Source organism: Hydra vulgaris, chromosome 07 (assembly GCF_038396675.1).
Source record: "Hydra vulgaris chromosome 07, alternate assembly HydraT2T_AEP".
Taxonomy (NCBI): Eukaryota; Metazoa; Cnidaria; class Hydrozoa; order Anthoathecata; family Hydridae; genus Hydra; species Hydra vulgaris.
The window spans coordinates 12,175,679-12,244,408 of record NC_088926.1 but is presented as its reverse complement, the minus strand read 5'-3'; the positions used below and the strand labels follow the sequence as shown (position 1 = coordinate 12,244,408).

The following is a 68,730-nucleotide window of genomic DNA, read 5'->3' as shown; positions in this document are numbered from 1 at the left end:
TAGTTCTATAGATGAGAGCATGATTGGTTACAAGGGAAAGGCACCACATCTTTTTTTTTTTTTTTTTTTTTTTTAATTTTTTTAATGACTTACAACTTGGTTTTTCGTCTTTTGCGTCAAACCAACCTCCTCCATCAAGGTTATCACTTAGGTATAGATAACTATTATACTTCTCCACAACAGCTATTGGATCTATATCTACATCAAACGACAGCAACAGGCACAGTGAGAGTAAACAGAAAAGGTCTGCCAGAAATCTGCCTTAAAACAAAATTAAAAAATAAAGAAGTTTGCGAATATAGAAAAGGTCCTTTGTTATGTGTTGCATACCAGGATGGTAAAAAAAAGCCTATATTACTTTCCACTGTTCCCACAGCAGGTTTTACTGAATTGCGTAACAGAAGAGGAAATTTAGTTATGAAGCCAAATGTTGTTGCCCTTTATAATCAAACCATGGGAGGGGTAGATTTGGGAGATGCACAGCTCTACGTGTACTTGTCAGAGCGTAAGACAATAAAGTTGACTGCAAAAGTTGCCTTTTCTTTATTTGGCAGGGCTATTTTAAACAGCTACCTATTGTATAAGCTTAACACTAATGAACGTAAGCCCATGTCGAGAATAAGTTTTATGATGGTATTTGTGAAAAGTTTAGCTGGAGGGTATCAACCAGTAAAAGTAGTAACGAAAAGACGAACATCTAGGGAGATTGAAGTGGCTAGAAGTACATTTGTACCATATCCACTTCCTCAACACACAGCGATTAACAATCCTTTATATGGTCATAACCTTGTCAAAATTGGTTCATGAAAAAAAAATTAAATGTGTCGCTGGGCACCAAACCCGTGTGCACACCAGTTGGCAGTGTCAGTCATTTGTGTTGGACTGTGCCCTGGATGCTTTTCTAATTATCATACAACAGTTTTAAATTAAATACATTGCATTGCTTAAATTCTTTTAAAAACTACAAAAAATAAACTAAAACTCAAAATAGTTGTTTTTTGATTTTTTTTTCTTTTTTAGTTTAATTTCTCCGTACGGCGTTTAAATTTTGTCACGCGCTCAAATGGTTAAGAACATTGAGCACTCTATTTTGTAGAATACATTTAAAAATTGTTTATATATATATATATATATATATATATATATATATATATATATATATATATATATATATATATATATATATATATATGCGGTAGTGGTGTAGTGGTAAAGCGCTTGCTTCATAAGCAAGAGGTTCCGAGTTCGATCCCCAACACGTTTCTGGTAGTACCACGCTCAACTTGTTTCTCCGCGCAGCGGCCTTGTTTGTCAAGGTTCGTGTTTTGGAGTTGTAGAGTTGAGAGAGGGTTATAACCACTACTAAGTAGCCTTCTCATCTGTATCATGCGTTTAGCAATTATCAGGTAAACAAATACATGTATTTTTTATTTTTATTTAATCTTATCAAAAAAAAAAAAAAAAAAAATATATATATATATATATATATATATATATATATTTACCTATAGATTTGATCAATGAACAACTGGAGGTCAGGTGCATTGACACTTCATCAAAATCTTTTATAACCGAACCTGTAAAATATAATTACTAATTTATGGTGTAATTACAAAAACATTTTATTTTTAGGTACAAAAATTGAAATTTATAAAATCAAAGCACATAAAACTAATACCTACTTGGGAAATTCTCTTTGTTTATGTTTTCTTTTTCGTAAATAGACATTCTCATTATAACATTTTTCTTTTGTTGTTGTAAATTCAAATTTTTCACAATCCTGTTTGCTTTCAGTGGAATCGAAATAGTTATATGAATAGTTATATAAATTGTTATATATGTTGTATCATCAAAATAACTCTTCCTAACAAAATTATTTGAAAAATAATAATTGTAATATATAGATGTAATACCTGAGGAGAATTAAGTTTTGATTTAAAAAAAACTTAAGCCAATTCTTCGCAGCATTTTAGTGCAGTCAATGCTTTGGTACCTGGAGGCCAATAAACAGTTTTATTACAAATCTAATTAGATGGAATTACACCTTCTTCTCCTTGTAAATCTTCATTCCAAACAGCTCCTTTCCACATTCTTGATTTTGAAAATATTATATGAACTAATAAAAAAACGGACAAACCATAATATAAGTGTAATAACAGGCCTAGTTAAACTAGCTAAATCTTGACATTTTATAACCATGATACTTGCTAAACAATAATATTAGCAGACATTATTAGCAAAGATAAGATTTTCTTTATTTTGTAAATTTATTATATTTTAAATTGATTTTTTATGAATATATTTATCATTCTATTAATCTGCATAGTTCTGAATATATTATGTTTAAATAACTCAATGCATCAAAGGAAAATAATGAAAGAATCCCAGGTTGCTAAAACATAATTAACTACATAAGAGTAATACGGAATATTGAACAAAAATAGATAATATTCATTATTAATACAAAATATAATATAAAGTTTATTATAAAATATCACACAACAATAACTTAGTTTGATTAAAAATATAAAGCAAAAAAAATTAAAAAAGAAAATATCTCAATAAATAATAAATTATCATTCAAACAATTTTAAAGACCAAATAATAACTTGTAATTTATTTTTTACACATCTTCTTATCTAATAAACATTAATATTAATACCAATTTTTAATACCACACCATTAGTATTTTTGTTTTTATTAAAAATAAAAATATTAAATCAGTTAACTTTTCTTATTTTACTTAAAACATCAACTCAATCCTACGTTTTTTCATAGCTGAAATTTTTTTTTGGTAATGTTGAATTAACACTGAAAACAAAATATTAGTAGACAACAAGAAAATATTTCTTTATTGAAATATATGTAAACATTAATAACAATCAATCTAATTTCCTTTCTTTTCTGCCACCTTTTCGAAATGGAACGTATTTTAAGAAGTCAGACAAAATGCCATCAATTAAAGTTTCAGTCGCTTCATCGTATTCAATAGAAAGCTGTAAATAAAAATAAAAAAGTTTTATATATCTTATAAAGGTGTACCTTTCATAGTATCATTTAGTCTTGTAAACTTCTGTTAGTAAAACAAGAAAAAAATAATCAGTCCTGATCTGAATAACAAGTTAACACCAGGAATAGCATCTGGTTGTAAAATTGCCTAACCTCGCTCATAATGTATTATAATCATATTAATGAAAATGAAACTGTAGACATTTAACATTAATTGCCCTTAAACCATTGAAATTATACTACCAAATAAGAAACCATTGTTCTAATATATACAGTTATAAGTTTTGACATAAAGCTGTAGACATAAAATTAAAAAAAGTTCTGAAACTAAATGGTATAACTATTTAATAAAATACTTATTAAAACTCACTCCTGATGATTGTGTTTTTTTGGTCATCTTATATCTTGTCCACATCAAAAAATTTAGCTACCGACAAAATAAAACTTATTTAGCTTATAAATTCACTATTATAATCATGCTTTGTCACTGTGTTTTGGGATTTCTTATATCAGTAAGAAAATATAACACTCTCTTTTGAAACTCTACAATTTAAAATAGTTTCACAAAACAACTTTGGTTGAATATTTTTACAAACCTAATACAATTAAACAAAAATTAACTAAAAACTAATTGATGACATGCTGCCTTCAGCCATCAAGAACGTATCAACGTTATCTAATTTTGGTACTTTGTTTCCTTTTTTCTTATCCTCACTGAAAGATAAAAGAACTTTGCTTCAGGCTCCAAAATCAGTTACTGTTGAAAGCAAGTGTGGTGGTCAATACTGTTATTTTGGTCTTGAGAATGGTATACAAAAAGCTGTTTCTGCAGATAGCATAAGGCTTCTGCTATCAGTATAGCTAACAGCTCGTTTATTTATTCACATGAACAGCAGTGCCCTACTGCCATTTCGCCAGTTTATGATTAAAAAAAACATCGTTTTTTTCAATTTCTTCTGAGAAAAACACAGTATCATTGTCACTTTGAGACAAATAATCATAAAGAAATTCTTCACTTTCATAATCGCTTTCCAAATTTTTGTCTTCTTCTACTTAACTAATATTTTGTGTAAATTTTGAATTGTCGTTATTTTTTTCGACTTTCTCTTCTTCACTACTTGAAGATGATTCTGCCAGAGCTAGAACATTAGAGAGACATTTTTGTAAGTTTCTTAAATAAGCCATTAATTTCTTTTATCGTAAGAACAAGTAGAAATTTTAATACTAAATAAAACGTTTTTGAAAATTCAAAATTCAAAATTTCACACATAAATACCCTCTGTTTTGGACATTATACTAAAATATTGCTTTATTACTTTTTTGTTTTTACTATTTTTACTAAGCACCAATTCAAAGGACGGTTTTTTTAAAAGTTTTTTTTTATCAACGTTGATTTAACGTTGAAACAACGTTAAATAAACAACGTTTAAATCGTAACGTTGTTTTAACGTTGAGATATAGTTGAACAACGTTGAAACAACGCTTCAACCAAATTTCAACGTTGAAACAACGTAGAGATGCCGGCTGGGTAACGATGAAAATTAAAAATCTGTTTGCTTGTTTTATACGAAAAAATGTTTAAGACAGTTTACTGCTTTCCAAGCAGATCAAATATGCCGGCTGTACTAGGCAAAGATCAATATCAGCGATTATCGGGTACTACAAGAGCTCTGCAAATTGTGTAAAACAATGTTGCGCAGGAAACAAGAGAGTGCAGCTTTGAATGACGAATCTGCAAAATTAGTCATTCAAAGCTGCAAAAAAAAAATCCTCTTGAAGAGCAAACTACCATTGAGAAAGAACCAAATATACATTGCAGCACATGCCTCTGCCCTTTAGGGAAAGGTTTGTCCCGCCAATGTTCTCAAATAATGTTTATGGTAAACCTTCAATCTTTGGCAGCAAAAGATGTCAGAGCAGCCGAAATAATTGCATCTTAAGTTATTTCCAATAAAGAATTATCCCCTGAAGGAACCTATCGACTTGCTAAAGAATCTAGCGGGTCTCCACTCACAATTACCCAGGTAAATACTTATACGTAAATAATTTTTACATATACATTCAAAGAAAATCTTAAAAAAAAGAGACAAGATAGTTTTCGGGAAGTTTATTTTTAACAAGTTTTTAATCACTTTAAAAACGAATAATTTGAAAGTTTTAAACAAACTTTTCGAACAAAGTTTGATATAAATATAAAATGTGTATTTTGGTTTCAAATTAAAGTAGTGCCCAGACACTATCAAGCTCTCTAAAATTGACCACTTAAGCTCTTGTAAATGTACAATAAATACGGGACTATCAAACAACGGGTTAAAGACACTGGTTAGAGCTGTAAACCAAACATCAAACAGCAAGATGGTAGAACCGAAAATTTTATAAGAATTTCTTAAAAGTGGGTCAATACTTAAGTAATTTCTTCACTAGCAGTGACGTAAAAATTACCAACGGAAAAGGAGATTTGGGTTGGTGCTCACTGCAAAGATTTCTTAAGTCTTGTGAATTATGTTATTCAATCTCACAAAATTTCTGGTTGATATTTTGTTAAGCTCGGAATTGATGGTGGTATAGGTTTTCTCAAGTTTTGTCTAAGAGTTGTTGATACTGCGTTAAGGGTTAATACCAGCTCACCAACTCAAAAACAACCTCTTACTCAAAGGACTTGCAAAGACACTGGAGTTATGAGACAAATTCTTGTTGCGGTATCAGAAATTTGCCAGAAGCTCACTCCAACATTGAGCAAATCTAGTCATTGAATAATGCAAATGGAGTTTATCTAACTTAGACTTGCAATATGAAAGTTGCAAATATAATTTATGGTCTTCAAACCCATTTAAGTATGCACCCATGTATATGGTGTGACGTCAAATCCAAGTGTCTTGCCAAGTCTGAAAACTTGCACAAGCTGGGCTCAAATAAACCTAGCCTCGAGTCTTTTCAGCAATCTAGTGGGGTTGCTAAACAAATTGATGGTAATATAATGTAAAAATTTCCCATGTAACAATAGGTTTTTATATTTTTCAATTTTAGCTTCCATATTTCTTTTGAAAGTTCAATGTCATTTTTATATTTGGGTACATTGAAAGATTCAAGATGGTTGGTATATCTTAATTTAAATGTGGTTTCACTTATATCGAAATAAACTTTATCTTTGAATTGAGGATCTCCAGAATTTACAGTGGCTTGGTATACGACATTGTTAGAAAGGCATTGGTTATTTAACGGACAAATTTTTTTGTCTATGCAGTTGCATTGTTTTGATGTTTTATTTTTATCGCTTTATAAAATTTTATTGTTATATACATCAGAGTTACAGTATACTCAGACAGTATACATCAGAGTAATCAGTATACATCAGAGTTAGAGTATACTCAGAGTTTCATCAAAAGTTGTATTCATTTTATATTAATAAATAAATAAATATTGCTCTATTATTTAATAATATTGAGCACTCTTAAACGCACAAGAGTATTTGTATTATTATTATTATTATTATTATTATTATACCATAGTAATACATTATCTATTTTGTATAAATTTGCTCCTACAAGTTGAGCACTCTTCTCAAGTCGTCAACAAAATGGAAAAAATAAACTTGAAATATTCAATCAAAAATATACCGATTCTATCTGAAAAGGAATATAAATTAAAACTACTAAACAAAACAGAAATGCTCGTAAAGAAAATGAGATGGAAGGCGTTCTTTTTCATAAATAACTACCCAAGAAATGGTTCAAATTACACAGACTACGGAATTAAATCATCAAAATGCCCACTACAAATAAATGAAATGCGTTCTTTCGAAAAAGACCTTATAAACTTAATTAAATCAATAAAATTTTGCAATGTAAACTGCAAGTTTCAAAATAATATGCGAAAAGATTTAAAATCCATACGTACGTCGCATAAAACATTAATAAAGGCAGACAAAACATCTAATTTGTATAAATTATCTAAAGATGAATACAACAAACTGTTAACAAATGCAATTTCTTCTACCTACAAAAATTCGATTCCAGAATTAAAAGAACAAATAAATAAGGAAGGAAAAAACCTTTTAATCCACCATGAAGCGTATAACAATATTGAGATAAACGGATCGTCCGGCTGTTTTTTCACTTTAAAAGACCATAAGGATAATTTTATTAGCAACCCTTTAGTTCGCCTTTTGAATCCTTCGAAAAACGAGGTAAGAAGAATTAGTAAAGTCATTTTATCTTAAATTATTCACGAATTAAAAGATAAACTACAGTTGAATCAATGGCAAAGCACCCAATTTGTTATAGATTGATTTAAAAAAATCAAAAATAAACACCTTTGCAAATTTCTAATTTTTGATATAAATGATTTTTACCCATCTATTAGTGAAAACACTCTTACCAATGCAATCAGTTTCGCCGAACAGCATGTTGTTATAAATGATGACGATAAAAAATTTATATATCATGCAAGAAAATCTTTAATTTTTAAAAACGATGAAGCTTGGATAAAGAAAAGAGGCGGATTATTTGATGTCACAATGGGAGCATTTGATGGAGTTAAAGTGTGCGAACTAGTTGATATTTTTATATTGTTTCAGCTCTCTCGACATTACGATAAAAATAAATTTGGCTTGTATCGTGACGATGAACTTTTTGAAAACAGAAGCGGCCAATAAATGGAAAAAATCAAAAAGCATTTTACGCATATTTTTAAAAGTAACAACCTACTTATCTCCATCCAATGTAATATTAAAATTGTCAATTATCTTGATGTAACATTGAACCTGATTGACAGTTCTTATTAACCATATTGTAAACCTAGTAAACAACTTATGTATGTTCATTCTGATTCAAACCATCCACCTAATATAATAAAAGAAATCCCTCGCACTATTGAGTTAAAATTATCGACTATGGCAGTAAATGAAACTGTGTTCAATAATTCCATTCTTCTGTATGAAGAGTCTTTACGTAAACCAGGATACAATTCAAAACTCACTTACCAACCGCAAATAAAAAAAAATCAAAAAAGACATCGCAAACGTAAAATTATATGGTTCAACCCCCGTTTAGCAAAAATGTTGAAACTAAAATTGGAAATCGCTTCTTAGCTTTAATTGACCAACACTTTCCAGTAGGACACAGGCTTCATAAAATTTTTAATCGAAATTATATTAAAGTTAGCTATAGTTGCATGCCTAATGTCAAGTCTTTAATAAATGCACATAACAATAAAATTTTACAAATCGATAAAAATAAAACATAAAAACAATGCAACTGCATAGACAAAAAAATTTGTCCCTTAAATAACCAATGCCTTTCTAACAATATCGTATACCAAGCCACTGTAAATTCTGGAGATCCTCAATTCAAAGATAAAGTTTATTTCGGTATAAGTGAAGCCACATTTAAATTAAGATATGCAAAACTTTTTAAATCTTTCAATGTACCCAAATAAAAAAATGACACTGAACTTTCCAAAGAAATATGGAAGCTAAAATCGAAAAATATAAAACCTGTTGTTACATGGAAAAAAATAGCACGATGTAAGCCTACAATCAAGCATCTAAAGTTTGCAACCTTTGTCTCCGCGAGAAATTTCATATATTGTCATATAAAGGAGAAAACTTACTAAATAAAAGATATGAAATAGTATCAAAGTACATATGTTTTTTGTTATGATGACGTTTTAAAAAACAACTTGTGTTAACAAGTAATGGATAATAGATAAATATCTAGTAGAAACAATAAAGTTATATAGAAATACGTAATAATTAAAATTTTACATAGAATCTTATAACACGTCTAATAATTTGCCCAATGAATCATAATTTATTCGTCTAATAATTTGGCCAGGGGCTGTATACAACTTATTTATACTTATAACATTTTATTCATTATTTAGTAAATGTATTTTTTGTTATTTTAAGCTTAGAATCATAAACCTAATTGACTAAATTTGTTAAAAGAATTACGAGTAAAATTACAAAAATATTTCCCAGGAGAAAAAGATTACTTTGATTTTCAAAAAAATTTTGATGCTTTTTTGATCCCAGACTCCAATGAAATCAATTTGTTTCAAAATATACTTATTTGACATAAGTATAAGCATATAAATGTTTGGAGCTTGCTCCATATCTAAAGGTTAGCTTTCTCAAACAATGAAAAATGCTGGATTCAACTCTGGGGGCAGGTACTACTTACTAATTACTGGTGTAAAAAAAATAACGCGTTTATTAGAAAATAGTTACTTTTAATTCGAAAAATCAAAAGACATTTGAAATATGCATATAATTTTTATTATATAATTTAATCTATTTTTATTTACATTTTTTATTAGAGTTTAAATTTGCTTATGTAGTTCCTATGCTTTATGAATATATAATATATATAATTTAAACCAGTATACATACATTATTAAACTATTGATTCTTTGCTCTCCTCTAGATACCGGCTGATTAAATTTGGAAGCATTTCTTCTAAAGTGTAAGTGTTAAGCTCATCGATATGTTTCACTTTAGATGAACGTAGTAAAATCATTTCTGGTGTCAACAATAATTCTTGACTTTTAGATCGATAGCAACCTAGTGGTTTATTATTGTCAATGTTTATAGAAGTTAAACCAAACCCGTTCAATGGGTAATTATTTGTGTTATCGATATCTACGCACAAAGTACTCACACTATTCATTTTTGAAAGAGTCGTATAGTTTTGGTTGTTTAGAATATATGTTGCCTCCATTCTGAAATGTTCTGAAATATTATTTGTTGGATTGTTGTTTACAAGTTTGCTTGTTTTTTCATTGCATGATGCGTCCAAGTATTCTTCAGTTAGTTGAAAGTCACTCATAGATTCTTGACGTTTAACCTGTCGTTTAACCAATCTGATAAACGTAGATCGCCGAAACGTATCTTTTAGATTTGTTCCTGAAATTGTTGAATTAGTTGAAAGAAAATCTCGCGGTAGTTCCTTATGGAGTTTGAAAAAAACTAATACTTTTAAAATTATGTAAAGAAAAGCCTTGTTAAAGTCATGACGTAAGGTACCATAGATTACAGGATTTAGCGCAGCTTGTAATGACACTACAAAGTTTGACGAAGCAAACATTAAGTTCCATGTATTTAAAGAAAATTTGTTGTAGAAATTTGACAAATAAAAGTAAACGTGTTGGTAACCTGTGCAAATTGAAAAAATCATTACTAATGCTACCAGCATTCTTATTACGCGTTTATTTTGTTCTCTGTGAGCAGAGTTGGTTTCCTTCATCATGACGTAAATCATTACAATATGTGCCACAATTATAATTAACAAAGGTATAACGAATGATAAAACAAACATGATATTCCAATAAATTAATTCAGACGATAAACTAGGCCATTTTTCTGCACAAATAAGTTTATCTGTGTTTGTTCGGATTGTTGACGTTATAAATAAAGGAGTGTTTACAAGCAAAGATATAAGCCAAACACCACAAATAGTAAACTTAGAATAACGTGTTGAGTCAGCGCGCCATTTAAACGGTTGAATTAAACCTCGTGCTCTGTCAATAGTTATTGCCAAGAGAGTACCAATTGTGCTAAACAAAGACACTGGAAGTACCAAGTAAGTTAATTTGCACATAGCAAAACCCAGTGTCCAGTGTAATTGATGTTGTATATAAATCATTTGTGTTGGAACATAAACAAACAGTATCATTAAGTCGCATACTGCTAAGTTGAAAGTATAAAAGTGAATTGACTTTCTCATAGATTTGTTTAATAAAATAACAGAACAAGTTAGTATGTTGCCAAATATTCCAAAGCACATCACTAGAACATACATTGTATGAAATAATAATAAAGTGTCTTTAGTGTATACAATTTCATTCCCGGTAAAATTACCATTGTTTAAAGAGTTATTAAACAAATCCATGGGTTTTTGATCAAAACTTCCATTACTCAATAACATGTCGTGTTAACTGTAAAACGCGATCTTGTAAAATACCTGAAATATTAGAATATTTTATTAAGATAACAGCAACCTTAATATTAATAAAAAAAAGTTTATATCTTTCTTCAAAAAACCTTAAGACCTTGAATTATCTAAATTTTTTATTTGTTTTAAAATCGCAAACAGCTAAAGTATTTTTTTTTAAATTTGTTTTCAATAGACTAATTCATCGCAACTCCAATAGGATATTAAAACTCTTCCGATTATAGCCAAGCGAGACAGATCAGTAAGGTTATAAGAACAGGTGATTAAAAAATGTTCTATAAAAACTCCATTTGTTTCTGCAGAATTATAAAGCAAAAGAAAAAAAGACAACCCACATCGAGAAATGGGATGTTTTCTTTATTTAGAAATATAAATGTAGTTTTTAAATATAGATATTTAAAAGAAAGGAAGGATGGAAATTTTGTAAATACGCTTCAAGAGTTGTAGACTTGAAAATTGTAAAAATAAACATATATATATATATATATATATATATATATATATATATATATATATATATATATATATATATATATATATATATATATATATATACATATATATATATATATATATATATATATATATATATATATATATATATATATATATATATATATATATATATATATATATATATATATATATATATATATAATTATTTTTAAAACGATATTTCATCTTATAAATATATTACTGTTTAATAAATTTTGCTTAAGTCTAATAAAGTTCAAAGGATTCTCTGAATTGAAAACATTTAGCGTTTTGTAAAAATTTTATCAATTAAACTATAAGTTTTAGGCATTTTTAAGCCAAAGAAAGAATAATTTGTAAGCAAAAGGAACAATCAGTTATAGCAAAAAATCAAAAAAGGTTTAATCTGCTAAAATAATCTAAAATAATATCATTTTATTATTATATAAATATTTGTTGTTCATATAATAAGAAAGTAAAATAAAAGCTTACATAAATATTTTTATTAAGTTTAGAAAGTAAAAAGTATTAATATAATTTTAACAATAGTCATTAAAATATACTGACAAGTTCTTTTAAATATAAAAAAAGAGATAATCAAAAAAATAAAAACTACGAATAATGGAATTATTTATCTAGTTTAAAAATTTCATTTTTTATTCGAAACTTAAAGAAGTTTAACAATTTTATCGTATTTAAACTCTGAATACTTGCTACTAATTATTGACAATTTAAAAGTATTCTATTGGTTTATTCTAGAAAAATAATTTTTGTTCACATTTTTGGTAAATCTATCATTTAAGTTTTTTGTTATTTGGGAAAAGTCGGATACTTAAGGATACTTATGGAAAAAATAGGTTGTACACATATACTATTAGAAAACAAAATGTCAAAAGAGTTTTTTAAAAGTATAAACATTTATATATCGAATTAGAAGCTAAAAAATGATTGTGTACCTTAATGATATACAAAACTTAAAAGAAAAAATGTTAGGAAAAGACATGTTTCAAATGGGAGGGTAGCCCTGAACACATAGTTTAACAATAGTTTTATTTTTTTTTATCCGTGTGACACAAATATAGTATATAATTAATTAGCATTGGACTGTTCTCAACACATTTTAGAATAAAAATTGCCTTTAAAACTCTACCCCCCCCCCCCCCACCTGATATGTAAGGAATGGGAATGAAAATGCCATCATTTAAAAATACAAACATAAACTTTTTACTAATGAGAATAAAACTTTAAAAACACTTTTTTCAAATCCTACGTCTTTTTATTGGAATTAAATGAGTTACTATTATGGATTTGTGTATTATATTTAATGTATTACTATTTATATAAAAAAGTTGCTCATTTTTCAATATGTAAATGGATAAAGTTGTCCGGAACTACCCTACAAACATGTGTCCGATCATACCTCATTCACAAATACTAGTTTTAAAATTAGTAAATTAAAGTATTCTTTAAGTCACTGGTTTTAATTCGCTTTAATTCGCTCTTTTGGCTTCGGCATATTATGATATATGTTTTGCATATGCAATATTTTTTCATTCAAATAAGGCCTTTGCAGTATTTAAAATCACATATCTTCTTTAGTTTAAGCTGTACATCATGTGTTCGGAGTTACTCGCCGTCCGGGGCTACCCGACTTTCCCCTTTTTATTCATTATTTTTAAATCTTTCATTAATCGTTTTTCCTGTTTATATATTTTTCTTTTATTTAAGTCTGCATGCATGTTTTTGTGGAGAAAATATTTTTTAAATTTTGTTGGTTGAGCCAATGTAATATTGGAATAGTAAATGAAACATAGTATTAGACCAAAATAAATTATCCAGTGGGCACATGTTGTCCGGGGAACGTCCATTGGGCGTATTACGGACGTCTAGACGTCCGTAAAACGTCTGACTGACGACCCCCGGGCGACGCATGCCCACCGGGTAGTTTCAAACTTTCTGATTTTACGTATAAAAAAATTTGGTACATCAAGCCAATTGTTTTACTAATTTGTTTTAATTAATTTATGATTTATGTAGAAAAATCATGATAAATTTTCATCAATAAGAATTCCTAAGAATTTTATTGAATTTTTTTTTTCCAATTAGTTTATCGTTTAAAATCAAATAATTTAAAAAAAAAGTTTTTATCTTGTGATTTTTTATGAAAGAAAGTTTTGTTTTCTCTACATTGAGCGAGAGTTTATTATCTCTAAACTATCCATTGACATTCCTTAATTCAAATTTCATGTCAGAATAAAATTGCCTAATTTCACTGTCTGAAAAGGAGTATGTTTGTGTCGTCAGCAAACATTTTTATTTTATTTAACAAATATCATTATATTTAGATAAATCAAGAACAGCAGAATACCCAAATTTGACCCTTGTGGGATTCCACATATAATTTTTAGTTCTCCACATTCATTATTAATAACATATTGTTTTCTTTTACTGAGGTAGCTTTTTAAACAATCATAGGTTTTATTTATCCCTCCGAAGTGTTTAATTTTTTCTAAAAGAATGTGGTGATCAACCGTATCAAATGCTTTTGATAGGGCGATAAATAACCCTAGAGTGAAGTTATTATTTTCAAATCCTTTAATAATTTGGTCTACTATTTCAATTACTACGTGTTCAGTTGAATGGTTTTTGCAAAAACCAAACTGTTTTGTGTAAAACAAATTATTTTCATTAAAATGGTTATAAATTCTATTACAAATAACACGTTTAAATATTTTTGAAAATACAGAAAGTACAGATACAGTCTATAATTAAAGATTTTTGAAAATACAGAAAGTACAGATACAGTCTATAATTAAGAATTTTTGATTAAAATCATATTTAAAAAATATTTATCAAATCATTATTTTTATAAATTACACATGCTTTTGCCAATTTTAATAATTTTTATATTCGTTACATTAAATACCATAATTTTAAACATGAGGCAGCATTGTTACTATAAAAATTTCTATGGGCGCGTATGTCTCAGTCAAATATTAACTTTAAAATTTATCGTTATTTAGACAAGAATCAGGAAATATATCGTAATACTACCTAAAGGCACTCTATTACATGAAGTTAAAGTTGCTTATTTCCAAAATTTGGCAAGTTTATCTTCTGAGTGATGAAATTTTTAAAGATATCAACAGAATGATTGACAACATTTCTCTCATCTAGACATCGTGGTTTTTGACCGGCAAGTTTTTTTATTCTAAAGTTTTCTTATTCTGCAGCTTTTGAAGTAAAATTTAATTCGTTTAATTATTACTTAATATTTTATGAAAATCTTAAATTTAAACCATTTAAAAAAATTTATCTGATGTCAAAAATTCTTCTTATAAATTAAATAAATGATCAAATTTAGCACTAGAGTATTAGAGTCACGAAGTTAATTATAGTTATTATTATTTTTTTAATTTCAAATATTTAGTACTCTTTTTCTTAAAAATGAGTGAAATTTTAGAATACTTTAACTTTGGGTGCGTATGGATTATGCGTAACGCGTCACTAAACAAGAAAAGCAACAGCTAGCGTATGTCACGAATGTCGTGAAATGTTGATTGTGAAAAATGTACAAACTAGTGACAAAAATATGTAAATGCGTCACGCGGAAAAACTCGTTTACAAATAAAAGTTTCAAAATCATGGATTTTATTACAACTTAAAATGAACACTGAACTGCATTAGTATAGCAAAGAGTCCTCAAAATAAATTTATTTATTCTTTGTTATTATAATTCAATGTAACAACATATTTGATGATTCTCTTTTACAATTACATATTACTTTGCTTGACTTCAAACTAAATAATATACTTTATGGTTTATATTTTATATTATATATATTTTATATTTTATATTTTAGGTTTAATTGAATTGTAACAATAAATTTCATTATATAAACAATTTGTACAATAAGTGTTGCAGAACACTCTGTGTTTGGAGCTGTAGCCAAGCTCCCTAAGCGACAAATCCCAACTTACGAGGATGCTTATGGAGCCTTAAGACTGATGATACCGAACCTAAATTATTGTTTAAAAGAGTAAAAATAATAGCAATTAAAGTAAAAGAAATTTGTACAAAAGCGAGTATTCCATCTATTGATTTACAGAGTATTGCAGTTAGTATACAAAGAATTAAGTTAAAGCAAACGTCAGAAACGTTAAATAATAATTATAGTTCTTCTCAAAAACTATTTGTACTTGTAAATGTTATGATACTGGAGTGAAAGAATAAACTAACTGCAAATGACATTAGCAAAAAAAGTCCCTGCTATTGATTTGAGTTATAGGAGTAATCAAAAAACCGTCAAGAAATGGTGATAGATTCAATTGACAGAAAGAAACAACCAAAAAACTTGAAACAAGACAAAAACGAAAGCATGCTTTAACAAAATATAAAGAAGAATATTCGTTGAATCTGGGGACAGAAACGACAGCATAGGAGGAAAGTGAGTTAGAAACAAATGATACTTGCGACAACGAGTTTAAATTATTCGATAGTGACTCAGCAAGTGATAAAGACGGTGATTGTTCTTCGGTACAAAACAGGAACAAATAAAAGGAATTGTGTAAAGCAAGAAGAATGTTAATGTTGAGCATAATAATGAGAGGTGTATGAAACTATTATGTATCAATTTTGATGGAAGGCGGGATGTTACGTCGGTAAATGCTTCAGAGTGCTGAGGGACTAGTTTGCTTGTGCGCTTACTATATTTTAATGAGATCCCATTTAGAAAGTACTTTGCAACAGTGGATGGTGGAACTACTACAGGTCCTTTGTCTTCCTCAATTGTAATTTCATCAGTTCTTGGTTAATATTCCAAAGACTTGCCTATAGCTAACTTCTTACCAGTATCAGGAAAGGTTGGGAATACTAATAAAATTATTAAATTAAAAGGCCAAAGTTGAGATCAATTGCTTTTCTCAAAGGCATGCTTAGCATTGCAAGCTGGTCATGAACCAAGTCCTGAAATCTGGTTTTGCATTAAAGTGAAATTCTTCTTGTCAAAGTGATGCCAGAAATTTATTTTACTATTTGCATTTGTACCAGGAACTGGATAAACCAGATCAGTTGAATATCTTGCCTTTAATGAAAAATGATTGCTACTTCCTGCATCCAGAAAATATTTTTCTGGCTGCTGATAGTAATAGCGATCAAATGATTTGTAGGATTTCAGTTGATAAAGTAATTTAAGCAAAAGATGTGGTAAAAATATAGCAAAGGATGGAATACGAACATTTGACAAGAACAACATTACTCTGAAATGCAGCAAGGTATGATTGATTGGAAAATTTGTACTGTTACATCACCACCACTGCTGTTCCTTTCTAATGAGCAACTTACTTATGATCAACAAATTATACTGTCTTGTAATGCGTACGCTTGCTGTAGAAAAAGAAAATTAAAGATAAAACCGCAGCCAGCTCTAAATTTTTGGCCATAAAAGTTGGCTGCTTCCCAACTTAAAAAAGCATGGTATTCGACCCCCATCCTATTACATATGTTTAATTGAACACATTACAAATATATATATATATATATATATATATATATATATATATATATATATATATATATATATATATATATATATATATATATATATATATATATATATATATATAAATATATAGGCTAAACCGGGGTTTAAGGAAAATTCATCGAAAAACTGGAAAAAATAATTAAAATAAAAACAACTTTTTTTAAATGACAAAATAAAAACACAAAAAAATTGCCTGACAAAAGAAAAAGTCAATAGCATTAAATAAAAAAAATTATTTAGCATTTAAAAATCTTTGGAAAAAAATCTTTTTGCCCATGCTAGGGGCAAAACGGGGTATACTGTATAACAATACCATATCTTGTAGATTTTAGGTATTGTTCACAAGTAAAACTTGGCCTTTTCTCTTTTTCTTCTAAACCAGCGCACTAATAATGTGCCCAACTGTAGCAATCACTTTAAGAAAACTGACTTTCAACACTTGTCGAGTAATTTTCTTAACAGTAAAAACAGGAAGTGTCTTCCACTGAAATTTTTACCGTTTTTCTTTTTTTAGATGCAGTGCTTTATCTATCTACTTTAGCAATTTCGTTTTTTTCATATATGCCTAAGCATACTTGTCATTGAGCTTTTTTCCTTTTTTTGACGGATTTCGCTCATTTTTTCACAGCGTGACTTATAGCAAGGCTCTACATTGAGAGGAGGTCAGGATTGCAATTTTTCCTGTCTTGGTAGTCTCCTTTGTATTGGCTGCTTTGGTATTGAAATGGTAAACTTAGGAGATACATTTTCAAATGTATCTCTAAGGTTTATACATGTGTATAGCTTGTTTCTCCATCAGTAGGTTCATCAGGAAGAATGTCTAAACATTAAAATGTGGTATTAACACTGCTCGTAGAACTGGTTAAAATGCTGGAAGAAGTGGACATTATGCTGGTAAAATCAGATGATTGGCTTGTAGAAGCATTTGTATGGACGTTAGAAACATTCAGATTACGACTAAAAGCAGATATTTTGTAGGTACCATTGGATGATTAGTACTTACAGATACATGGGTCACAGAAGCACAGAGATAGTTAGTAACAGCCATGTCATAGCCATCAATATAAGGGTTTGTTTAAACGAAATTAATATTAGTAGTTTTCGCTCCTAGAAATAATTCCTTCCGCTTCAGAAAAAACATTTCCATTAACTGGCCATATGCCTACATTTTGAAAGCCGTTTATGGCATTTGTCATTGTGGCAGCTTCCAAATAGGCTAAGCCAAAAAACTTTAATGACAACGCGCCTAGGACTTGTTCTCAATAACTTCTTGAGATTGTGGTAATAATAAGTACTAAGTGACTTCATAAAAGCCAAATCCAAGGGCTGCATTTGATGCGTGCAATGAGGAGGCAAACGCAGAAGAATTATATCATTCTTTCTCGTAATGTTAATCAATTCAATACTTTATAGTGAGACTTATGTTCATCTAAAATAAGGAGAACCAGAGAGCTTATTTTAACCCCTGAATGTTGAAAAAATTTTTATAACCAATCAATAAACAATTCTTTTTGAATCCATCCGCTTGAGTAACATTTAGCCCAGAAAACTGGTGGTGCTTCATCCATTAATTCTGGTTTCATTCCTTTACTAGTAAAGATCATCATGGCTAGCATGTACCTCCCATACCTGTTCTGTTACAATTCCAGATATTTTTAACATGTCGCTTGTTTATATCCACATCTTCCAGTTAAGAAAATAATGAATCCACAACCACTCAGTTACAGCCAATGGCACATGTATACATACATACATATATATATATATATATACATATATATATATATATATACATATATATATATATATATATATATATATATATATATATATATATATATATATATATATATATATATATATATATATATATATATATATATATATATATATATAGGTTTGTATCGCGATGTTTTATAATAATGCAAAAAAAATCAGCTCGGAAAATCAGAAAAAAATTTCAAAAACATTGGCTTCCAAATTAAAATAAACATTAATTTTAAAATTGTGAATTTTCTTGATGTCACATTTAACCTCTCGGAATATTCTTATAGGCCTTATAAAAAACCATATGAATAATTATTCTATACTGATATAAATTCAAATCATCCCCCTCAAATCTTAAAACAAATTCCTATTTCAACAATAGACTAAATCAAAACTCTTCAAATAAAAATATTTTTAACTCTTTCAAACGTGTGTATGAAGATGCTCTTAAAAAAAGCGGTTTTAAAAATTTTGAGCTAAAATTTGTAACAAAAATTGTAAAAAACCGAAATAGAAATACAATTTGGTTCAACCCTCCATACAGCAAAAATGTTTCAACAAATATTGGAAAAGCGTTTTTAAACTTTAATAGAAAAACATTTCCCTCCCTCAAATAAATTGCACAAAATTTTTTAACAAAAACACTATTAAAGTGAGCTATAGCTGTACAGAAAATATTGAATTATAAAAGGCTATAATTTTGCATTGATTATAAAAATGAATTTCTCAAAGAAAAAAATACTGAAAGTTGTAATTGCAAGCAAAAAACTGACTACCCTATGAATGGCAAATGCTTATCAAAAAATATTATTTACAAATGCATTGTTTTCTCACAAAATAAACCCTGATAAACAGAATATTGACTTAACCGAGGGCAAATGAAAAAAACGCTATGCCAACCACAAACAATCTTTTAAACATAAAAAATACTCAAAAGAGACTATGCTGTCAAAATATATTTGACAACTAAAAGAAAAAAATATTAGTTTTAAATTAAACTGGTCTATTCTAAAAACTGTACCTACCTATAATAACATTTCCAAAAAATATATACCTATGTTTGCGAGAAAAGTTTGAAATCATTACTCATTTAGATAAAGAAAATTTACTACATAAAAAGTCTGAATTAATTTCTAAATGCAGACATGAAATAAGTACCTTTTAAAAAATTATTAAAACAAATGACCAATCTAAAATTATCCTAATTCCAAAGAATTCTTTTCATGATTTTTTAATTTTTTAATATAGTTGATGCAACTTCCTGATATATATATATATATATATATATATATATATATATATATATATATATATATATATATATATATATATATATATATATATATATATATATATATATATACATATATATGAAACACAAATGTATTCAGGATAAAAAAATTATTTCATTTTCACAAAAATGTCATATGTAATTATTCTAAAATTTATTTAAAAACACTTGTGGTAAAATGGGGAATACCCCATTATGCCCCACTGGTGGTATATTGCTAAAAACAGTGCCACACCTAAAAAAAGTTCACGTTTCAAATTTCAAAAGTTTTAATAATACTTAATTCTATATAAGTTAAATGCAATATGAGCTTCAGCGCATCACATGAAATAATAAAGTTCTGCATCATATAACACGGTTAAATTAGATCGAATTAGTTCATTTTAAGTCATATTTATTAAGTCAAGACAAGTTTTGCTAAAGTTTTAAACTAATGCAATTGATGGTGGCATTTTGTCACATGATACTTCAAAATCGATCATTATTTAGTAGTTTCCACACTCAGAACAAGGTCTACTTGCAAAGAACCATTTTGCCCCAGTTTTCGCTATATATATATATATATATATATATATATATATATATATATATATATATATATATATATATATATATATATATATATATATATATATATATATATATATATATATATATATATATGATAAAAATTAATTAAAAAAGATAATCTTATTTTCAATAAAATATAGACAATTTTTGAACTTATTTTTACAGTATTATTTAAAAAAAGAATTGGCTATATGCTCCGAAAAAAAAAGTTTTTTATTCCTTAAGGTATGAATGTTCAAAGCTGAAAGTTAAATTGGGCGATATTACGTCACATAGCACAAACTAAAAACACCGCGGAAGAGCATTTAATAAGGAAGCTTCCGCCGGCTTCCGCAAAAATGTCTCGCAAAAAAGTTGGCATCAAACCTCGGCCCAATTGATCCAAAGCAGTAATCAATCTGCCATAGTTGCTTGGATTTAATTCAAAATTAATTTGTTTGGCAACGTAGCAGCCAGTTACGGTTTTTGTTTGCAATAAACTATTTAAACGAACATAAGATGCCGTTCTTTTAATTCTTATCTTCTTGTAATCAAAAAATGCAAAAGACTATTCTACTTTGGAAAAAGAAAAAAACACTTTTACAAACAGATCTTAACGCCTTTATTTTTTCTTAATCATTATTATAGCACATAGCAAAAGTCTTTATTGACATATGACTTTATCTACATATAGATCTTTATCTACATCTGTAACTGCACGTTATGAAAACGGAAAAAAAATTTTTGTTTCAATTAATTTTAGTTAATTTACAAAACTGGAAATCTCTCAAAAATAAGAAATCTCAGAGCCATCTCATGATAATATATGCATATTACGTAATGTATGACATATACATATACTCTTGAATATAACAAAAATAATTGGTTACTTGTAAGAATTCCATTCACTTTTCTTTTTATTATACTGCTATGAATTTCAATCAACAAATATTTTTTGGCCTATCTACCCATGCATTTGTAATGCTTGATAACTTTTCGTTAAGTGAATTCTCAATTAATGAAACTGTCGCATGTAAACCTATATAGTGACAATATAGAAAAATTTTTTACCGGTTAATGAAGTTCTTAGCATTATTTGTCTTTCTAAATCTTTTCAACTAATATTTGATTGTAGAATATTTGTTAAGTTAAATTGAGATATTTATACTGTATTTAAATATATGAAATTTATAATGTTTTGCTTTTTGCATCACTTATTTTGTTTATATTTATATATCCTTATTCTAATGTTTAAAACCAAAACTTTTTTATTATAAATATTTGTTTTTTTATTGCTTGATAAGGACGATCTATAAAAACGTGTGATCAAAGGACATCAGCTATTTACAAGAACATGACTAATAGTAAACACAAACTAATAGTAGTTACAAAAACTATAAACACACAAAAAAATTATAATAACTAGCAGATTATAGTAAAAACAATTATATAGTAACTGTAAAAAATAGTAATAACACTGATCAACAAATAAAATTTTATTGTCCATATCTTGTTAACTAGGTGATTTTTTAAAACAAATTAAATATGCTGATTTTAGAAAACATAAATATTTTTCCTTAAAATTTATTGACAAAAAAATTATGTAAAAAAATGCTAAAGACTTAAAAAAATTTCAACAGAATGTTATTCAGCAATAATACAAAAAATACTTATTTCTATTACAAATAAATAACATTTTTTAAATCTCTATGAAAATACGCTTCTTTTGAGACCCAGGTTGACATACTTTTGAATAACTTTTTTTTCGACAATATTAGGGACTTTACCTTAAATACTAAAGATTTGAACCCAAATATCTTTACAACTTGACGTGATGGTGAAAAATGGTTTGCATATTTGAAATCAGAATATTTAATTTGTTTTAAAAAACCACCTAGTTAACAAGATATGCACAATAAAATTTTATTTGTTGATCAGTGTAATAAGTAATTATTAGAAAAAATTATAATAAGGCTTTATTTTTTAAATTTTGTTCTAATTGATTTTTCTAAAAGGAAGGTAAAAAGATAAAACTTTTTGAGGATGTAGTTTATTAAACTTATTTACGGTTTGTAAATGCTTTTTGTTCCATTGACAGATGCAGTGAGGGACAAGAAAATGCTTACCATACTTTGAGATTAATGAGGCTGTACAATATGTTAGTTATGTTAAAACATAGTATTCAGTCCATTATTAATATTGGACTGAACACTATGTTTCCATTATTAATATTTCTAGTAGGGTGTTATTTTTTAGTATTTGTATAAAAGCTTGTTATAAAAAAGAATAAGTTTTATTTAGAAAAAAAAAATTTTGTCAGTTGAAATTTTAAGTTTTTTAAAATGTATCCACCAATTTGTTTATGTTGGTTAGTTAACAAAAAGGGTTAAGATTAAAGGAATAGTAGTTAAAATGAAATTAATACAAAGAAAAGTAGAGCTACAAGTTCAACTTTTTTTTAAAAATCTTATATTTTTAAAAAATTAAAAATTTTAATATTTATATAGTATATTTAATTAGTTATTGTCAAGGCAATTAATAATGATAATTGCTTGCAGTATGACCACGTAATGGAATATATAGGAAGAAATGCATATGGAGCCGTCCAAAATATCTCAAGGTTTAATGCATTCAAGTTAAGTCTCTAGCTAATGATACAAAAATATTATCAACCAGTTAGAGTCTTTGAAACCTATGAGGTGCAACGTAGGTGCACTAAAAGGTGCACTAAACGGATGAAGAATACTTTTTTGTCAGCCATCATTTTTAAAATCAGGATACAAAACCGGAAATATCCAGATATACCGAAACAAAATTGATATAACCGAGTATGCCGAAACAAAGTAATTTTCTTACGCCGAAATCAAAACTAACATCAGATATTTATAACAATGTTAATATATGTTTTAAAATTAAAAAAAAGTTAATAACAGAAATGTTTAAAATGATATCAGATACGTTTAAAATAAAAAAATTGATAAGACATGTTTTAAAATTAAAAAAAAAATTGAAAGTATGTTTAAGACATATGTTTTAAAATTAAAAAAAATTGAAAGTTTAAGACAAAAATTTTGTAGCATAAACATCAAAAATCTTTTCTAATTTCAAACTTTTTTAGATTTATTAAAAAAAAAAGAGTTTAGTTCAGGGCCGACAACATTGTCGGCCATGTAATTTACATACAAAAACTTATCACAGACATTTTGCTTACTCAGTCTTTAACTGAAAGTTTCTTTCCGACTGAATAGTTACTACAACTACTCAGTCGTAAAGAAACTTTCACTTGAAACTCTTGTTTGTTTCAACTTGATTAATGCTTGAACAGTAGCCTGCTACCATATGTTTATCTAGACGTCCTTGGTAATTTCCATTGTTTTAAAATTTTAGTGGAACCGCTCTCCCTGTTCTTTACTTGCATCTTCAAGATTTTCGAGAAAATGTTCAAGAAGACTTTTTATAACATGAAGTTTTTTTATTATTTCATAAAATTTTTATAAAGCAGTAAAAAAAAACTTGTATTTTATATAAAATTTGAATTAAAAGGCCTTAAGAAAAAAGCAAACCAAATCTTCTTTTTAAAAAAAACAAACCGAATCTTTTTTTATCTTTTTTTAAAAAAAAAACATTCTAGGAAGAAACAAATCAAATCCTATTGAAAGAGTTAACTAATATTCACTGATTACAACAACAAGTCTTTGTACTTCTTTTTTTATTTTTGTTTCGGTTCAGTAAATTCCGAGAAAAAGTTTGAGAAAAAGAAAATGTTCCTTTTTTTATTTTAATCTATTGGTCTGAAATTCTGTAGGTCCGGAAATCTAGATATGTTTTGAAAATGTACTAATTTTTTATTTTATTTTTGAAGACAATGGGTTTATTGAATATTTTAATATTTGCCATGTCCACTACATGCAAATAGAATATTCTTTTTGAATCTAGTGTTGATTAGTTGGAATTTTATTTAAATCTTTCTGGTGACCAAAGTTAACCATTCTTAAACCTACATGAAATAATCCGGTAAAAATAATAACTCATTTAAATCCAATAAACCGGATATTTATTCAAGTTAAGTAATATTTTAATGTGATGTCTCTTGAAAATAAACAGGTTGCTTTTTTTTTGCCAATTAATATATGCAACATGTATCATTATATGTAACATGTATTTTTCCTATTGTCCAACCTTGAAGATTTTCTTTGCTAGTGGCACAACCATTGTTTAAAGTTTATCAGTCAATAAATTGTACTAGAGCAAATATATAGTGTAGTTGAAAGAACAAGTACAATTTCTGTACAATATGATACGAAGTATAATGATAAAATAAAAAAACCTTTTAAGAAGCTTAGTATATCTTCATGGCCAGGTTACTTCTTAAAAAATCCCAGAAGTTTTTTTACCAAATACAAGTACCCAAAATAAAAAAATTATGATAAACCTGATAAAGTATTTACATAACAACAGCAACAGACTTGAGTAGTGATAGCTGTGTTTAGTTGAACCAGGCTTTTTCAAGCCACGAATGTGTTAATAGTGTCAAAATAATTAGTGAACAATTAAATGAAGTTATGGAAAAAGGATTGGCAGCAATACGAACACAACCTACAAGGGTAGAAAGTATAACTTTTAAAGCTCAAAAACAAATGTTGTTATTTGAAAGTGGAGATGTGATTGACTTTAAAAAACATGACTATATACTATCTATTCGACCAAAAAGTGTGGAGTCCGAACGAGCACTCTCAGCCGTTGGGTTTTTATGTTTAAAAAATTGAAGATAATTAAGCAATGAAATTAATGGCGCTTTGATTTTTTAGGGTAGTACTTTCAAAAATGAATATGACTCATATATATTCACGCATTTTTATATTATTTTTAGTTATTATTTTTATTTATATTGTGTTATCATTTTAAGGTTTTGTTTTATAACTTAAATTACTTAATTTCATTAATGAATAAAGTATTTAAGTTATATTATAAATTAATCATTTTTAAATGTTTGATGAGTACTTAAAACGTTATTTCTTCTTATGCTTCACTTTCTACAATTGCGTTTTTTACTATTCGATCCCGGGATTTCCCGGTGTCAAGTTTCTCAATTCCGAAATCCCGGGATTGAAAATATCCAGGATTTTTGCCTCCCCTAAACTTACATAATATGCATTATTAAAATATACAAATATAATATATTCGTATATTTTAATAATTAAATCATTGTTCTTAAACTATTTAATTAACTTTAAAACTATTGTTGTGTAAAATTATGTAGATTTTTAGCATATTATTTAGCAGAACGTCATTAATATGTATTTTAACTTTTCTGATCTATGGTTTCGATCAAAATTTAGCAAAATGTTATTAAAAACGGATCAAGATTCTAAGGGATTTTAAATTGACTCTTGTTGGCAATGTAATGTAAAGAAAAATCATTTAATTACATTCAGTTGATAAAGTGTAATGAATGATTCATCAGTTGTGAATCTTATATAATGTTATCATGTTGATGTAAAATGTTGATTCATCAGGTATGCAGTTTACATAGTGTAAGTTTAAAGCTTATATAACTAAACAACATAGATAAACAGTTAGTATAAATAAGTAACAACTTGATAAATACATTGCAAGAGCGACAACAGAACAATTGACTTTAAATCTTAATCTAAAATAAACAATTAGTTGTAGCTTTTTACTTGTAAAAAAATTTTCTTTTTTTAAACTTGTATAAAAGTCTATTCACCAAAAAGCAGCATATATTTTTTTTTTTTTTTTTTTTAGATTTTTCACCTCCCCAAGGTCCGAGGGGGGCCACTACAGTCAAGGAGGCTACTCATTTTTTTTTGTGTTTTTTATTTTTTATTTTTTAGTTGTTATTCGTGGTACAACCCTCTCTCAACTCTTTAACACCGAAACACGAATCTTACCGAGCAAGGCCGCTGCGCGGAGAAACTAAGTTGATATATGCCGAAAACAAACTTAACTACCAAAAACCAATCTCACAACCAAAACGCAGCCTACCTTTATAATTATTTAAGGCAATAAGAAACGTCTAGAAAAGGTATTTATTTTCCTAACTTCAATGCGCAAGTCAGCTCTTATAAATAAGCTTTGTAATCTGAATACCGTTTTAACAGGAGCGTTTTTTGTCAAAACGTTTTCCTTACCTACATATGACAGCGCCTTAAATAGACATACAAAACTATAGCTTTACTAGACTTTTACTTTTCTCCCATTGTTATAATTTTAATAAACATGTTTGCAACTTTAAAACACCCTGAGATAAATTTTTTTTAAATATTTTTTTAAAATCCAGATGTCAATAAAACTCAAGTATTAGAAAAATTATGGAAATCTGCGAAATTGTGGAATCTCATTTGCAGATTTTGCTGTCATATACTTACTTAGTGTATTTTCAATAAAAAATTGAGGAAATTTAATGGAATTATTTAGTGTATTTTCTATAAAAAATATATTAAAGTATTTATAGCTAAAAACTAATAATCCTAATAAATCATCATGTAAGTTAAAACAAGAAAGCTGGGAAATGTATATAAATGTCAAGATACTAACGAAGCCTTTAATACCTTTTTAAACAAATTACTAGAGCTCTACAATGAAACCTTTCCATACGGGGATATAAAAATTAGGATTAAAGCAGTTGCCAATCTGTGGATGAATTGCTCTTGAAATGCGTGGATGAATTGCTATTAAAAATAAAATTGATACTAATTTAAAAACGATATCAATTTAACAAACCTTTAATATTCAAAATGAAATGCTATTGAAAAGCTCAAAAAATATGCAAAAACTGTACAAGTATTTGTATATTTATTTAACACATATTTCGCAAACATTGGTCCTAAACTTGCTAATCAAATAATACCACCATCAGACTCATTTTAAATGTAATTAAAATCTCAAAGTGATGCAATTACAATAACGATTTAAGCTGTGAAGAATTTGAAGTAGCTGATTTTTTTTAAAGAAAAATAAATCATCAGGGTATGATAAAGTATGTAACAATAGGGTGCATTGAAAAACAGACTTTTTTTAAAATTGCCTTGTAATAGCTCTAAATATATGCTATATAATAAAATATCACTGAATTAACAAAAAATTTCGAAATTAAAATATTTTTAGAGTTTCCTCTAGTCCCTTGAACATTTTAGGGCCTCTAATATTCTGGGAAAAAAAATTCTTCAAAAGTAGATCAACCTGGTACTCAAAAGAAGCAAAACTTTATAAAATGTTTGAAAATAATATTTGTTTTATGTAAAAATTATTATTTCATTGCATAATAACTATGGTTTTTCAACTAAAAATAAAAAAAGTGCATTTTCACAGGTTTTTCAATAATATTTTTTTTTTTGAAGTTTTTTTATAAAACAATTATTATTTTTGAACTTTTTATAAAATTTTGAGTACTAGGTTGATCTACTTTTGAAGAATTTTTTTTTCCCAGAATATTAGGGGCCCTAAAATGTTCAAGGGACTAGAGGCAACTCTAAAAAATTTTTAATTTCGAAGTTTTTTGTTAATTCAGTGATATTTTATTATATAGCATATATTTAGAGCTAATACAAGGCAATTTTGAAAAAATTCTGTTTTTCAATGCACCCTAATGTAACAATATAGTTATTTTTAATAAAACAAGCTTAAACAGACCTCTATTTCATATACTAAAAACTCTCATTTAAATACAGTATTTTCCCTGATGTTTTTAAATTAGCTAAAATAATTCCAATTTACAAATGCAATAATGGTTCGGACATTACAAATAATAAACCAATATCATTTCTTTCTATATTTTCAAAACTGTTTGAACGTGTATAATATATAAGAATCTTTGAACACTTTACCAAAAACAACATATTTTAACTCGGATTTCAGAAAAGTCATTCGACTGAACATTAAATTATTGAAATAGTAAACCAAACAACTGTGGTTTTACCAAAAGCAAATTTTCTTTAGGAGCTTATATTTATTTATCTGAAGCATTTAACTGTAGATCATTCTTTTAGATAAAATAAAGCATTACAATGTAATTAACAAAATCTATAACTGGATAAAAAGTTGACAAATAGAAAGTATTATGTGCACAGTATACATTACGGAATATTAAACAACTTATGCATGGATCCTCAAGAGTCAATCAGGGTCGTTCCGAAGAGTTCCTACAGAGAAGGTGATGTACCTGTTTTTTGCCGAATAATGACTTTAAAAGAAAAAAACGTTATTGGACATTTGCCGATTATAGATCCAAATTTGCTTACTACAGTCCCAATTTGCCCACTTTTTTTGAATAAGGTTTTCGTTGGGGATTATACATTCTACCTACCCTTTCCTCTGACGTCCCAGTTCTTGTTCTACTCTTATTTTTAACTATGTTAATGACATCATTAAAACTGAATTCAATAATTTTTGCTGATGATACAATTCTATTTCTTCATAAAAATGATATTAAATAACTTAATACGGATATGAAAATTGAACTATATAAAATAAATAATTATTTTAGGGAAAACTAATTATACTGTTTCATAAAAAAAAAACTTACCCAATGCACACGAGTCCGCGGGACGTCCTTCGGACGTCTCACGGACATCCAGACGTTCCCCGGACAGCGCATGCCCACTAGGTAGAAGTATTTATAATAAAAATTTATCCTGGTCTTTCCAAATCCAGACAAAACTTACCAAAACTACTGGCGTGATGTATTGATTTCACTCATACGTTAGTACACAAAGCTTAAAATTTATTTTGGCCTAATTCACGCGAAAAAATTTTTTACAAAATTTGTAGGCTACAAATACACGCTTGCAGAAATATATTCTCTTAACATAAACGTGAACATGCAAAACCTTTTATAAAAGATATGAAAATGATGATATTATAATGAATATTGAATGAATACGAATGATATAAATGAAAATTTTAATCTAAGATCAAAAGTAAACAACAATTATAAATTGCCTCAGAAAAAATAAGTTCTCAGAATATGGAATGACTGTCAAAAGGAGTATAAATTAATGGTGAAGTCCTTAAGTTCGTTTAAGTTTCAAACAAAAAAAGAAATTTTCAAAATGTGATTATTGAAAAAACTTACATTTTTAGTATTTGTTTGACTATTTTAACGGTTAATTTTTCTTCGTTTTTTGTTTGTTTATTTTTTATTTAATTGTTTTGACTATTTTAACGGTAACTTTATACCATTACGATATAGTATTTAAGTCTTTATAAAGGGGCTCTAATGTAATTTTTCCGCATCTTCTTTGAGCCCCTCTCTGCTCCAACTTTATTTTAATTATTATGTAATTTTCAGTATTTATTTATGTATTCTCATCTATTGTATATGTATTTAAACGTGCATTGTAAAAATAATATTTATACCATGTTAAACAGGAAAAAAATAAAAAAAAAAGATATTTGAAATGAATATTTATCAGTATCTTATTTATAAACTTTACAACAACCTTTTACTAACAAACTTTTCATTAAATGAAAAGTACAATCTAAGATCAAATCTAAACAACACTTATATATAAATGAATAACATTTATTAATAACACTTATAAATTGCCTCGGAAATGTAACAAAATCTCAAAATATTGAATATCATGAATCTCAGAATCAAACAAATCTCAGAATATCATGAATCTCAGAATATTGTATATCAGCATATCTAGAACTTATAATATGGAACGCCTGTCAAAAAGAATACAAATATATAGTGAAATCTTTAAGTTCTTTTAGAATTCAAAAAAAAGAAAGTGCTTTTTATAATCTTATAATATTTTAGAAAATATTTTCTTTTTCTTTTTTGTTTTATTTGAACAGATTTTTTTTTTTATCTCTTTTTCAATTTTTATTTCTTTTTTATTTCTTTCCAATAAAGGTGAGAATATCTTTAATTTTCTGGTCATTTCACAAAGTTTATTTGCACTATTCACTATTACATTTTTTGCAACATTCACTTAACCAGCTTTCAACCGATGCAATGTGTGTCCACATAGTGGAAATAGCATTTTATTTACACTTCTTAAAGTTTTTTCGAGTTTTAACTTTTTTGTGGAATTAGGTTAGTAATTTCTAATTACAACATAATTATTTAAAATTTTTTACAATTTTATTTTTAAAGATGGGTAATTTTAGGGTTAAGAAACGCATGTTTTTGATAAATTTTTGAGCTGCTAATGATAAAAATCAAACTTCTACATTAAACTTATATATTTTTAACTCAGGGGAAAGTCGATTAGCCCGGACCCTTAAGGAAAAAATAAGTTGTATACATGTACTAACAGAAAACAAAATTTTAAAAGATGGTTTAAAACTAGACACATTTATTTATTGAATTAGAAACAAACAAATAATTACTGTGTACCTTAATAAAATACAAAACATCAAAGAAAGAATGTTAAAAAAAAAGCATGTTTCAAAATTAGACGGTAGCCGTGTTACACAAGCATAATACAAATAAAATCCTATATAATTAATTAAGATTGGAATACTCTCAAAAAAATCACTATTAAAAATCTCTTCTGATATATAAGAAATGGGAACAAAAATGTCATCATTTAGCTTTTTACTAATGAAAATAAACAATTTTAAAAACTCTTTTTTCAAATATTAGGTCTTTTTATTGGAATTAAATGAACTAATATTATGATTTGTGTATTATATTAAATGTACAATTATTTATATTAAAAAGTTGCTCATTTTTAATGTGTAAACAGATTAAATTGTCCGGAACCACCCTCTAATTATGTGTCCGATACCATCCGATCATACCTTATTTACAAATACTGGTTTTAAAACCATTGAATTGAAGCATTAAAAAATATTTTTTTTAAACAAATGTTTATAAATTAAAATTAATAAAAAGTTATTAGTTTTTTTAAACAAATGCTGTTAATAAAAATCTTTAATCAATAGTTATTAGTTAACATAAAAATTTGATATATTAATATATGAATCAAATAAGATGATACATTGCTCTTCTGATGGTTGGAAACAATATCACGTACTCCCAGTCAAAAGCTTCGGCATATTATGATAGATATTTTGAATATGCTATATTTATACTTAAATCACAGTTTCTTTAGTCTAAGCTGTGCATCAAGTGTCCACTGTCCGAGGCTACCAGACTTTCCCCTAATAGTATATCAAATTAATTAAAAAACCAAAGTAAGTCAAAGAAAAAGTTTTTGCATGCAAATTTTTTTTTGTTTCATTCAGTTTGCAAAGATTTATGAATTCAATGATGTTATTGCAGAGGTAGCTAGTTTTTTATTTGATGCAAATTTTATGCAGCAAGTAGACCTTTTATAAGTAAAAAAATATTCTGGCGACCTCTGTAGTAAGATAGTTCAATTCATTTTTTCCAGATAAGAACTGTATTGAGAACCAACTCTAAAAAAAAAAAATTCTTAACTGAGCGAGTAATAATATTTTTTTATTTTTTTATTTTTCGAAATGTAATTCTATTTATTGTATTTACTCCAATACTTTCAGATGTTTCCAAGAGACTGTTGGCACCCCTCGCTTTTTCTGTTAGGTGCAGTAAGGTAGATTAAAATAATCTTCGAAACGACGGTAATGGCTCGTAGAGCTGGCCTAGGGAAGAATTGTATTTTATCCTATATTACTAGAAATAATATGAAAAAAAGCTATTTATCAAAATTTTGAAATCCATCTGTTAATTTTAAACTAATAATTTAATAATAAAATTATTGATTTGCTTAATTGTGTTTAGTAGCAAGTACGTCTGAAGTGACGCACTTTTCCTATTTGTTATGATCTTGACCTTCTTTGTGGAATTATTTTAAATTAGTAAAATATAAATAGAAAGCACTAAAATTAATAATGGAAATTTAAATTTTAATTATACCTCACTGCGCTTTCCTAAGTAATATCCTAGAGGATGTGCCTTAACCTTGCCCTAAAATTAATTATATAAACTTTTTTTAAATACATTAAAGAACATTACAAAAGAAGTAAAGGGCAGTGAGTTAATATTTAAAAAAAATTTTCATAAAAACTTTCAATTTTAAAGACAGGAAAAAACAATATTTGAAAATTAAAGTTTAATCATGCCATGAATAATATAAAATTAATTTTATTTTTGTTTTTTTAATCTGTAAGTATTTGAAAACATTATTAGTTTTTATGCAAAGATTCTTTATAATTTACCAAAATATGAAATTTTTTTATACTTCTAAATTGCATATTTTTGTTATGTTTTAAGAAACATAACAAAAATATCTAATATATAAAATGCTGTATATCATGCGAATAATTTGAAATCATTAGAAAAGTCTAATCGCGTAAATGGATATTTTATTAATTTTAAAAAACTGGATGGTTTTTATTATTTTCATTATTAAAATATTATATAAATATTATTATTTGAAAATATATACTTCAGATAAAGTCATTTATCAATGTTTGCCGTGTTAAATTATACATATAAATTAGATAAAAAATGTGCATCATTATATTAAAAAGGAAAAAAAAAATTATTTTAGGTATTAAACAAAAAAAATACATTAAAAGTTCCAAATATATATTGAAATTTATCGATATTTTAATCATTTTTAATAGTTCATTGAAAGATAAAATGACTCCAAATACTCATTCCACACGAGGTATTCTTCGTGTAATATTTTTACACTTAGTACAGTATTAGCAAATTTGTTTTATTTTACTGATTAAAGTTTTTAAGATTTGCTGATTTCAAGTTCTGTTGTTATGTTGTAGTAAGTTAAATCATTTTTGAAAATTACAGCATACGTCACCGTCTAAACAATTCTCGAAAAACTAGTCTTTTTTTTTTGTTTTATTTAAATAAAGAATTTTAATAAAAAGATTTTTAAAAGTTAGATTAACTAAAAATAAATAAATAGGAAAATGACGTTGTTAATGTAAAAAAACTATATTATATTTTTCCTGAGGTGCATGGTTATGCTGTGAAATTGCTAGGATACTTTGCAAAATGACACAACGTCAACTTTTTGTTAATCAAAAAAAAAGTTAATAAAAAATCTTTTAGCCTCAATTAATAATCAATTACAGAGATGTTTATCTCTTAATTTATTACTAAAAGAGTTTAATATCATTTTCATCAATGTTTTCAAAACTTATTAGGATCGTCTACTAACAGTAATTGAAAACTCTTTTTCTTTTAAATAAACTTTAATTACTTTTTCAATCAGATAAACGAGAAACAGACATTTTTACAATCAGATAAATAAAATTAAAAATTTATACTATTCTGAAAATTTTGCAACTTAAAATTATCACGATAGTAAAAAAAAAAAATTCCTAAAAGTGTTGGAAAGAAAACTTTTCATAAGAGTTATTTATAGCGTGTTTCTATTTATTGAAAAAAATTTTATTGACCTTTTTCTATTTAAATGGATCAATAAATAAAAACTACTTAGCTTTTAAAAGCAAAATAGTTTTTATTTTGTGATTAAATTTAAATATTTATATAATCGGAAAAACAACCAATTAAAATCCCATTAAGCACAAGATATGTTTAATACATCTAAAAAACGTATTAATACGTATTATTAGGTTTTTTACACGTCTTAAAAACGTTTTGTGGTTACTGAAGTTTAATAACGAAAGCAAAAAAAATTCGATAACGTAAGAAAGGAAAGATCAAGGAATATTAGACATAATTGATTAGATTTATTTATTTCAATGAGCTTGGATAATTGTTGCAGAAAAATCTTTTTTTAACAAAGATCAAGAAATATTTTATCTGCTTCTTTTGAAAAAAGTTGTTCTTTATTTTTTTCTTTTCTTTTTTTTTCATCTAACCTTTAAAGCTAGATTTCCACGTTAAAATAACATAAATGCATAAGCTTCACTTTAAAGGAAGCAATGACAATACTTAATCTCATCTTTTACAAACCGAATAATGACAAGTATACAATAATACAATTTTTATGTTCCCTTACTTTCAATGATAAACATTATTAGGTATTTAGTACGTTTTGGTGAATTCCGGAATTAAACATTTTTTGCAATAAATCTAATTGCATAAAATAAAATTACCCTATTTTCTTATCAAAAAAATTAATGACAAACACATAAGTATTTATAGGTATTTGATTTTTCCCGGTATGATGTAACCAAAAAAAAAAAAAAAATACGTTTTAATTTCATCAGCCTTTTAGCTTTATAGAGCAAATGGTCAGTATAACACACTATGCTTTGATTGAACAAGTAGATATAAAATTGAATAGAGATACGATAGTTTTAATTCATTATTTGACAAGACAAGTTGTATGCAAATAAACAATTGTTTATTTACATAAATGTAAATAAACAATTAATTGTTAATTTACATGCAAATTTACAATAAAACCCGGTTATTTTTCAACCTGGAGTTTTTATTTTTGTATTTTCGTGATTAATAAAAGTTGATAATAATAAGAAATCAGACACCGTTTTTTTTAAGTAAAAACTAGATTTATTTTACATTTATTTTTATACAAAATATTTATTTTTGTGATTTTATCATAGAAATTTATAAAAAGTGCAAAGTTTTTGTAAAAAAAAGTACTAATAAAATAAAAATAAACGTGACCGATAAATAACATCAATAAATACTGATGCGCACATTTAAATTTACACTAAAAAAAAAAAAATAATGTTATTGGAAACTTATATATAGTATAAATAATAATAGTACTTACGAGGAATCTTTCTTTTTGTCATCAACTCCAATGATTTTTAATTGCGGATGGATACATTGAGATAATAAACCACATAAGAATAATTATAAAAGAAATGTTAACTCTCTCCTGCGTAATCTCCGCTGTAACGTTTTTTTAATCGGCAGGAATACATTTAATTAGTAAATATTTTTATCTATAAAAAAAAGTTGATCTGTCAATGCAAAGATCTGTCAATGCAAAAATCAACAGTCATCTGAAATTTATAATTTATGTTTTTACTGCGACTTTTTAACTTTATAACTTAGGTTTTAATGCTGTAGAAAAACGTAAATCTTCGGTGCGTTACACAATCAATAACTCAAATTTTTCACTATGGAGATAGAACAAGATAATTCTTAATTCAAAGATAAAATAAAAATCGTTTTTGTACTGTATAGTGTACACATTTATAACTTGAAAAAATTCCAAAAGTATCATACATGAACATAAAAGGTAAAAGAAGTCACAATATGAAATATATTTTAGCACTTTGTATAGGCTCCTTGAACTTAAAGAACAGCCTCTGTTCTTTGCAACATTGAGACAACACGAGACTTATTCAGGCGAAACAACGCTTTCATTAACTTCTCCGATCATCTAGTGAGGTTGGATTATTTCTAAAAACTTATGTTTTCAACTTTACCCAACAGTTGTAAATGGAATTTAATCGTGCTAATTGACCCGGAACATGACATGCATTTTCTTGGAGTCATATTTTGACAATTTTTGCGTAACGGAAAGTTTTGCAAGTTGTCCTTTCGTCTATAAAAACATCACATTTTTGGATACAAATCCGCCAAAAATTGTGCAAACACAAATATTCACTCTAAAAGCCTTTTAAAAAGGCAGCTTGTTACAGTTACGTCTGAGACAACATGAACCTTCCCATAAATAAATAAAAAATAGATAAAGTGAGAGCAAGATCTAGGGTGACTAGGATCAAGATTATGGTCAGATTTAAGAGCATGCTGGTCAAAATAGGTTTAAGGTTCAGGTTCTTTTAACTTGATAATTAACCCTAAAATCTAACCCTGATCCTGACCTCAAATAAACGTTCTTTTTATCTGTGGAAGTATGCGTCATATCAGACATACTTATTAGAGATGTATCAACCCGCGTTCAGACGCAAAAAACTTCTGCTTCTATTTGATTGAAAAATTTCATCCCAGCTTGTATATAAGAGTATATACAGCAAAAATATTTTAATGAAACCTAATGCAACTACGCATAAAAGTTAAACACGAGTATTTTATAACAAAATGTTTATACAAAAAAATGAAAATTTAAAGTCACTTAATGTTTGTATTGACAAAATAGCCGTAAAAATAAATCATTCAAGCAAAAAGGTACGGAATTTTACATTGCAATAAGAAAATCTTTTCAATCATATATAAAAACTAATAAAAAAAACATTTTTATTTGACTTTAGAAAAATAGACAAAGATAATTTGGAGCCGAATTTTTGAGTTGTTAATCGCGAAAGAGTTATCTACGTCAAAAAGTTTGCAACTGAAAATGACGCAAAAGCTAATTAAAAGCAAGACGTCAAGGTAGTAAATGCTCAGGAGACGTTTACGTCTACTGAGCATTTTATATATCGTCGGTATGCAAGGGAAATGCAAGTCCAGGAACATCATTTTGAGATTATGAACAAATAAGTTTTTGCGTAATGGTTAAAATAATAAGTTTTTGTGTAATAGTTGAAATTAAAAATCTTAACAACTCATTAATAATTGATTTATATATCAATTTTTATAACTTTATACTGCCAAAAATGGACTTAGTGCAACAACAACAACAACAACAACAACAACAACAACAACAACAACAACAACAACAACAACAACAACAACAAAAATAACAACAACAATAACAATAGGTTATTAATTGTGCTTATCAATCTTGTTCATTTTATTTTTTTCCTCATTAGGGAAGACCAATGTGCTCATTGGCTTATGAGGTAGGTTGGCTCATTCGAGTTTATTAAAAAAATAGACGCTTAAACAAGCGTGGAATCTAAGTGAAGATTGATAATAATTCAATCCTCTTTCCAAAAAAAATTATCTTTATCGGACCATATTTGAATTGGTGGGGACGTTTTAACAATTGTTGATGCATCAAAGTAAATTTTGAATAGCTTGTTTAACGTGTTTATGCTCACTGGCGTTTAACAGTACTGCATTATTTAAATGGCAAGTTTTAAGCTTATAGTGTAAGTATTATTTTAGTCTATAATGTTCCACGATACTAATCGATGGATCAAAATGAAAAATTGTTTATATTCTAAACCTGACAATGGGGCAGGTTGGCCTGATGCAACTGGGACACGTTGACTATGTGAGCCATTGTTCCCTGTAGATATTTTCATTTTAAATTGGGTACATTTGTGACGGAAAACTGATTTTTTTAATTAAAAGTTTTAAACATGTAAAAATATTAGATCAGAAATAAGCTTCATAAACAAATTGGCATTTGTTTTGTTAGTTTTATGAAAGTTTTATACGTCAATAATAAAGAAATATTACTCGTATAATATTTAAGTTTGGATAAATGTTATTCTAACTTAGATTTATTTTACTTATGTATTATACATATTTATACAGAAAAATAAAAAAGTAAAATGTAACTTTGTAAATATATAAGTATGCAAAAATATAAAAAAATAAAAAAATAAATATAAAACATTGTAATATAGTATTATACTTTTTTGCATTGTTTTTTTTTAAATTTACCAAAAAATGGTACAAAATTAGCGAATCACAACGTAGAAAAGTATCAGAAGAAACAATGTTATTGGCAGTGATACAAAATATTTATATATTGGCACAAAATATAAAAGATCAAGTAGTAGAATATACCAAGTAATAATCTAGGAAGGTATTGCATATCCAAAAGATTGCCAGCTACATCTAATGCTTCGGTTCAAACTAAAGCAAAATTTGATCGCCAAGTGATTCCTTCAAATTCTAACAGTTATAAAATATTTAATGTTAAATTACGTAAGCCAAGCGCAGCACATAAGCCTGATAACGCAGCTATAGGGAGAGATTTACTATCACCTAAATTAGATAAAGTTTGGCTATGCCAAAAGATTTCAGCTTTTTCTATTTTCTTTAACTAGTTTGAATATTTAAACTTATTTAAATATTTAATATGACACTTCAATATAAAACACTGTTATGGTATATTTAAAATTTTGAATTTTTTTAGACACTGGGACAGATACCTATTCTGATTTTATTGTTTATGTCTAATGGTAATATACATTTTATATTTCTTTAGGTTTTTGAAACTGAAGAGGAAGTTTTACTTGAAGAATATCTAATGAAAGAAACTGATGCTTACTTGGTATTTCTTCTAAAGAAGTTTGACAGTTTGCATATACATAAATTGCTGCTTGCAGCAGAAAAATTTCCCACTCATGGACAGAACTTCAAACTGCTGGTAGTGATTGGTTCTCCGGATTCTTGAAAAGGCATTTAAAGCTTTCTATTCTCTCTCCTCATGCAACAAGTTTAGCTCAGTGCACAGGTTTTATTCAACATAATGTTAATTTGTTTGTTGACAACTTAAGCAATGTTTTGACAAGGTTAAAATTAACTGCTTCAGACATTTGGAACATTAATGATACTGGAATCATAACAGTGCAACGGCCTGATCACCTTGTTGAACGCAGAGGTTTTAGCAAGATAGGTCAAGTAACATCAGTAGAAAGAGGAGCATTGGTGACTATGGCTTTGGTAGTTAGTGCGATTGGCAATAGCATACCTCCATTTTTATTGCTTCCAGATTTAATTTTAAATATAACTTAGTTTGTGATGGACCAATAGGATGTGATTAACACATTCTTCAAGAAGGATGACGGAGACTAATTTTCTTAAATATGTATAACATTTTTCTATCCATGCAAATTGATCGAACGATTTCCCTTGTCTGGTATTGATTGACAACCACAGTTCTCATCTTGATATAGTAGTACTTGATTTTTGTAAAGAAAATGGCATCACACTTTTTTTTCCAGCAAACTGGTAAGTTACCACCATTAGATAGAAGTGTTTATAGTCCTTTTAAATAGTTTGAACTCAGAATGTGATGCATGAATTATTGTAAACAAACGACCTATGACAATCAATAATGTACCTGGTATAGTAAGAACAGCACTTCCTAATGCTATAACTCTAAGTAACATAATTAGTGATTTGTTTTATTTTTGTTAAATGAAAAATCTTTTTTGAATGGATAAATATCTGTTGCAAAGCAGCAGGTAATTATTCATTTGACAAAGATATCTTTTAAGCAAATGATTTTTTGCTATCATATTTAATAGACCAGACCAGACCCTACCACTGGAGTGTCATCTGTGGATTTTAGTATCAATAAACAAACACCTAACAATGAAGTTTCAGCTGTGTATTGTAAACAAACACATAGCAACGAGGTTTCAGCTGTAGATTGTAAACAAAATATTCTCAAAAAACTTGTCAAACAAATTAAATTCTAAGAAAGGAAATTTTCCAGATTTAGATGACACACCAGATACTATTCACTTATACCATCTCCTGAAGAAGTGAGGCCTTTTGAAAAAGCTCAACATAAAAAAAAACACAACAGGAAAATGATATTGAAGGTGATGTCTTAGTTGCTTCAAACCGTTCTCAAACAGCCTTCCAAGTGCTGTGTGGATACAGTGTTTAGGCTGTAAGAGTGGGCATATGTCAGTTGTGTAGAAAAAGATGCTAAAGGGTTAGATTATAAATATTTGTACTGTTGTAAATTAAATGTTATTGTTATATTTTATTTTTACTCCTTACTTTTATATATATATATATTTTTTTTGTATTTCATGTAATAAAAATGTTTATATTTCAATCTTGTTTCATCAAATTATAAAGTAGATTTCGCTCAATGCACCTTTCCCACATCAAGTTCTGCCATAAGTTGTATATGAGCCAACCTGCCTCAACCCTGGGGCTAACCTGCCCCATCCATTGGCTAACCTACCCCAATAAAGGGGTAAGTTGGTCCACCCGACACCTAACAAAAACAGTTCTAAAGAATAATATATCGAAAAAGTGATCTTAATAAAAAATAACAGAAATTGTATATAAATTCTACAAGTTCACACTCTAAAAATACATCATGACAAAAACTAATCAAACAGCAATACAAATAAAAGACAAGTTAAAAAAACATTTAAGTTTTAGTTTAATTTAGTAAAAGTAAACTTTAAAATTTTTTTAAGACTTCTATGGGCGGTCGTGGCGTAGTGGTCAAAGCGCTTGCTTTATAAGCAAGAGCTTTGACCACTACGCTGAGATCCAAGATTCGAAGCTCTGTACATATTTAGCACCATCGGTAAGGAAGGAGGCGTGAACTTTCTATTACTGTTAGGTAGTCTTGGGACACCTAAAACAAAAATTAAAAGAAAACAAAAAAATTTAAGTAAAAATTTAAAATTACTCACAAAAATAATTTAACGATAAAAATGTATATAAGTAAATTAAACGAAAAACATTAGTTTTTCAGATTTTCCAGACTTTTAATCGTGACGATTGATGACGGATATACTTGTCAAACGTAGTGCAGAATCAGATTTCATGCGCATTACAGTAAGGGAATATATTCGTGTTGAGTATACTCACTTTTCGTAGTGTGTTATCATATCATGTCAATAAATCATGTTTATCTTCAAAAAAAAGTTCTTTTTGAGACAAGTCACTGTACAGCTCACACGACGTAAGTCTAATTTTTAGGTTTTGAAGTTGTTGTTTTTTCTTATTTTATTAAAATGTTTAGAGCTTTGAATTATTATTTAAACTCTGTTTTGTTATACAAAGACAATGGTTTACAGATATACTGCAGAATAGGTATATCAAATAGGAATCTAAACTCGAGTAGGTAATCGTAACTTACCATCATTTAAACAACTTGCCTCGGATGCTTGTATAAATTAGCAGCAAGTAAGACTTTCGAAAGTATCAATTAAAAAGAAGATCCATCGACTATCAAAAAAATGAATATTTCTCCTCCATTTTAACGAGAGAACAATTTGAGTTAATCCTAGGATTTTTCAACTTTTATGAAAAGCCTAAACTTGAGAATGACAGACTGAACGGTTGAAAATCTGGATGATTTTAAAAGTGATGTTAAAACTGGTAACAATTAGCAAAAGGCCTTCGATTGATGAGAATTTTTTTTTCCTTAACTTAACCGTTAGAAATAATTACAATTTTTGTATTTGTAAAACAAACGGGGCAAGGGGCAAGAAGAAGACAAAGTTGTATCCCCAATAATTATCGTCAAGCCCTAATAAACCGGAAATAATACAATATTTTGAAGACCGCTAGATAAATATAGCTCAAGAAATAGTCCTCCATGTTTTTTGTTTTTTTTTAATTTAAAAAAATCATAAAAAATGTTGTGAAACATAAAACAAAAAATAGTTTTATTAAAATCATGGTTTTATTTAAATCTTTAAGTTAAATCATGGAAATATAAAACAGATGGAATTTCATCAAGCCGCAAACATCATACCAATTTCAAGTCGTGTTAGGAGTATGCTTCTAACCGACAAAATAACAACAACAAGTTTCACTGGATAGAAAACAACAAAGTTCACTGAAATGATTTTTATTAAAACAAAAAAGAATGATTCTAAGGATACGCTACATTGATTTAACCATTGGTAATTGCAATTGTTCAACGAAAGGTTTATTAAAACTTGGTAATTAAATAGAACCACTTTATTTTAAAAGCATATTAATTTAAGCTTTTTTTGGTTTCAAATCATAACATGACATTAAATTGAAAAGACAACTAAAACAATTTTAAAAAAATCAAAAAATATATTTTCTAAATAACTAAAGCTTAAAGTTTCATTAGCTGTTTATCATAATTCCGTTCATTCTTGTAATACTCCATTCATTCTTGTAATACTTCATTCATTCTTGTAATACTCCATTTATTTAATATGAAGTTTACAAAAAAGTTGTTTTTTGTCGTTTCGTTGGGCAATTTTAACTGTTTATACTTGAATAGGGACGACTGAATAAGCGCGAATTTCATTAGTGCGAACGGGCATATGTGCGAATGGCGCAAGTGCGAACTGTCATAAGTACGAATTGGCATGAGTGCATATTGGCATCAATGCGCCGAATAAATTTACAAACACTGGCATAAGAGTGCGCTTATGCCAGTTCACACTTATGCCAATTTGCACTTATGACAATGTTTTCCGAGGCATTTACATGCGGTTGAACTTTCATCTGTTTTATACTTTCACGGTTAAATGAAATCCGCTGCGCAAAAGAGCAAATGGCCTCCGACTTCTATTTTATAAATTCCTTTCGCGTTGCTTAATTTATGGACAATCCCTGAGCTGCTCAGAGTAAATATTGTATAAACGTGTGCAAGTATTTTATTCTAACATGTTTTATATCGAACGCACAAATAAGCTGCTCGGATAAGCAGTTATAGTGAATGTTGTGTCTAGCGCATCGGTACCGTTGCTTTAGTTTTTTATTGTAAAGTCACTGTAGTAGTTTGATTGGTTTATATAAATCACCGCTGCAACTATTATTGGTTGGTTTTGAAAGTTTATTTGTATTAAACTTTCAAAACCAACCAATAAACCTTTTCAAAAATTTTTTTCAACTATTTTTTATTGAAAGTTATTTCTATTGTTGTATATTGAAAGTTAAAAAGATTTTTTTTATTTACATACATCAACTGATATAGGAATAGGCGCAGTGAGTGTACATACATCGACTGATTTAGGGATAGGCGCAGTGAGAGTACATACATCGATTAAGGATTTTGGTAACGGCATGCATTCTTTAAATAAAAGAATAAAAAATCAACCAATCAGAAATTACTACCGTGACTTAAAGGAAAAAATTAAAGCTACGGTACCGTTGCGCTAGACACAGCGTATAATGAAATCAAAAGTTATTTCCTTAACGAACATTTTGTGCAATGTGTAAAGTAAATGTTTTAGATAAGAACATTCTATCGCCGTCAAAATAAACAGTAAAAAAAAAAACTTATTTGGAGAGACGTCAAACTCATCAATTCAATGCTGCTAATGCTCCAAGTAGCAAACGACCAAACAAAAAACCAGAGGTGACAAAAGTAACAAAATTTTGTAATCAAGTAAAATTACTGTTACTTAAGTGAAATTTTACAAGTTTACTTGTACTTGTACTTGTACGAGTACAAGTACAAGTACAAGTAAACGTTACTCAAGTTAACGTACTCAAGTACAAGTAAACGTTTCCGGTCAAAAAGTTTACTTAAGTAAAGTAAAAAGTATCTCATCAAAAATGTACTCTGAGTAAAAGTAAACTTTTACGGAAATAACCGCGTTACTTTTTTAACAACCATTTTCAGGCAGCAAACTTGTCGAATAACAAAGCATAAAATGGCGGTCTATTTTTCTTTATAATTATTATATTTAACTAATAGTTTTAAATATGCGTCTATTAATACAAATAATACGGTATTAATATAAGTCATTATTTAAATACTCATTTTATCATTTTAAAGCATGTTTTCTTTCTTCATTCTTGCAAAATTTGCAAAAACATATATATTTGGCAAATTTATCATCGTATTTTACGAAGATAAGCGCTATTCATGCATGATTCGCTATGTATATGCACATAAAAAAATGCATTGAACAAATTTTTTTTTCTTAAATTATCTATAAGTCTTCTAAAAAAATTATCTAGAAGCATCTTCAAAATAAACCCGATTATTGTGTGACTAAGATATATAATTAATTGAAAATAACAATTTATTTTTTATGCTTTTTCATAGTACAAAATGTAAGCGTAGTAAGTCATCGTTTGAAATTTTTTTCTTAAATTCTAGAAGAAAGATTAAAATTCGAAACGTAAACGAGGCACGTTGTTAACGTCTTCGTAACTTCACTTAAAACATTAATGAAAATTATAAGGAATCAATTTTATAAAACAGGCGAACTTTTATCTAGTGATCGGAAAATTTCGGTTTCGGTTTCGGCCATAATTTTGCTTTTACCCGAAACCGAAATTTTGGTTTCGGTAGTTTTTTAAGTTTCGGTTCAAACCGAAATTTCGGTTTGAAGTTGAACCGAAATTTCGGTTCAACTTCAAACCAAAAACCGTAATTCAAAAAGCGTTATTAAAATAATAATTAATTTTTTCAAATTTAACTTTGTTGAAAGATTTTTAATTAATTTTTTATATATAAATATTATATATTAATATAAATACTAAATATATTAATATATGCATTTTTTATGATTATAAACGGCGTTTATTAAACGCTTATAATCTAATTCTATAATTTATTCTATAAACGTCGTTCATATAAAATGTAAACGTTTTTTTTTCTGTAACAAATTTTGTTGAAAACATTGTAGCGTTTTTAATAAAAAATTTTATGTTTTTTAATAAAATTTTGTTGACATTTCAAAAATTATTTTTTTAATTAATTACAAGTTAACATTTTACATTATATTCTTAATTATTAATTTACATCATTTCATTTATAACAACAAATCAACTCTTAATAAAACAAATATCAAAAGAGCATTGTTTAAACACGTTATTTCTTACTTTAAAAAATTTCGGTTGTGCCGAAATTTTGGTTTGAATTTCGGTAAAAGTTTTGCCGAAATTTCGGTTTCGGTTTCAGTTGAGAAATGCCGCAACCGAAATGAACCGAAACTGAAATTCCGGCAAAATTTCAATTTCGGTCGATCACTACTTTCATCAACTAAAAAATGAAGTCATACTTTTTTGTGAAATCAAATACCAATACGTAATAAATTTTTTTACATAGTAACGTATATGATTTCAAATGTAGCGAAGTACAATACTTAAAAAAAAAAAAAACTTGAATAAAAGTAAAAGTTTAAACATTTAAAAAAATACTTTGATTATAAAATTGATAAATAATTTTAAAGTATTTATTTTTGTGTATTTATTTATATTTATGTTTGTAAGCGTTTTGATGTCATTTCTAATTCATATTTGGGGACTCTAATGTGGATTGAAAACTTAGAGGCTTAAAAGTGAGCTTGAATATTAGGGTGTGCCATACTTTATGATTTTTTTTTTTTTTAAATCATACTTTGATTTTTTTTACAAAAAGTTTTTACCAAAACCCGGTATATTGAAAACTTGTTTACAACTAATTTAAAACCAAATTAAAAAAAAAAAGTAAAGAAAAATTATGTTAAGCTACCGGAAAGTGTGTTTTAAAATTGCATATTTATGGAAAATTTTTCGTCATTAGCTTTGACCCTAACCACACATAATGTTTTGCGTCCACGTTAGGGGTATAATATTTTTACAAACTTAATGAGCATGTCATATTCTGATGAGCTTTTGTAAATAATTAAGAGAATTTAGTTTTATTGTAATGTTTCTAGAAAAAAACACGGCACTGACCCACTAGAAAACCGAGCCTAAAGCTGGTAATCACATGACAATTACACCTAGAAATTCTTTACTGGTAATTTGAAGTAAATGTTTTTTACTTTAAATTACCTTTGTCTTAAAACATTAAGCTCAAATAAGTAATAAAGGTATATATCACGTAAATAAAAAATAATTTACAAAACACCAAAATGTTCAAAAAACTATATTAATAAAACTACATTAACTAAAAAGTTAATGAATTTGCATTAACAGTGATTTGTTTATAAATATTTCAAATACAAAGTTTCTTCAGATTTCTAAAGACTTTTGATACCTTCTAAAACTTTTACTGCTTGTTTGGCACAAATGTTGGATCTTTGCGTTTTTATAGGCGAACGAATATCACACCAAAACTTCGTGAATATATTGATACCCTTTGAATGATCTTTAATGGCTTCATTCACTTCTTTACCATTTTCAGGATTAAACATTTGGTTTGATAACCAGTTATCTGCCCATTTTCCAGCACCAAGCTAAACTGCCATCTCAAGTTGTTGCCTGTGAGAAGGCATTAGTATGTAAGCAAGTAGTAAATAAAATGCCCGGGAGTTCCATTTAGATTGGCTCATATTTGATAAACTTTTAAAATTAACGTTAGGAATTTTTTTATCATTCCAAAAATATTTTACTACGTTAATCTGATGCTTCAAAAACTGCATGTAAGCTCTCCATTTTAGTTCATTCTCCTTCAATTGTATACCACTATCTTAAATAGCCTAATTTACTATGTGTTGCTTTAACAAAATAATATGAAAGTTCAGGTAAATCAGTATCACCTCAAAAAAGCCAGCCAGACACAGCTTCAATATCGATCTAATGTATGGTGTTGACAACCAACATAGAGAGGTTTCTGAAAGCCAACACTCTCAAAATGTGTCATTAACCTCTTAATCACGCCACTTGTTTTCCCAGTGTTAACATTTGTAGTGTCTGGCACAATCCTTTTTATAAATCCCCATAAACCATATTTCCTCAAAAATAATTGAAGTTCTTTAAAATTGCCTCTAACTTTCTATTTTTCAATACCATTGGCTTTAAGATAACCTCTTTTTTATTGTTTTTTATCACGACTACTTAATGTTCCGCCCCAGCTATCTTTTTACTATCAAAATGCAAACCAATTCTCAATCTTCAGTTCTTTTCTCAATTTATCTTGTAACCTTTACTTTCTCTGATGACTGCCATTCAGATTGCTGGTTGAGTTAGTGCAGGCCATCAGAAGTTGTTAAAACACTAAGGCAGCTTATCGTGTATTTAACTTTGCTTGACAAACAGCCTCGACTGTCCATTGTTTAATTTTCGTTTATCATTATTTATTGAAGGTTCATAATCACTGCCAGTGTTACATACGGACTCATTACTACTTTCGTGTTCCTCTCGTTGTTCATTCAGAATTGAAGTTGATGGCATTGAATGAACGTTTCCAATTTTAATTTTCTTTAAAGGATGAATTTTTTAAGGATTATCAGGCTTCATTGTAGTATATCCCACTCTACTGGATGTCTCTAATTGCTTTAAATAAAATTTCTATCTTCAGAATGCATCTAAAGTCCAAGATCATCTTATTTCGTTATATCTAATAACCCATCAAAACCGTAAGTACTTGGTTTTTTGACTTGTATTTGTCTCTTTTTAATCAATATTTCTATTATTCTTGACACTGATCTTTTGTCTATTGTTGAAAAATTCAAATTAGCCCATAGTTCAAAACATTTATCTGAAATTTACTTCATTTGTCCTTTCACATTTTTGCAGTCTGATGCCAAGCTTGTGTATTGTGTATATAATTATTTGCCAATTTTTTGGCATTTTACATACTGTTCCTAATAACTCTTGAAATTTACTTCATCTATAAAGATACAATGAGACAGGAAATAATTAAATATTTATATATCATTTTAAACTGTGTTTAATTATGAACATTTTAAGTACTTGTTGAAATATTGTTAATGTTCATTAAAAAGTTATTTAAATTTTATCATTGAATAAAATCCGCATGCAACACATGATATAATTGAAGCCCTGACTTCGATTAATCGTTTTACAATCAACAAAATCATTTACAACGCACTTAAAAAAAAGAAAATTAACATCACGTTGGATACCCCACGAGTTAACCGATCGAAATTGCAAGAACAGAGTTGAGGCATGTAAAACAAAAATTACTATCGTTTTATAAATATATTACCATTCGACTGCGAATTAAATTATGTTAGAAATATTAGCTCTTTGTATATAAAATTCACAATCGTTATTCGCTCCCTAGCGGATTTTAAAATGTGGTTCAAAGTGAACTCTTAAAAGTAAACTCATAAATTTGTAATTTTTTGAAATTAAATTGTCGCTATTTCAAATACGAAACTCTAATTGCTCTCTAGTTGATTGTAAAACGTGATGCAATGCAAACACATAAAGTCTATTGAAAATTCGAAACGCTAATTTCTTCCTAGCGGGTTGAAGAAACTCTTTTAAAAAGCTTGCGCTAATGATGAGCAAAATCATTATTCTGATTGTGATGTAAACAATACTAATAAATCAGTATTAAAATATGGATAAAACCGCATTACTTAACTTATTGATGGTCTCGTATGGAAATGCTCATCCCGATAAAAAAAAGGCTAATATCTAGAAAGAAGTCCATAGTATATGGAGTTCATTAAAAGAAGAGAAACTGGTGCATAAGGATCTTGAATCAAGAGTAATGTATTTAATCAATTTATTTAATAAAAAGGCAATGAAGTTCAAGAGCAAGCAATTATCATTTTGGGCCAATACTCCAAAACAGTCTGCCCCCACGTATACTCCACTTGAATTTGACAAGAATTCCTCACAGTTTGTTGAGCCCACTAATGAGCGATCTGTTATTGATGATCAACAAAGTGCATTAACTTTGAGTTTGTTGACCACGAAAAATCAAAAAAATGCAAGAACAGTGGCTCAAGATCGACTCAATTCTGAGATTGCAGCTTTAAATTGTGAAGTTGCTAAACTGAAGACTAGAAAGAGAATTGGATTCATTGCTGAAGCTGAAAAGGATGATTTGAAAAAGAAAAAGAAGAAACTAGCTCATCTATGTAAAGAACTGGCCAAAAAAAGTATGATCAAGCTCAACAGAAGAAAACTAGAGAACTGAAAAAAGCTAGAATGGAGGAAATCTGCTTGGAGCATCCATAAGTCAAAGAAAAACTAAAAATCAGAAAGAAACCTGGTCGACCGTCATTAGAAGTAGATCAACCTCTTCTTTTGAAGGCGATTATGGATATTGCTCTCCATGGTTCGTCCGCTGATGAAAGACGTCGGTCAAAGGTTCTTCGGGTAATGATAGCTTAGCTATGCTTGTTAATATTGTATTTGTTACAATTTTACTCTTAATTAGTACTTGCACAATTGTAAATATCCTTGAAAATGTTAACAACTAATTTCAAGATCTGATTTGAATATTATTTACGAAATAAATCCCGTTTTCTGTAAAAAAGTTAATTATATCCAAGTATATTTCTTTATTATTTAGAGCATTAAAACTGTCGACGAATTGACATCCGAGATTAACAAAATTGGATTTGCAATCAGCAAGAGCGCCCTCTATACTCGTCTACTTCCGAGAAGTTACGGAACATTAGAAGGCAAAAAACACGTCAAAACAGTTCCTGTTAGATTGATCAGTCCTCAGAATGAATCTCATTAAAAACATGTTGACGGACTCTTTTGCAGTTCAACTATAAAATATGTGGAAGAAGTTTGTTCTATTTTAAGGGCCAGATGAAGTGTGTTTCATTAGCCAAGACGACAAGACTAGAGTACCAATTGGAATCACAGCAGCCAAAAAACTCTCCCGGACCACAACTGGGTCGTGGCTGCTAAACACAAGCTTATACCATCTGTATACGCTGGAATTACGATCAAAAAAGATGGTCTCGAAAAAACTGTTACTGTTTCAACATGACGAACGCTCCAGGCCGCAGTGCATTCAACAGAGCTGAGCAATGAATGGCACCTCTAAGTAAAGAATTATCTGGGGTGATTCTTCCGCACGAGCATTACGGAACTCATCTTGATTCTCAAGGTTTACATTGACAAATACATTGAAAAAAGTTAATTGTAAAAATATTAATATAATTTTTAACCTATAATAGCCAACATATCTTTTTAAATCAGGCAGGACAATAGATGAAAATTTAGAAAAACAGAACTTTGATTTTGCTGCACAGGCTTTGGCTGATATTTGGTCTGATCTACAAATTGACGGTTATCCAACCATTGCAGAGTATATTGATCCAGACAAGATTCAAGGAGCCTTTTATTACAAAATCAACGTTGGATTGCCGATCATCTTCTACAAGTCAATATTTTACTCAAGTTGTGAAATGTGAAAATCGTTCTTGTTGTCGGACAATTAGAAGCTCTTACTTTACTCTAATTAGAGCAAGATTTCTTCCGCCACCTGTCCCTGTCAACCAAACGAGAGACGGGCTCAAAGCAGCAGATGTCTCAGAAGGAGCAAAAGAATTGTTTACACCATCCGTCTTTTTTTTTATTGCATCAAACATTGAAAGTATTCTTCCTCGTACTGCCAAAGGATTTCCAATTTTGCCGTATCATTTTGTCCATCAATTCAGTCTAGCCTAGCTTATAGAATCTGTAAAAAGTGTAATATCTACTTTGCCTCTCAAGCTATGTTGAAAAAGCACGCTTCTATCCATTCTTCTGCTATAACACTCTAATCAAAAGGATTAACAACCTGTTCGTAAGCATCAGACAGAATTTTTGGCTGTCATCGTCTTGCAGAAGAGTTCGGAAACTGCTGAATGGTTAGATGGAAAAGAAGTTGACGCAACGAATTTTATTGTACTTTAAGAGTATGATATCTATTTAGAGCGCGGAAAGCGTTCACTACCTATTGTTTCAATCGATGATCACTTCAACAACCCATGGGAAGATTATATTAAAGATATATAATACTATTTGCTTAGTTGATTATTTAATGAGATATCAACTATTATATAATATAATTTGATAAGATCTACTATTATATAAATGTATAATTTAGTCAGTTAAAAAACCAATGGTTTTTAAGCATTTTTATTGTTTTTTAGGGGGGGGGGGGGATTGTACACAAAAACTGACATCATATATAACGGGGGGTCGGCCAAAAATTGACAGAGTTTGACAAAGGGGAGAGGGGGAGTCGAAAAATTGAGAAAAACACTGACATCATTTATGGATGACCCCTTATATGCGAAATAAATAAACAAAGACCTAAAACAGGCACTAAAAATTTTAAATTTCTCCATAATAACGCTTTACGCCATGTGACTCAAACCGTCACAAATTGTCTAAACCAAGCTGGAATTACAATAATTCGCCACCCACCATACTCATTATACTTAGCTCCATCCGATTATTGGCTATTCGACCTGATAAAAAAAAATCTTGATAACGATACTGACGTCGAAAGTCAAAAAACTCGCATAACGAAGCTACTTCAAAGTATACCCAAAGAAGAGTATAAAAAATGTTTGACAAATAGCTTAAAAGGATGCAACTTTGTATAGATAATGATGGACATTATTTTGAACATTTAATAAAATAAAATTAAAAAAAACTATTTTTTTTTTATAGAGGAGTTCTACGAACTTTCCTAACGACCTAAGTACTTTTACATAATCTTTTAATTTTCTCAAAGTGAATCAAATTCTTTTTCCATACGTCTCTTGATATTTCGGTTGCTGTAGAATTTTTGTTTGACATATTGAATGGTTGTGTAATAACTGAACTTGTAATGCCTTATACAATTTATTATTTGATTAGATTAAATTACGCAACGCTAAATTTCACTAATACACAAAACAAAAAAGTTTTCGCTCGCAGAGCATTAAGTTAAATCAAAAATCAAAATAGCGCGTTAAGTTTAACGCGTAAAAGAGCTTAAGATCTGTTTTTAAAACAAATTTAGCGTTGTGTAATTTATGGGCAATCCTTTAGAAACTATAATTCATTTGGTGTTTTTTAAAAGGATGTATCTTAAAATTGTTGTCATTTTTTTCAAAATATAAAAGCTTATAACTAGGTGACATTTGAAAATCTAAAAATTATTTTTAATTTTATCCACGCATTTTTAAACGCAAGTAATTGTTTACACCCACTCACTTTGAATCCTATATGTGATATGTGATATTAAAACTATAGAAAGTTTTATATAAATAATAGTGGTAAAATTAGTTTTGCCAATTTATAAATTGTCAAACTAATAGTTTTTATGTTATTTTTATGGGTCAAAAAATATTATTTTAAAAAAAACAATATTTACGCAAAAGATTTGCAAATTAGGAAATTTGCTATTTAATTATGGCCGAGTCAATATTATTAAGAACTCGAAAAAAAAGCGGATCAAAGCTTTCGGAATAGGTTCTAGAGCAGATTTTCTTATGTCGGAGTTACCGACGCTAAATGATCTTGTTAGATATGGTCTGTTTTTAGACAAAATAAAATTTCTAATTTTTAATTGTTAAGCTATACTATTTTTCCCCAGGCTATCTAAGAATTTTCTCTAAAAAACTACAAATGAAAAAAGGAACTTGCACCGAAGAACTATGTAGAAATTTAAACAATGGTTTATTACTACGGAAATAAATACTTCATAAATTTTAAAATATTTTAACTATTTATATATAAGACTCCTTGCTGTCATGCGATAAATTTTTTAATAAGTTTGCATTTAGCTCAAAACTTTGAAATGAAGGAATTCGCTGTGCTTGAGTGGTTTGTCTAAAGTTCTCTTTGTCGTTTACTTCGTTAATAATTCGAGATTCGTGCGATTTAGTAAAAGTCCAATAACCTGAGTCTATACAATTTAAATTGCTCTTTTTCCTAAAACACTTTTCTGAATAACAATCATGGTTGCTTGCGTTTTTACTTTTGCAAGTCTCACCCATGTCACTCGGGCTAGTTTTCGTGGCACACTCATGCGTGCACCTGACATACCCTTCATTCATGATTGTTTCATGCACTTTTGAGCTTTTCTCTAACAAGTCAATTGTACTTTCAATTTCTTTTTGAATTCTCTCGATTTCATCAAAAGTACTTTTAACTTGCATTTCATTAGAAAATGTTTCTCGATCGAAAATGTTGAAGTGATTAACCGCTGTATCTTTATTGTTTATTTCAACGTGCTCTGCAGTATTTGTTGCAGTGTGTTCTGCAACATTTGTTACAACGCCTTTTGCAGCATGTGTCATTTCATTGTTGTTAAACGCAGATAGAGACTGGATGTTTGTTGAATGCTCGGTTATTACAATTAAAGGTGTCAATTTATTTTTTCCTGAAAGACTTCTTTTGTAGTTTTTTTTTATATAATTTGTTGTTTTTATTCTCACTTTTTTACTTTTAAGAGGTGCTAGTTGATCAATATCGTTTATGAAAGCCATTGTATCTCTTCTTTTTTCATCTTTTACAAGTCGTTTTAGTTCATCTAACTCACTATCCCGGCCGGGCACTTGTAAATACTTACTGTTTTGAGCTTCTCGTTTTATATCAAAATTTTTACTCATCATTAAAGGTAATAAATAAACAGAAGAAGTTTCGCTGACCGAATTTTGGTATTCTGAAAACGAAATTGTTTTCCTTTTATGGGTAAAAAAATTGCTGACTCGAGTGCCGCAGTACTTAAAAATTCCAATAATAGCTTGTTCAAAATCATTCCTGTTAGTTCCATATATCAGCGGATTAATTGCTGCTTGCAGGGAAACTACAAGGTTACTAGATACAAATAAGTAAGGATATTGTTTGTTATTCATAATTGTTGCAAAATATACCATATGCTGCATTCCTGTACATACTGCATATGTAATCAAGAGAAGTATAATCATTCGTAGCATACGTTTGTGTAAAGTATTTATCGAATTTCCGCTTTGCTTTATCTTATACAAAATAACACCATTAATAAAAGCCATAAAGGCAAGCGGAAGAATATACTGTATTATCATAATTGTGATCCAGTAACCCAGACCTAAAATTAAAAGCAATAATAAAAAATTAACTAAAATATTGGCATTAGGTGACTATTTTATATTTCCCCAATATTTATCTTAAAATAGAGTGTGGTACAAATACCTTTAAATATTTATTTTTTCAAACAGATTTTTATATTCTTTATAAACATTAAGATTAGCTTTGTTTCTGTTTTTAAACGTTTGATGTATAATTTTTTCTTATTCCGCATGTAACCCAAGGACATTTTAAATATTTTGTTTTAATTTCTATTTCTCGTATTGGGAAATGTTTGTTATAATATTCAAGAAAGATATCAAGAAATAGATTATAAGCGGAACTTGTGTTTCCAAGGTTACATTTTTGGTATATATTTATCCAATTTGTTGTTGATAAAGATTCTTGATATTGATATAGATCAGCATGAAATTTTTTATATCGGCTTTAAATTGAGTTTTAAAAGTTTCAATATCAAAGTATTGCAAGTTAAAATCTTATCTTTTAAAAAGTTGTTTATCTGCGTCATAAAAGTCATAAAATAAAAGTGAAGTAAAATGTTGTTATCCGTTTCAAAAAAGGTTAACTGTTTCGTTTCAAAGTCAATCGTTTCATAAGCCATAGCGCATGTTAAAGAATTTAATTTTACAAAATTAAGGCTAAGCATTTAAGTTATTTCGGAAACTCTCGTACAAAAATTTTATCATATTTGATAACTGCAAATTTACCTTCTTTTCGGCGTCTTTTTATTTCTTCCCAAAGCTTTTTTCGTTTTTTTAAGGTTTCATTTACGTTATCTTCTTTTATGAATATTCCACTGCCCTTAAGTTTTTTGCTGAGGATAATATTTTGTTCTTTTTTATAAAAATTAAAAGTTTGAGAATTGTAGTTCGAGGCTTGTCTTCTTTACTTGTCCAACTCGATAAGCTCTTTCAATTACTATGTCCTCCGCAGTTCCCAATTGGTTTTTAAAGATACTCTTGACTATGTTAGCACAGTCATTCCGTGTTTCTGAGGGAGATTTGGCTCTTCCGTCAATTCTTAGATTGTTCCGGCGTGATCTATTTTCCAAATCTGTACTTTTCTTTTTTTAATATACTAATTTCATCGTTACACTTTCGGCTTATTTGTGCTAGTTTACTTATGAAGTTTTCCTCTTGGAAGATATTGCGAAAGTTTTTTCCTAAGGTTGAAGTTTTTGATTTGTTGATGTTAATTTCGCTATCGATTTTATCAAGTCTAACCGTAATAATTTTCAGATTTGAGCTTATACTATTCGTAAATGTTGCTTCTTGTTTTTTTAGAAGTTTGTCAGTTTCTTTAAGAATATATTTTTTTTTGTTCTACGAGTTTTGTCGTTATAATTCGTTCAATATTTTTCCTTGTAACTTCCATTTTTTTCAAAAAAGTGAAAAAAGTTTCAAAAAAGTGTTGCCAAATTTAGAAGATAGTTTGATATATTTGAATAATAATTCCGATTTTAAAGATAACTAAATACTAAAAACTTAAATATACTAAGATTTTTTTTTAAACACGTCTGTTCATGAACATACGTGTTTTTGCAGCGTAAGAATTTATTAAAAAAAAATCTTAGTATTTTTAAATTTTTATTATTTAGTTATCTTTAAAATTGGATCATGATCATGAAAAAAGCATGCGGCAAAAAATAAGCGTAGTTCAAAACGTTCAAAAGACATTCAATAGACGTTCAAAATGTTCAAAAAATGTTTGAAAGACATCTTTTTACGTCCCGTGCCCACTTGGAACCTGAAGAAATCAGTAGAATTTGTTTGCAATATATGTGAAATAATACTTACAGAACTTTAAGTAATTAAAAAAGGCTAAGCTCAACATTAAATTAAATGTCAAAGACCAGCTGAGTTAGAAGCAGAAGAATCAACAATTTTCTAGAACTGAAGATGATAAAAATGAAAGGTGGGAACTAATCAAGAAAGAAAATCCAATGATTTTTCAAGTCTAAATTTGGTTTTGAAGGTAGCATAAAAATTGAACGGCTGCACATGATGGTGAGCAAAAACACCGATGGAAAAAAAGAAAACCAAACCATAGTAACCAAACCAAAGTAACCAAACCATAGTAGTTAAATTCTTAAGTTACAAAGAAAAAAAAATTTGCATTTGAAAACTATGTTTAGTTAAAAATATGGAACGATCAATTTTATGTAAATGAAGGCTCCCAGTGGGCACAGTACGTTTTTAAAACGTTCTTTGGACGTTTTTATTATATTTAAACCTAATAAAAACGTCTAAAAAACGTTTTAAAAACGTACCGTGCCCACTGGGCTATAGCGAGAGAACTATGGTATTAAAGAAAAAGTCATTTAAATAAGCAAGAGGTTTAAGAACCAAAGTTGGTTCTCAGACCTCTAAGGTTATCTATAATAACTTGTAACGCCCGAACTTTAAGAAATTCTTTTCTTTTTTTTATGGTTTTTTGTTATTTTTTTTTTTGCATTCAATGCATTCAAATTACATTAAGAAAATTTATATTTTCCAAATCAATAATTTTACACCTGATTAAGAGCCAGATCGAAAATATTTTAGTGCAGTATGTCCCCCTAACAAAGCAACTGTAGCTGTTTTTATATATATGAAACAAAAGTATTTCTAGAGCGTGATAAATTTAACGCAGTCCAGAGGAAAGTGAGGTAATGGCCACAATTTTATACCTGATGAAGAGCCAGATCGAAACATGGTCAAAACAGCATAATAGAAAAAATATCTGACAGTTTCTTTATACCTTCTGAGGGAGAATCCCATGTTCAGTTCCAGACATGCAGCAGAATTTTAACAAACATGCTATGAATATTTCTGATATCAATAAAGAGGTTTTAACAATTGAACTTTTGATTAATAAAATAAAAAACTTTGTGATAAGCTGTTGATATCGCTCACCTTCTGGTGAAAAATGTTTAGGACATTTTTACATAATGACATTATAAATAAAAGCAACCACAAAAATAAACTAATCTATATATTATGCGGTGGTAGCAGGAAAATATCCCCCCGGAAGATATCTTCCTGAGAAAAAATTTCCCCGGAAAAAATCCCCCTGGATTTTTTTTACAGCGCTTAAAATAAACGATATATCAGTATAATCGTTGTTTATAATATAAATTTTTTATACATACGTATTATAATACAAACAGAACCTTAACCCTTCATTTTTCATAAATCGACTGACAAATAGGTAGAACATGCAAGGAATGCCGCTACATTGACTGAGGGTTTTAGTTTGGGCAGGCATTCTATCAATTTCAAAGCAATATATTTTTTTTAATTTTATTTTTTGCGGGGGGATTTTTTCTCATGAGGATTTTTTCCGGGGGAATTTTTTCCAAGAACCTATGCGGTTTAAAATTAAAATGCTTTGAGTATCACGTGAAAAAATAAATTGGTTCAAAATGGTTTATTTGAAAAATAGAACAATTTCTTAAGTAAACAAACCAAATAAGTTACTCGATTACTAAAAGATGTTCAAAAATCTTTTGAAAATTAAGCAAATCCTTTATACTAATTATTTAAAATCAAAAACAATTGAGAGCCAAACCATCACTAACAAACCACTACTGGCCGAACCACCACTAACAAACCACTACTGGCCGAACCACCACTAATAAACAACCTGAAAAAGCTAGATCAATTAAACGCCTAAAAAAAAAAAAATTACTACATTTACTTAAAAAACTCAAAACGCGCTTGGTAATTAACAAAAGATATTTGTGGTAACTTTCGAACAATATCACAATCTTTGCTTAAAGTAAATAATAATTTACTTTAAGCAAAAAAAAAATCGAAAAGAAAATACTTGAATGAATACTTTCGACAGAATACTTTCGAGAAAAATCCGCGGGTTTTTTTCCCAAGTATTCATCATGAGATGAAAAAATGGGTATGAAATTATAAATAAACATGAATTTAGCAAACCACTATTTGAACTAAAACGTTATAAGTCATAAGGATATGACGGCATAACTAGTAATGTAGCTATCTATATTAAAAAAGAATATAAATAAACCAAAATTTTATTTAATAAAATTTTCATATTATTAAATAAAATATTCAGTTTAATTTCAGTGAAAGTTTTCATTTCATAGAACCAGCCAAAATTCACCCAGTTTTTAAAAATAACGATTGTTCTTTTGTTTGCAAATGCCGTCCCAAGTCACTACTCCCTGTATTTTCAAAAATATTTAAAAGGGTGATTTTCAATAGAATTTATGATTAAATGACATTAATTAAATACGCTTTTATATAAAAATCAATTTGGATTTCAGAAATACTGCTCTACTGAACATGCTATTATTGAACTTGCCGATAAAATATCTATGTCCTTTGATAAAAGTGAACAAGTATTAAGAGTATTTATTGATCTCTCTAAGGCATTCGATACTGTTGATCACAAAATTTTACCTAAAAAAAAGCATTAAAGGCCTAATATAAGTTACGTCATTAAAGGCGTAATGTAGGTTAAAATTATCTTTTTAAGAGAAAACAGTATGTTATAAGTCAGTAGCTCTCGATATGGTATGCGGAGTCCCACATGGATCAATCTCAGGACCTTTATCATTTTTAATATATATTAATATGATATGAATAAATATATTGATATGAATAAATACGCTTCTCATAAAATATTGGCAATTATGTATGCAGACGGTACAAATTTATTCTATAATCACTTTTTAAAAAGACAATTGATTAAACTTCCGTTAAAGTTGCCAAACTGTCAATCAATAAAAATGAAATAAATTGAGTAAATTATACAAAGTTTTTGGGAGTAATATTTGATGAGAACCTATTATGGAGAAATTATATTAGTCTCATCGAAACAAAAATACTTTCTGTTATCTCTCCTACGTTAATATTATTTTGCTAATATTATAACACACACAAAACTAAATTAATAAGATTACAGAGCTTACAAAACCACGCATGTAAAGCAATTAACTATTTAAAGAGATTATAAAACCCTTGCCTGTAATGAAATACATGATTGTTCTATATATATTAAAACTTAATTCACTTTAAAAATTATATATTGTATCTCTAGTTGGCTAAAAACAAACGCGACACCTCCATAACAAACCTCTTCGGGACGGCCCTGTCTACATATAGCCTTAAATTTTTAACAATTATGTTTGCTGACGATACTCATTTTTTCATGTCGAACAAAAGCATTTCAACACTACTTCATTGTGTGATCATTGAAGTAATCAAAATTATTTGGAATGGTTTTAGGTACAAAAATCATTTCTTACTATCATAATTATCTTTGTTAAACACCTACTGTATATAACAAGGTAAATAAAGTAACGTAAAGAAAAATGTCACCATCCTTTTCTTCAAGAATATCCTTGAAGACTGTTCTTTGTTTCATTGAGTCCCAGCACTTGTTTGCACATTTTTTGGGATTTTTACTTTGCATTATTTTGTTTTAGATTTAGTTCATGACTCAAAACTTTTACACTTTCTAAAAAGGGTGTGGAGGGTGTGGAGGGTGTGGAGGGTGTGGAGGGTGTGGAACTGTTTGGTTTATCAACTGTGCCTCACCAATATCAAATGTTATTCCATTTTACAACTGGCAAATAAATAAGTTTAGCTTATTTTGCTGTATAATTAGTGATAAATCCTGCATATATCATACAACAAATAAGGGATGAAATTATCTTATACTGTATTTTGAAACGTTTAGGTATGATTTTAGTGAGTTCCTTCCAACTATATCAGGCTTTTTTATTTATATTTCTTTATATTCACAAAGCTCAATATATTTATAAAGCTAAATGTTTTCTATAATTTTTTTTAAAAAACATACTTTTAATTGATATGCCCACGCTACTTATTGATAATAAACAAATTAAAAAAGTAACAGTAGCTAACTTTTTTGAGTGTTTGTACTGATGAAAATCTTTTTTTGAAAATTTACATTCAAAAATCTGTCCAGTAAAACTTCAAAAAGTGTTTGAGTATTCAATAAAGCAAGAAGTGTTATAAATATATATTTTTTATTTCAGTTATATTACTCTTTAGTTCAATTATATTACTCTTTCATATTGTTTATTGTCAAATAAACAATGCAAACTTTGCTAATAAAAGTAAACTTCTTTCTGCTAACTTTTTTCTTTGCTAATAAAAGTAAACTTCTTTCTGCTAACTTTTTTCTTTGCTAATAAAAGTAAATTTCTTTCTGCTAACTGTTTTCTTTGCTAATAAAAGTAAACTTCTTTCTGCTAACTGTTTTCTTTGCTAATAAAAGTAAACTTCTTTCTGCTAACTTTTTTCTTTGCCAATAAAAGTAAACTTCTTTATTATCAACAGAACCATGTATCACGTCTTATTTATTTTAAAGACCGATAAAAAAAGTTTATACTCATGACAAGCCTCTATTATTTGAAAAAAAAGTTTTTAACATATATGAGCTTAATATTTCTAATATTCTTTGTTTTATGTCCAAATAAAACAAAGAATATTAGAAATATTAAGCTCATCAAAAAAAATGTTAAAATCCATTCGATCCTGGCTTTTTTTTATTATTTGTATGTTTCAAAAGATAAAAATAAATGTAATTTTACGCAATGATAAATTTATTAAGCAGCCCTTTTTTCATACAAGTTTTAGCAAACTTTGGATTGAACTTTTTTGGAATATGTTTTTTAAAAAATTTAACTCATGATTTTATTCAACAATGCAAATACGGTTCTTAAAAAAAATTGAAGAATTTATTTTAACAATTGATCATATATTTTACTTTTAATATAATATATTTATAACAAATTTTAGTAACTACCTGTTTCAATCTCTATAAAACCAAAAATTTATATATTTATCAAAACCAGTTATAAGACGTTTTATTTAAGTCTTTTATATAAATTAACGGATCTTTATATTTATAATGGAACCTTTGTCTTTTTTAAAAAAATGTTATCTATGATTTCAATTCTTGAAAAAATTATTCTATATTCTAAATTTATTTATCTTTTTAATTCTTATTGAGTTTTTACTTAATGAGATGGTAAAACTTTTATTATACGTGAACTTTTGTTAGGGACTTTCGATGACAAGAACTTACGAAATTAAAAAAAAAAGAACCGGAAAATATAATACTATGCAAAGCTTGGCAAAGCTCCGACTATGGCGTATATTGCTTAGCACAGTAACTCAGAAAGGTAAAAAACTGGTCAAAAATTTGAAAATAAATATTTAACACAAAAAACCATTCTAAAGCGTTTATATAGACGAATTTGGTTTGATGTATCGAATTCGTCCATATGTAACATCAGAAAGTACGAAACGTGTTTATTTTGACCTTAGACATTGTTTTATTTACTTATTTGACTGTTGCTAAAATTATATTCATATTCAGAGCCATCCCGAAGTGGTCTCTCATGGGGGTGTCGTATATGTTTTTTGCAAACTAGAGTCACCACAAAAAAAAAAAAAGGTCCTTCCTATTTGTCTACTATACTACAAAAATTGCCAATTCAAATGATAAATTTGCCAATTCAAATGCATATATAACAGCTTTGGGGGGTGGGGTGTGTGGGACGGCCCTGTTATTATTTAATTGATATTATTTAATTTCTTGATTTAATGAAAATATTTATGAAAGCTTTTATCTTTTTATTATATTCGAATATAGTATTCGAACTGTGCATAGTACTTTAACAATCTTATTTAACTTTTGACGTGTAAAGGGGGACTATAAAACATCGTGGTGACGTAATCACCACAATCTTTGAAAAATTTAAAGGACGAGCTGTTGACAGAAGTTATCAGATAAGAGGGCTTGGACAGATCTAATGTGAATTTAAATGATTTTGTAGAAAATTTCAAAAATCTTGTGAGAAGAAAAAAAGAAAATCTTTAATATTTTTAATCATAGACTTTATACAAGGTTCTTAGAAAAAGAAATTAAATGGGTTAATGAGGAAATCATTGTCAAAAAATTACTACCACTCTTGCAGTCAGGCTTGGAGAGATTTCGGAAGTGCAGGAAATTCATAGGGGAAAGATCTAAAAGAAGGAGAATTTCTGATCTCTCCAAGCATGCACCTAAAGCTCTTGACATGGTAACTAAAAAATGTGCAAAACCCAATCCTGATTTAAATAACCTTTCATTTCTAATCAAGAGTCTACAAAGTATGTCTAAATGCTAATGACACCACCAGATGCTCTTACATTGAAGATTCACATTGACCTCGGTGACAACCAATTCTAGGTGATTCACAGTGACCTCAGTGACAACCAATTTCAGGTAATTATAAATTCCTAAGTGATACAAAATCTAAATGTTACTCCATGGATTTAGTTATTCTTAAAACGTAAACTGGATATTCAAGATATGAGAAATTAGCTGAATAAAACTACACCCTGTTCAGAATTTTACAAGTAGCACATATAAAGTAAAAAACTGTTTCTGCCTTTAGATAAGAGATTTTTTTTATCTAAAAAGTGGATTTGACAGAGCATCATGTTAGAGTGTCCAAAACAAAAGTATGAAAATTTTTCACTATCTGATGCCCTGCAAAATAAGAATTACTATTTCAAACATGAAAAGCTTAACGAGATTGGTTGTTGATAAAAATATTTTTTGGACTAATTCAAAACCATTTAGCTCTTATTTCTGTAGGAATCTACATTTACAAAATGCGAAAAAATCAGCCAAGTTGAGCAAGATAGAAAATAATATCACAACGAAGATATAGTAAATCTACAAGTTTTCGTCAAGATAATTATTTTGAAGTTCTCAGAATTCATTTTAAAATTAATCTTACTTTAACTAATAGTGCGATCAATGGACTGACTGACTTCCGATCTACACAGTCCTATAACATATGTAAGGCTAAACCATTAGAAATAAACAACGTGACACCAATATAAAAAAACTAATAAACCAAGAAGCTCTAGAATATGGATTATAAACATTGCACAGCTTGATTCGGTTCTTTGATTATATTCTAAATTTAGATTAAAAACTAAAAAAAAAATTACATTAAGCCAGATCAGCCGAGAAGGAGCTATTTGTCCAAGTCATAAAGAGTTCATTCCACAAGGTTTCTTGGATAAAATAAATCTAATTGTGCATGTTTCAAAGCTTATATATGGAATTGCAAACGATGGGAACTCTGCTCTGCAAATAATGAGTTTATTAAAAAATAAAAAATAAATTAACTTTTTAGTTACAGCTTTATCCACTTTAATTTGACTTATTTTAGTCATTTCCCTGAGTTCCTCCAACCACCCCAGCCCCCTCCCTACCCGTTCTGCTAAAACAACATATTTTTATTTTCCAAATCTTGAATTGCGATAAAATTTTTCACTAAATACAAACCATTTGAAATTAAAAACAAAAAATTGAACTCTTATATGATATTCAGCTAGTAACATGTCTTTAATAACATGTTGTTAGAATGATCACATGTCATTAGAATGGTCACATGTAGTTTTTAACCTAAAAAATGAATTCATTGACTTATAGAAACTCTAATAACATGTATGATATGTATAATAATATGTTGTTTTTTGTTGCCGTTTTTCTATCTCTTTTAGGCACTGTGCGTAAATGGAACTTTTTGATGTTTAAGATGTAACTCTTTTTAGCACTGTGGCACAGTTTTAATAAATGCCATCATAAATTTATTACATACTTCTATGATAAGCTTATGTAGGGAAGAAAAGTTGGTGTTTGACAACAAAGCTACTCTCCATTTGTATAAATGATAGAATCTGATGTTTTAAAATATTTTTAGGTTGATTTCAAAATCAACAAACTAATTGTAAATACAACACTTCAAAAGTGGTCTACCCTGTGAAAACATGCTTAGTATATGTTGTCTAGAGAATTTAGAAATAGTCAAAAACTTAAAATTTTTTTGCTGAAGACTGTTTATTCAAAGAATGTTATTTTTTAAAATTAAATAAAAATGCAATAACACACTTCTGTTATCGTATTTTAGGTAATAAAAGTAAAGAAAAAAAAAGTGAAATAGACATAGAATCAAACGTTTCGCTGTTATCACAAAAAACCATTCAACCACCCGTTATGTAAAGTAACAGTAGTAATTATTGTTAATATAGTAGATATATACATAAAAGAATCAAGTATAACTTACCAAGCTTACCAGCTGAAACAGGCCACTCTTCAACACAGTTAAACAACATCGTAGAGTTATCTTCAGGCTTCAAATTTGCAACATATGCAACAGGAAAAGCAATGGCTGCAGATGCAATCCATATTATTGGAATGATAATTTTTGACAAATGTTGCGAATGAGCTTTCCAAGAAAACGGATTGATTACCGCGCGCATTCTATCTGCACTTATTGCTATGAGAGTTCCAACGGAAGCAGACAAGCATAAAGATATAGTAAAATTACAAAAAGAGCACATAGTTTTACCCATATGCCAATAAAGGTCATCGTAAGTCATTTTTGTTTGTGTTGGAACATATATTAACAAAAGTAACCCATCAGCTAAAGATAGATTAATGGTATAAAAATGAATAGAACGTCGCATAGATTTGTTAAGTACTACCACGGCAAATGTAAGGGTATTTCCAATGATTCCTACAACTAATATGATTCCATAAAAAAGTAAACAAACGTTTATAAAACTGTCTTCAAGATGAAAGTGATTTCTATCTGTAACATTATTCATTTTTGAAAAACTAAAAAAACATAATAAGAGTAAAATTAATGTAATACACACACACACACACACACACACACACACACACACACACACACACACACACACACACACACACACACACACACACATTGTAATGGGTTCACGATAGAGGCGGATACAAAGAGAGGTAAGTGGGGTTAACAGCTCCCATCCCCCCTCTTTCCTAAGAAATGTCAAACGTCGCAAAGACATAAAACAAAAAGAGACTCTGCAGCTAAATATCAAATTTTTATCTTTTAGCAAAAAAAAGTTATTTATATACATATAAAAAATTATAGCATTAAAAAAAAAGGTAACGAATGCGATAATTGCTTTTTTTAAGAAAGCTATTGTTGCTTTTTAACATTTTAATGTTATTAAAGAAAATAGAAAAAAGTTTATAATGGCTTGTTCATAAATTACGTCACGCTATTTTTGACCGTTTTTGACAACATCTTAACACAAAACCACTACTCCCCCCCCCCTCCTCCTTTGAGCGTGACGTGATTTATGGACAACCTTAAACATTTTTTTCATCAATGTTATGATGACATTTAACGTCCTCAAAGTTAATGCATTCTATTATATAATTAAATCATAAAAAAGAACAATAAAATTCTCAATGTTCTGTTTTTAAAAACTTTCAGACAGTTAAAAACTGTTTTTTAAAACTTTAAAAAAAAGTTTCTAAAAAAAGATTTCGTTCTAATGTTAATTTTAATTTTTAATTTGTAGCCATAAAATGTTAAAAAAAAGTATTTACTTTTTACAATTAAAGTTGTCACAATTTTTTTTTATGTAAGATTTGTGAAAAATATTTTCTTAAAAGAAAATTATTTTCGAATGAATTAGTTTCCAATTTAGAAAAAAAAAGTTTATTATTATTTTAAATTACATTTTATTCTATTATCTACAATAACTACAAGGGAGACTAGCACTTTACATGACTATTTTATCAAAAGAATTAAAATTCTACCAAAACAGAACCATGCTGGTCCTATCACTTTCCATTTATCTTCAGCGTCGTCATTCAAACAATGTAATTGTCCATTTAATAATAAGGCTGAAAAGAATCAAATTAAAATGAAGTTTAGTCTTTTTCTCTCCTGACCCAAACTTGATATGCTGTGAATTTTACAAGTTAAATAACAACGTCTGTGAAATTAAGAAAGAGGATTCATTACCCGCGACAACAGATAAAAGCTATCACATATTGGCAACATCAAATAATATCAGAACTTAAGACTGTCCGTCTAGAGATGTACGTTAGTTAGTTAGTTAACGAAGATAGGTAAAAAAACAGGCTGAAGAAAATCAAGAAAAATTAAAGCAAAATTAAATTGAATCTATAATATTTCTTGGTCATCGGAACGTTGCTCTGCGAGGTCATCGCAATGATGCATCATCGCAATTTATTTCAACAATCAGACCATTATGATGAGCTGACTGTTGATATAAATAAAAACTCTTCAGTAATTAATGGTGGCAATTTTCGTGAGTTACTTCGACTTTGAGTGAACTCTAGGAATAGTATTTAAAAAGATCACTTAAAGAACTGTTATTCTAAAGCAACGCACATAATTAAAAGTATTCAAAACCTGTATTATCTTGAGAATTGCTAGGAAACACAGTTAGGGGCGTCGCCTTGGAGGGGGTAGGGGATGAGTCTCCCCCTCCCAGAATCTAGAAAAGAGAAAAGTTGGGAATTTCTTTGCCACGAGTTGGGACAGTTGGGAAATCGGTGATAAAACCAAAAAATATTTTCTAGTTAAATAAAATTAAAATGTTTGCAAAAAATCCATGAAAGATATAATTCTTTTTTGACTTGGACAAATAAATTTACGTTTATTAAACGACTTAAGGCTGTTTTCCGACGAAATAAATTGTGAAGTCATAACAAAGCGCCCGTTTGATTTCCACTTTGTTTTTTTTTCCCGCTACTTTTTTATGTTATCAACAATAAAAATGGCAGCTGCAAGTTTATGCTGTATGTTTAATTAAAAGCAGTTATTCGTTTTTTTTCATACTTTCTACTTTAAGATTTCTGTCTTTGTATAAAAGATATGAACGCATTTAAAATGATATGATTCATTTTTTAATATTATAATTTTATATAAAGCTTTTTATCAGAAAGTATAAGAAAGTAAATGCTAAACTCTGATATGAAAGTTTTGCGCCTGTTATTACTTCCAATTATCAGCATACTAAAGTAGGATCAGAATTAGGTTTGTAGGAGTAATAGGCCTAATAAGAATATATAATAGGATTATTAGTCTTATTCTATTATTATAAGACTGATTTAATGTTTATAAAAGTTATAAGATATAATCTTATAACTTTTATAAACATTAAATCATTTAAAAATTACGGTGAATTATAGTATCTGCGTTTGTTTTCCAACACTAACTATGATAAACAAAAGATATAAATTACAATGCTGCGTATGCAAAACAGTATTTAATAACGACTATAAAACCAGTCATAAAAGATCCGTTCATGGTGATAGAAAGGTTCATATACAAACAGTGGGAGCCCCAGAGAATCCTTTTGTAGCCTCCTTAGCTTCGAAAAAACGAAAAATGGAACCTCGGAATACTGGTAACAATGTCGAAGTGGATAATGAAATACAAAGTAGTGAACATACAAAGTTAGACTTGATAATAATTGAAACATCGACTTCAACATGTGGTATATCCATAGAAGAAGAAACGACATCTTCTGATAAAAAATGTGAAGAGGACGCAAGTTCAAAAATTCAAGATAATCATGCAAAAAAGGAAATCCCGAGTTATGTTGTAGTCCAGGAACAAGCAGAGAAATTTACAGAATTAAATTCTAAATCAGATCATTTAACCCAGTTTCCTGACCGAAATGAAAAGGATGGCACGAATATTATTAACTTGGATACTACTGAAGTAAGCAGTGAAACAACAAATTGGACTTCGCAAGCAGTGAAACAACAAATTGGGTAATTTGGGTGTTTTAATAGATAATCTTAAAGATTGTAATGACATTTATAAAAAATATTGTAAAGAAGAATTAGTAAATGAAAAATTCGCTGCAATTGAAATTGTGAATGCAACAAGTTCTGTGGTGGAAATGTCAAAAAATGTTTTGAAAATGGGAAACGCTTTTATAAGAAAACTCAATATCAAAGCTCAAAATATTATAATTTACAAATCAGATTCATCAGCATTGATAAGCCATGACCCAGGTTTACGTCCACATACAATTACGGATAATCAAAAATCGTATTTAATCCAGTTAGGGCCACACCAACCAAAACTTGCTAGTTTCCCAAGTGACGGTAAAAATAGATTTAATCCCCAGTGGTACAAAGAAGTTGAACATTTAGAATACAGCACCCAGAAGGATGCCACATTTTTTTTGTCTGCCGCTCTTTCCCCAAGGGTATTTGAAAGAAAGGAAAAAGATAGCTAACTTCCAGATATGGAGCAAATTCCAAACATTTATATGTTTATACTTATGTCAAATAAGGATGCTTTGCAAAAAATTGCGATGATTGGAGCTTGTGAACAAAAATTTAACCCCACCTGCCCCAAACGTGAGAGTAACAAGTTGATGAAATATTTTTTGTATTATTTTCAACTAGACTTATATTCATCGATAAATTTTAAATTTCATAGTAAAATATTTTAGCGTTCAAAAATTATGACCATTTAAAGTTAAAAACCCCCTCAATTTGAGGGGGTTGCAAATTTTATATTGTCATAATTTTTGAACAAAAAATATTTCATCAACTTGTTGCTCTCACGTTTGGGGTAGGTGGGGCTAAATTTTTGGGGCTTTTTTGTTCCCAAGTTCCAATCATCGCAATTTTTTGCAAAGCATCCTTATTTGACATAAGTATAAACATATAAATGTTTGGAATTTGCTCCATGTCTGGAAGTTAGCTACCTTAAAGACCAAAAAATGCTTTGGGCGCCCTTGTTCACGAGTCCACCGTCTAAAAATGAAATGATTAGTTTAATTGCAATTAAATTAAAGAGTAAGATCATTAATGAAATTAACAGCTTCAATTTTTTTCCGTGATGGCCAACACTACTCCGGATATGTTACGTAAGGACATAATGATTAAAGTTGTGAGAACAGTCAGTAAAAACGGTGAGAGTCGGAAAAGGCTTTTGAAATCCGTCGAATGCACTAATAAGAATGGAAAAGGGATGGCTGAGCTAATTTTATCTTCTTTACATAAAGTAGGCATTGACTGTTTAATGTCCTCGAACAGTTGCATGTTTTCTTCACATCAAGCACAAAAAGATTTGGTCAT

General features: G+C 28.3%; 2 protein-coding genes across 6 annotated transcripts in view; both read right to left on the bottom strand.

The window, feature by feature from the left end:
* Positions 1 to 9,270: 9,270 nt before the first annotated feature.
* LOC101236235 (neuropeptide Y receptor type 6) lies at positions 9,271 to 35,542 on the bottom strand. 5 transcript variants are annotated; one of them, XM_065801068.1, is made up of 4 exons: positions 35,279 to 35,399; positions 32,461 to 32,511; positions 27,158 to 27,277; positions 9,271 to 10,970 (listed from the first exon to the last, which is right to left on the bottom strand). In XM_065801068.1, exon 4 carries the CDS (start codon positions 10,932 to 10,934, stop codon positions 9,405 to 9,407), a length of 1,530 nt encoding a protein of 509 aa, XP_065657140.1. In that variant the 5' UTR covers positions 10,935 to 10,970; positions 27,158 to 27,277; positions 32,461 to 32,511; positions 35,279 to 35,399; the 3' UTR covers positions 9,271 to 9,404. The 5 variants fall into 5 exon arrangements, with proteins under 5 accessions (XP_065657140.1, XP_065657141.1, XP_065657143.1 ...); XM_065801069.1 differs by lacking the exon at positions 32,461 to 32,511 and having other exon boundaries at positions 35,279 to 35,455; XM_065801071.1 differs by lacking the exon at positions 27,158 to 27,277 and having other exon boundaries at positions 35,279 to 35,400.
* Positions 35,543 to 52,364: 16,822 nt separating this feature from the next.
* Positions 52,365 to 68,730, bottom strand: part of LOC124806361 (neuropeptide Y receptor type 1-like) — a 46,516-nt gene continuing 30,150 nt past the window's right edge. Inside the window, exons 3-4 of the mRNA XM_065801066.1 lie at positions 63,884 to 64,437; positions 52,365 to 53,770 (exon numbers count right to left, since the gene is read on the bottom strand). Of these exons, the coding sequence (XP_065657138.1) occupies positions 52,428 to 53,770; positions 63,884 to 64,427 (1,887 nt within the window). The 5' untranslated portion in view covers positions 64,428 to 64,437 and the 3' untranslated portion in view covers positions 52,365 to 52,427. The remainder of the gene's footprint in view (positions 53,771 to 63,883; positions 64,438 to 68,730) is intronic.

Bases quoted from the DNA above. Each gene is read 5' to 3' on its own strand.
- LOC101236235 (XM_065801070.1), bottom strand. From the start codon at position 10,934: ATGTTATTGAGTAATGGAAGTTTTGATCAAAAACCCATGGATTTGTTT.